The following is a 72,089-nucleotide window of genomic DNA, read 5'->3' as shown; positions in this document are numbered from 1 at the left end:
AGGTGGATTATCAGATTTGTTAAATCAATTTCCAGGTTGAGACCCACTATTAGACAGACAGTACCCCCATGGGACTTAAATATAGTCTTAGAGGGTCTTTGTAGTTCTCCCTTTGAACCAATTGACCAGTTATCGTATAAGTTACTTTCCTTTAAAACTGTCTTTCTACTAGCCATTACCACAGCTCGTAGAATTGGAGATATTCAGGCCCTCTCCATCAGGGAACCATTCTTGAAGATTTTGGATGACCGAGTCATTTTGAAATTAGACCCATCCTTTTTACCAAAAGTGGTATCCCCGTTTCACAGGAATCAGGAAATAATTCTTCCCTCCTTTTGTGCCTCCCCCAAGAATGCGAAGGAAGGAATATTCCACTGCTTGGACGTAAGAAGATCGATTCTCGCTTACCTACAGAGAACAGCACCTTGGAGAAGATCGCAGAACCTCTTTGTTTTGTTTGGAGGAAGGAACAGAGGCAACAAGGCCTCGAAACAGACTCTAGCCCGTTGGATCAGAGACTCGATTCGCGAGGCTTACATACAGAAAGGACTTACTTGCCCTTTATCTATAAGAGGCCACTCCACCAGAGCAGTGGCATCGTCGTGGGCAGAAAAAGCAGATGCTTCAGTGGAGCAGATTTGCAGGGCCGCCACATGGTCCAGTTTCTCTACATTTGTTAAACATTATAGACTAGATTCTCTAGCCAACCAGGACCTGGCGTTTGGTCGTAAGGTCCTTCAGGCTGTGGTCCCCCCCTAGTTATTTAGCTGGTAGTTCCCCAGTGAGTACTGTCATGGAGGGACGTCCTGAAAACTAAGATTTAGTCTTACCGGTAAACGGTTTTCCAGGAGTCCGACATGACAGTACCCGTTATTTCCCCCCCCCCCCCCCCCCCCCATATTTCTTTTCCGGTTATTGCCAGGATCCTTAATTTCCTTTCCAATGTGAGATTAACATGGAGGTTCAATAAATGCTTTGGATCCTATCTGGTGTAGTAATTGGAAAGAACACTGGTGGGAGGGCTGGGGAGGGGCCTTTTAACCTCTCACGCTTCCTGTCCCTACAGAGATCCAATAGGACATCCTCCAGTGGGTACGGTCATGTCGGACTCCTGGAAAACCGTTTACCGGTAAGACTAAATCTTAGTTTTGTACTCACACTATTATGTTGCGACAGTGTCACGGCCTTTGCTGTGTGCTCCGTGACACTTGTGCCATGCTTGTGATTGCCAGTGGCAACGTGTTGCTGTTATGGCATATGGTGGCAGTGTCTCGGCTTTGGCTGTGTGTGCCGTGACATGGTTGCCACGCAAGCTGTTGCCGGTGGTAATGTGTTGCTGTTTTGTCATGTGCTGGCAGTGTCTTGACTTTGGCTGTGTGCACCGTGACATGGTTGCCACGCATGCTGTTGCCGGTGGCAACGTGGTGGCTTGTGTGTGCACTTCCCATTTATGTTGAAGCCTTCCCCTGTCTGGTGCTGTAAGGGCTAACCCCCTGATTGGGTGTGGTCACTTGGCTTATATCTTCTGTGGTTTCCTGGCTAAAGTCAGTTGTACTTCCGCTGTTGTTGGTGCTGGAGCTCTGCTCCAGTCCAGGGTGTTCCATCTGTCCAATGAGGGCTACCCTTGTGGTCATCAATGTCATCCCGGTGTCTCCTTCCCTTCCTGTCCCCATTTGTATGGAGTGGGTTATGTTCAGGGTGTTTGTATGTCTAGTTTGGTGTTACACGTCTGGTGGTGTTTGGTGTCCTGCTCCTTAGAGAGGGATTACCAGGGCGACTTAGGGTCTCTAGGAATCCTGAGTATAAGTCGTCCTACCATCTGGGTCTGCTCATACGGTGAGGAGTCAGGGAGAGGATTAGGGACGCTGTAGAAGGTGACCTGCTCCCTTATTACTCCTTTTGGCCAGGCTGATCCCCTTTTTACCCTTTGACACCGCACGGTGGGGGTTTCCCCCACTCCCCATCGTGACAGACAGTCACAGCAGCTATGCAGGTGTGATATTCAAGGACCAAGTTCCAGCAGATGCTACTGCCTGCTGCCCCCATCCTATGCTGGTCATCCCGAAAAGGTAGATTACAGAAGGTGAGTATGAAGAAGAGTATGAAGATGAATATCACTTTAATTGTGGAGCTGTTTCAGGAGCAATAAATCTTGAATTTGGGTATTAGGGAAACTGTGGGGAATATTTAGAAGAGGAAAATCCCTTTATTGTCCCTCAGTGGGGAAATTTTGGCATAACAGCAGCAATCACATTCACAACAGGAGTAAAATAAGAGTAATTAGAAATTAAATAGTAAAATACAAGAAAAACATAACACAGAATTTACATAAAAAATTCACTACAGGTTTTCTGGGAACAGTGGTGGTTATAAATCCTAACCGCTGCTGGGAGGAAGGACCTCCGATAATGTTCCTTTGTGAACCTACTGTAGGATGCAGCAGTCTGTCACTAAAGGAGCTCTCCAGCACCACAACAGCTTTGTCTAAAGCCGAATGCCCACGGCCATTTTTCACGGCCGTGAGTGGTCCGTGGAACCGCGGCCTGGATTCCTGCTGAGAGCAGGAGCGCACGGCGTCATTGGTTGCTATGACACCGTGCACTCCCTGCTGCCGCCACAGTACAGTAATACACTGGTATAGATTATTCAGCCTAACAGTATAGGTTCTGTACTGTATTTTACAGACATCAGACCCACTGGATCTTCAAGAACCAAGTGGGTCTGGGTCAAAAAAAATGTAAAAAAAAAGTGAAAAAAGTTAAGATAAAAAAAAAAACATTTATCACTGAATAAAAATTAAAAAAATAAAATACACTACACATATTAGGTATCGCCGCGTCCGTAACGACCTGATCTATAAAACGGTCATGTTACTTTTCCCCGCACAGTGAACGCCATAAAAATAAAAAAATAAAAACTATGAGAAAATTGAAATTTTGCCCACCTTACTTCCCAAAAAAGGTAATAAAAGTGATCAAAAAAGTCGCATGTACGCCAAAATAGTACCAATCAAACAGTCATCTCATCCCGCAAAAAATGTGACCCTACTCAAGATAATCGCCCAAAAACTGAAAAAACTATGGCTCTTAGACTATGGAAACACTAAAACATGATTTTTTTTTGTTTCAAAAATAAAATCATTGTGTAAAACGTACATAAATAAAAATAAAGTATACATATTAGGTATCGCCACGTCCGTATCGACCGGCTCTATAAAAATATCACATGACCTAACCCCTCAGGTGACCACCGTTAAAAAAAAAAAAAAAAAGTGTAAAAAAAGCAATTTTTTGCCATCTTACGTCACAAAAAGTGTAATAGCAAGCGATCAAAAAGTCATATGCACCCCAAAATAGTGCCAATCAAACTGTCATCTCATCCCGCAAAAAATTAGACCTTACTCAAGATAATCGCCCAAAAACTGAAAAAACTATGGCTCTTAGACTATGGAGACACTAAACAATTTTTTGGTTTTAAAAATGAAGTTATTGTATAAAACTTACATAAATAAAAAAAATTGTATACATATTAGGTATTGCCGCGTCCGTGACAACCTGCTCTATAAAATTACCATGTGATCTAACCTGTCAGATGAATGTTGTAAATAACAAAAAAAAAACGTGCCAAAAAAGCTATTTCTTGTTACCTTGCCGCACAAAAAGTGTAATATAGAGCAACCAAAAATCATATGTACCCTAAACTAGTGCCAACAATACTGCCACCCTATTCCGTACTTTCTAAAATGGGGTCACTTTTTGGGAGTTTCTACTCTAGGGGTGCATCAGGGGGGCTTCAAATGGGACATGGTGTCAAAAAAACAGTCCAGCAAAATCTGCCTTCCAAAAACCATATGGCATTCCTTTCCTTCTGGACCCTGCCGTGTGCCCGTACAGCAGTTTACGACCACATATGGGGTGTTTCTGTAAACTACAGAATCAGGGCCATAAATAATGAGTTTTGTTTGGCTGTTAACCCTTGCTTTGTAACTGGAAAAAAAATATTAAAATGAAAAATCTGCCAAAAAAGTGAAATTTTGAAATTGTATCTATTTTCCATTAAATCTTGTGCAACACCTAAAGGGTTAACAAAGTTTGTAAAATCAGTTTTGTATACCTTGAGGGGTGTAGTTTCTTAGATGGGGTCACTTTTATGGAGTTTCTACTCTAGGGGTGCATCAGGGGGGCTTCAAATGGGACATGGTGTTAAAAAAACTGCCCAGCAAAATCTGGCTTCCAAAAACCATACGGCGCACCTTTCACTCTACGCCCCGCTGTGTGGCCGTACAGTAGTTTACAGCCACATATGGGGTGTTTCTGTAAACAGCAGAGTCAGGGCAATAAAGATACAGTCTTGTTTGGCTGTTAACCCTTGCTTTGTTAGTGGAAAAAATGGGTTAAAATGGAAAATTAGGCAAAAAAATTAAATTCTCAAATTTCATCCCCATTTGCCAATAACTCTTGTGCAACACCTAAAGGGTTAACGAAGTTTGTAAAATCAGTTTTGAATACCTTGAGGGGTGTAGTTTCTTAGATGGGGTCACTTTTATGGAGTTTCTACTCTAGGGGTGCATCAGGGGGGCTTCAAATGGGACATGGTGTCAAAAAAAACTGTCCAGCAAAATCTGGCTTCCAAAAACCATACGGCGCACCTTTCACTCTACGCCCCGCTGTGTGGCCGTACAGTAGTTTATGGCCACATATGGGGTGTTTCTGTAAACAGCAGAGTCAGCGCAATAAAGATACAGTCTTGTTTGTCTGTTAACCCTTGCTTTGTTAGTGGAAAAAATGGGTTAAAATTGAAAATTAGGCAAAAAAATGAAATTCTCAAATTTCATCCCCATTTGCCAATAACTCTTGTGCAACACCTAAAGGGTTAACAGAGTTTTTAAAATCAGTTTTGAATACCTTGAGGGGTGTAGTTTATAGAATGGGGTCATTTTTGGGCGGTTTCTATTATGTAAGCCTCGCAAAGTGACTTCAGAGCTGTAGTGGTCCCTAAAAATTGGGTTTTTGTAAATTTCTGAAAAATTTCAAGATTTGCTTCTAAACTTCTAAGCCTTGTAACATCCCCAAAAAATAATATCATTCCCAAAATATTTCAAACATGAAGTAGACATATGGGGAATGTTAAGTCATCACAATTTTTGGGGGTATTACTATGTATTACAGAAGTAGAGAAACTAAAACTTTGAAATTTGCTAATTTTTCCAAATTTTTGGTAAATTAGGTATTTTATTATGCAAAAAAAAATTGACTTTATTTTACCAGTGTCATGAAGTACAATATGTGACAAAAAAAACTATCTCAGAACGGCCTGGATAAGTCAAAGTGTTTTAAAGTTATCAGCACTTAAAGTGACACTGGTCAGATTTGCAAAAAATGGCCTGGTCCTTAAGGTGAAAATGAGCCTGGTCCTTAAGGGGTTAAGGGTTGGACTTTAACTCCTTACTGCTGATGTTGAGTGTGCACATAGCCACCAATCATATTCCTCTCCCCCAGCACATCAGTTACCTTTAGGAGGGGGATACGATTGGTGGCTATGTGCACAATCCGCATCATCCAACCCCTAATGCCCCCCAAAATGCCCGGTGTGGGGGGGGGGGGTATGACAGGCAGGAGGAGCAATGTGTATGCGAGCCCTTGCCCTGCACTCGCTCAGCTGTACTTGCATTGCATACATATCATGCCCTGTGTCCACTGTCCTGTGCCCACTCTGCTAAAGCCTGGCATAGCCTAGCTATGCCCAGCTTTACCAAAGCAGACAGGCAGGAACTGTGATGTGATCATATTTATCATATGTATGTGTGTGTGTCCCTCCCTGTGTGTGTGTGTGTGTGTCTCTTCCTGTGTGTCACCATCACCATGCCCACTGTTCCTATGTCTTGACGCAGCTGCATCAGGACGTTCTGTGCGGAGGAAGAAGAAGGAAGAGGAGGCAGCGCCGCCAGCAGGGAGTCCGTGCGATAGACACAGGAAGGCACACTAAGGACTAAGGTTACACTACCACATGATCTACACTAGTGTTATCTGTGGTTTTACATAGGACTGCAGGTAACACTACCACATTATCAGCACTAGTGTTATCTATGGTTTTACATAGGACTGCAGGTAACACTACCACATTATCAGCACTAGTGTTATCTATGGTTTTACATAGGACTGCAGGTAACACTACCACATTATCAGCACTAGTGTTATCTATGGTTTTACATAGGACTGCAGGTAACACTGCCACATTATCAGCACTAGTGTTATCTGTGGGTTTTACATAGGACTGCAGGTAACACTGCTACATTTTCAGAAATCAGAGAGCCATCACTGTCTGTGTTATCTGTATTCAGAGAGCTAAGTGTTATTTGTGGTGTTACATAGGACTGCAGGTGACATGTACTACATTATCTGTAGACTGTACTCAGAGAGTTATTACTGTGTTATCTGTTGTGTTACATAGGACTGCAGGTGACATCTACTACATTATCTGTACTCATAGAGTTATCACTGTGTTATCTGTGGTGGTAAATAGATTTTAAATAGATTTTTTTCCTCTTTGTGTGTGTTTATGCGACCAGGTGTAAGGAGGGGGGGCGCCACAAGGTTAGCTCGCACAGGGCGCCTGAACACCTAAGGCCGACCCTGTCCCTGCTAAGGAGTTTTTGTCTGCGGTCCCCTCCTCTTATGGGCAAGTAATATCACTAAGATGTTTTCTGATACGTATTTTCAGCTCATTTACAGTGCATCCAACATATTGAAAAAAAACAACTCATCCCCAGCCTGTTTATTGATACCATTCCTCGGGCATGTTCCTGGCCAAAAACTACTGGCAATTATAAATGTCGAAGTAAGAAATGCTTATGCTGCCGATACATGTGTGTCACTAAGGAGGTCACATCTACAGTGAATAACAACAGATACACTCTAAAACAATATATCAATTGTAATACGGAGTTTGTTGTGTATGTTATTACATGCAAAATTTGTAAAGTTCAATATGTTGGATGCACTGTAAATGAGCTGAAAATACGTACCAGAAAACATCTTAGTGATATTACTTATTTTCAGACTCGCAATGTATCGGCAGCGACTTTCCACTTCGCCACTGTTCACAGAGGTGACGCATCTGCGTTTTGTGCACAGGGGATTGAAGTGGTTTCATTGTCCATAAGAGGAGGGGATCGCAGACAAAAACTCCTTAGCGGAGACCTTTTGGATGTTTTCACTTGATACCTGCATGCCAAAGGGGTTAAAAAGAAAACATGACCTCACTCTGCAATACAACTAAGATATGTTCATTATGTGTATGTATGCATCACCTGTGATGCTGGATCTCCTCCCCTGAACCGCTGAATGGTTCCCATTCCAGGCTCCAGGTGCGGACACTTTGCTGATTAGAGGGGGTTGGACCTTGTGCTACATAAAAAGGAATGGTTTTAATATGTGTGTTATGTCTTGATGAAGGGCTGGATTCTGTAAACATGTTACTGTACACCTTTTTCCTGTGATTTTGGTGGATTTTATACGATGAGCCAATCAAGAACAATTTTTTACTCCACAAGAAGCTGGATTCTCTCTTTCTATTGTGTCCCCTGTCTGTACTCTGAGTCGTCCTCACCTGTGATAAGGCCGACTATGGCAGAGTCATCAGAGAACTTCTGTAGGTGGCAGCCTGGGGAGTTGATGGAGAAGTCTGCAGTTTAGAAGGTGAAGAGGAACTGTGCCAGCACAGTTCCCTGTGGTGCCCCCGTACTGCAGATCAGCTTGTCAGAGACAAAACCCTGAAATTTAACAAACTGTGGGCGTTCTGTGAGTTAATCAAGTATCCAATGTGACATGTGGTAGTCCACTCCTGCCATCTCCAGCTTGTCCCTCAGAAGTCCAGGTTGGATGGTGTTAAAAGCACTAGAGAAATCAAAAAACATGTTCCTCACAGTGCTTCCAGGCCTCTCCAGGCGAGTTAGAGCTCGGTGTAGGATGTAGATGATGGCATCATCTATCCCGATGCCAGGCTGGTAGGCAAACTGCAGTGGATCCAATGAAGACCTGACCAGGGGGTGAAGATGGTTGAGAACCAGCCTCTCAAGGGCCTTCATCAAGTGTGAGGTCAGTGCTACCGGCCTGTAGCTGCTGAGGTCTTTCGGGTGTGAGGTCTTTGGCACTGGTACAACACAGGAGGTTTTCCACAGCTGTGGAACCTTCCCCAGCCTCAGGCTCATGTTGAACATGTGACCCATGATGCCACACAGTTGGTCTGAGCAGCACTTCAGTGGCCTGGAGCTGATGCCGTCTGGTCCTACAGTTTTACACACCTTGATTTTCTGTAGTTCCTTCCTCACCTGGAGTGTGGTGAAGGACCAAAGTGGGCATGTGGGGAAGGGGGTGAACAATGGAGTCCTCTGGTGTAAAGGGGGAGAGTGGTGGTAGGTTGCTAAGATGTGAACAGGCAGTAATGGTAGCGGTGGGGGAAGAAGATTGGGGTGGTGTTTGTAGCAGCATCAGGGAAGGGGTGGTTATCTGGTCAAACCTATTGAAGAACTTGTTCAACTCATTAACTCACCCCAAGTCACCTGCAGTCTGAATTTGACCCGGTTTGTGACCTGAGATGGTTTTCAGGCTTTTCCAGACCCTGAGTGTGTTACTCTGCTGCAACTGGTCCTCCATATTCTTCCTGTAGATGGATTTCCCCTCTCTGATCTTCCTTCTCAGCTCCTTCTGCTCAGTTTTAAGCTCCTCCTTGTTTCCAGATTTAAAAGCTCTTTTCTTTTCCTTGAGGAGAGACTTTATTTCTGGGTTAATCCAAGGCTTATTATTAGAAAAACACTGTACCTTCATGACTGGCATGCTGTTGTCCACACAGTAGTCTGTGATGCAGTCAGTAATCTTGTCGATGTCCTCCCCATGGGGAGCACAGAGCTCTTCCCACACAGTGCAGCTGAAACAGTCCCTCATAGCGTCTTCAGTCTCCTCAGACCATCCTCTCACTGTGCGCCTCAAAGCTGGTTCTCTTCATACAAGGAGTCTATACACAGGCTGAAGATAAACCAGATTGTGGTCTGAGCCCCCCAGGGGAGGGTGAGGTGAGGAGCTGTGTGCCTGTTTAGTATTAGCATACAGTAGGTCCAGCGTTCTATTGTCTCTGGTGTGGCAGATAACATACTGGGTGAAGGTGGGAAGAGTAGAAGACAGGGACACGTGATTAAAGTCTCCAGAGATCAAAAAGAGAGCCTGGGGGTGTTTTGTCTGGAGTCTGCTGGTCACAGTGTGAATAATGTCACAGGCAGCTGATGCATCGGCAGATGGGGGCACATAGACTACTAACACAACAACTTGTGTAAACTCACGTGGTAGATAGTGAGGTCTCATGCTAGCAGCTCAACGTCTTCACAGCAAAGCGTTCTTTGATAGTTAGATGCCCAGAGTTACACCATCTATCATTCGCAAACACAGCCAGACCTCCTCCTCTCTTCTTACCTTTGCTTCTGTCAGCCCAGAGCAGATGAAACCTTTCCATGTATACATGCATGTCCGGCGTTAAACCTGTCAGCCATGTCTCTGTCAGAATGAGTAAACTACTATCTCTATAGACGCGCTGATGCTTCGTTAGCGCCGCAAGTTCATCCGCTTTGTTTTGTAGCGATCTCACATTTCCCATGATGATGGAAGGGATGGCGGGTCTGTTACTTTTCCTCCGGTCCCAACGTCCTCTTCTAGCCCGGGTCCCGCGTCTCTTGGAAACTGTGGGGCACATTTATTAAGACCAGCATTTTAGATCTTAATAAAGCCCTAAGCTGGCGGTGCATCGCTGAAGTTATGAAGAGGCGCTGGCCACTCCATAACAATGGCAGATCCTTCACCAGTCCTAAATGTAAGACAGTTTCCGTCTTAAATTTAGACCATTTTTTATGCCGTAGAAAACTGTAGGCGTAGAAAATGGTAAATGAGATGGGCCTGCTGGCCCGTCCCCTTCCCCACCCATAACACGCCCACAATTTTACACCTGCCTTGAGCAGGGAAAAGTCACAGATGGCGGTGCAACTAACCGTCGCGCCGCCATCGGCACCTGAAATATGCCTAATATAGGCGTATATCAGTATAATAAATCACCCCCTGTATTTTTATTAAAACACAGCTTGTTTCAATGGCCCTTTGTCATTTTCATAGGCCAATCGTCAGGCCTATAGGCGTGCACATGGGGTGTGCCGGGTGTGCCTGGGCGCACCCTAATCATCACCTCCGTGCTGCACTGCCATCTGCCAACTACTGATCCGATCCTTCACATAGGCATCAGGCTAGTGGTCTGTTGCCTATGAGACAGTAGAGCGCTAGAATGTAGTTGCTCCAGGGAGGTATGATGTCGGAGGAAGAGGCGGAGTCTCGTTATACATGTGGCGGGGCCTCAAGATGTGAAGGAGATTCAACAGAGCACATTGTTGGATAGAGGAGCAGAAGCTGCAGGTCAGTATGTGAAGGAGAAGATTGACTGTTATGTGTACTTGGGGGGCTTTTTGCAGGGGCTGAAGGGAAAAGGAATAATCATTGTACTGGAGACTGTATGTTAGAGAGGTCTGAAGAGAGGGGGGTGAAGTGATATTATTTACATGGGGACTGTATGCTGGAGGGGCTGAAGGCAGGAGGGGTGATATTATTTTACATGGGGACTGTATGCTGGAAGGACTGAAGGCAGGGGGAGTTTTGTATTTTACATGGGACTGTATGTTGGAGGGGCTGAAGGCGGGGAGTGATGTATTTTACATGGGACTGTATGCTGAAGGGGCTGAAGGTAGGCGGCGAAGAGAGGAGGGGGGATATTATTTACATGGGACTGTATGCTGGAGGGGCTGAAGGCAGGGGGAGTTTTGTATTTTACATGGGACTGTATGTTGGAGGGGCTGAAGGCAGGGAGTGATGTATTTTACATAGGACTGTATGCTGGAGGGGCTGAAGGGCACCATAATTATTACTATTAGGGTCCATTCACACGTCCGTAGTGTTTTGCGGATCCGCACTACACCCGGCAAGCACCCCCATAGAACAGCCACTTCTTGTCCGCAGAGGATGCATGGGTCCGCACCCGTTCCACACAATTGTGGAATGGATGCGGACACATTCTGCGGACGTTTGAATGGAGCCTAATACAGAGGGGGCCGTTATAATATTAAAAATAATAATAACACAGAGGGTCCAGTATATATTATAATTATACAGAGGGCATTATACTTATGGGCACTACGGTGGAGGGGAGGTCTGTAATCTGAGGATGATAGTAAAGTGAGGAATCTAAAACATTTTCTGTGAAACTCTGCAGAGACGAGTCTAAAAGAAGGTATCATGGCGGTCTTATCTCCGAATGAAAACGTTGAGGAAAGTCTACATCAGTGAATGTAACAGGTATGTGCTGCTGTACTCTACTGTATAGTGTGTACCATTATATGTAATGTCCATCCACATATCTGTTTGGGGGGATGGCTAAAGGATTTGGCCCACACTGCCGAAGCCTGGCCCCAGACTTGAGGTCACACTGTTTGTGTTCTGAATTCTGGGGCCTCACACCCATCTACTACATTATCTGTACTAAGAGAGTTACCACTGTGTCATCTGTGGTGTTACATAGGACTGCAGGTGACATCTACTACATTATCTGTACTCAGTTATCACTGTTATCTGTGGTGTTACATAGGACTGCAGGTGACATCTACTGCATTATCTGTACTCAGAGAGTTATCACTGTTATTTGTGGTATTACATTGGACTGCAGGTGACATCTACTACATTATCTTTACTCAGTTATCACTGTTATCTGTGGTGTTACATAGGACTACAGGAGATATCTACTACATTTGCAGTACGCAGCCCTGCAGGGTGAGCGATGGTGAGGTCACAGGGGCAGTTAACAGACCGAGGGTTGCTATTGTTACTCACATTTTTCATATACCCTGGGCAGGCGTACAGCAGTGATGGAGAGGCTGGCACATGGATCCTCTGGGGCACTCTCTATGTATAGGGACCAGGCCGGGTGGTAGGAAAGGTGCCCTGGGTGTTGCAGGTTTAGTGTGCCGGTGGCAAGATCTCTTAAAGTTCGTGACGCCAGTGTTGGTAACGGTGGCACACCGATTTGTTGTAGGAATAATTGAGGAACACAAGTTCCAGTGAACCAGAACTTCCTTTTACTGAAACAGGTCAACTATTTACAGTCTTTAGTTAGTTCCACATGTAAAAAGGTTGTAACAGGCAGGCTTTTCATAAACAGCAGGCAAAGTCCTTGCAAGATACTCAGAGGGAATAACACTTACAGATCAGGCTGTATTTTCCTCAGTTCCTGTCTGGCTTTCTCCAAGGCCCGTATGCCCTATTGCTGGCTTTATCCTTGGGTAGGGAAACCTTCCTCTGGTATATATCTCGTTGCTGTAGAATATCCTTCTGCCCTTCAGCTCTCTGTTTGGCTGGAAATAAACTTGGCTCTGCACTGTACTTTTGAGGGAACTTGTTATTCTCAGGAGACAACTTCTTCCCCTGGATGCAAGTTAAAACCCAAGACTATCTAGCTGCATGTTAGAAGCTGCACTTCAGCTAACCTCTAGCTAAAGTGTCCACTGGCTTCTAACTACAACACTGCTTCACTAACTTCTCCTGAACTGGACCTGACAATATATACTAGGGGGTTCCCTAGCTCCCTCTACTGCCTAGGAGGAGGAACTACCCCTAATAAGCCTGGTACAGGAGATAACAGGAAAAATACACATCAAAACACCATATAAAATACAATCACCCTGTTCCACAAAAGGTGGGGAACAACGTGGCCCAATTGACCCTTGTGTAGTGCCCACATTTACCTAGTGGGACACTACACATTATCTGTACTCAGAGAGTCATCACTGTGTTATCTGTGGTGTTACATAGGACTGTAGGTGACATGTACTGCATTATTTGAAAAAAAGGGGGCGTGGCCACAGGTTGGGGGGGAAGCAATACTTGTCTTGCCCCAGGTGCTGGCAACCCATGCTACGCCACTGGAACTCTGCCCTGGCTGAGAGTCACCCCCCATCTAAGTTATTTATATAATGTTAAGTTAACGCATAAAGTATGTTCCCTGCTGCTTGCTACTTCTCCTCATTTATACCCCTGTAAAATGTACTCTGATACCCCTCAGTTATATGATACCGTATAACTGAGGGGTATCAGTGTAAATTACAGGAGGTAATATAACTGAGGGGGGCTATCTGGTACATTATGAAGGGGGTAATATAACTCAGGGATCAGGGTAAATTATACAGGGGGTAAAACTAAGGGGTATCCAGGTACATTATTATACAGGGGTAATATAACTAAGCAGGGCTATCTCAGGGGACATGACAAAGGGGAAATATAACTTGTATAATATAAGGTATATTAACCCTGTATAATGTCCCTGATAACCCTCCTCAGTTATATTACCCCTGTATAATAATGTACCCTGATACCCCTTAGTGTATTTGTGTATATATATATATATATATATATATATGTGTGCGTGTATGTGTATACAATATATATACAGTACAGACCAAAAGTTTGGACACACCTTCTCATTCAAAGAGTTTTCTTTATTTTCATGACTATGAAAATTGTAGATTGACACTGAAGGCATCAAAACTATGAATTAACACATGTGGAATTATATACATAACAAAAAAGTGTGAAACAAGTGAAAATATGTCATATTCTAGGTTCTTCAAAGTAGCCACCTTTTGCTTTGATTACTGCTTTGCACACTCTTGGCATTCTCTAGATGAGCTTCAAGAGGTAGTCACCTGAAATGGTTTTCACTTCACAGGTGTGCCCTGTCAGGTTTAATAAGTGGGATTTCTTGCCTTATAAATGGGGTTGGGACCATCAGTTGCGTTGTGGAGAAGTCATGTGGATACACAGCTGATAGTCCTACTGAATAGACTGTTAGAATTTGTATTATGGCAAGAAAAAAGCAGCTAAGTAAAGAAAAACGAGTGGCCATCATTACTTTAAGAAATGAAGTTCAGTCAGTCCGAAAAATTGGGAAAACTTTAAAAGTGTCCCCAAGTGCAGTCACAAAAACCATCAAGCGCTACAAAGAAACTGGCTCACATGCGGACCGCCCCAGGAAAGGAAGACCAAGAGTCACCTCTGCTGCGGAGGATAAGTTCATCCGAGTCACCAGCCTCAGAAATCGCAGGTTAACAGCAGCTCAGATTAGAGACCAGGTCAATGCCACACAGAGTTCTAGCAGCAGACACATCTCTAGAACAACTGTTAAGAGGAGACTGTGGGAATCAGGCCTTCATGGTAGAATATCTGCTAGGAAACCACTGCTAAGGACAGGCAACAAGCAGAAAAGACTTGTTTGGGCTAAAGAACACAAGGAATGGACATTAGACCAGTGGAAATCTGTGCTTTGGTCTGATGAGTCCAAATTTGAGATCTTTGGTTCCAACCACCGTGTCTTTGTGCGACGCAGAAAAGGTGAACGGATGGACTCTACATGCCTGGTTCCCACCGTGAAGCATGGAGGAGGAGGTTTGATGGTGTGGGGGTGCTTTGCTGGTGACACTGTTGTAGATTTATTCAAAATTGAAGGCATACTGAAACAGCATGGCTACCACACCATCTTGCAGCGGCATGCTATTCCATCCGGTTTGCGTTTAGTTGGACCATCATTTATTTTTCAACAGGACAATGACCCCAAACACACCTTCAGGCTGTGTAAGGGCTATTTGACCATGAAGGAGAGTGATGGGGTGCTGCGCCAGATGACCTGGCCTCCACAGTCACCGGACCTGAACCCAATCGAGATAGTTTGGGGTGAGCTGGACCGCAGAGTGAAGGCAAAAGGGCCAACAAGTGCTAAGCATCTCTGGGATCTCCTTCAAGACTGTTGGTGACTACCTCTTGAAGCTCATCAAGAGAATACCAAAAGTGTGTAATGCAGTAATCAAAGCAAAAGGTGGCTACTTTGAAGAACCTAGAATATGACATATTTTCAGTTGTTTCACACTTTTTTGTTATGTATATAATTCCACATGTGTTAATTCATAGTTTTGATGCCTTCAGTGTTAATCTACAATTTGCATAGTCATGAAAATAAAGAAAACTCTTTGAATAAGGTGTGTCCAAACTTTTGGTCTGTACTGTATATATATATATATATATATATATATATATATATATATATATATATATATATACACACACTCACCTAAAGAATTATTAGGAACACCTGTTCTATTTCTCATTAATGCGATTATCTAGTCAACCAATCACATGGCAGTTGCTTCAATGCATGTAGGGTTGTGGTCCTGGTCAAGACAATCTCCTGAACTCCAAACTGAATGTCAGAATGGGAAAGAAAGGTGGGCTACAACAGCAGAAGACCCCACCGGGTACCACTCATCTCCACTACAAATAGGAAAAAGAGGCTACAATTTGCACGAGCTCACCAAAATTGGACTGTTGAAGACTGGAAAAATGTTGCCTGGTCTGATGAGTCTCGATTTCTGTTGAGACATTCAAATGGTAGAGTCCGAATTTGGCGTAAAGAGAATGAGAACATGTATCCATCATGCCTTGTTACCACTGTGCAGGCTGGTGGTGGTGTAATGGTGTGGGGGATATTTTCTGGGCACACTTTAGACCCCTTAGTGCCAATTGGTCATCGTTTAAATGCCACGGGCTACCTGAGCATTGTTTCTGACCATGTCCATACCTTCATGACCGCCATGTACCTATCCTCTGATGGCTACTTCCAGCAGGATAATGCACCATGTCACAAAGCTCGAATCATTTCAAATTGATTTATTGAACATGACAATGAGTTCACTGTACTAAAATGACCCCCACAGTCACCAGATCTCAACCCAATAGAGCATCTTTGGGATGTGGTGGAACGGGAGCTTCGTGCCCTGGATGTGCATCTCTCAAATCTCCATCAACTGCAAGATGCTATCCTATCAATATGGGCCAACATTTCTAAAGAATGCTATCAGCACCTTGTTGAATCAATGCCACGTAGAATTAAGGCAGTTCTGAAGGCAAAAGGGGGTCCAACACCGTATTAGTATGGTGTTCCTAATAATTCTTTAGGTGTGTGTGTATATATATATATATATATATATATATATACACACACACATATACATACATACACACGCGCGCGGCGTGTGTTTGTGCTTTAGGGTGCACACCCTAATGCAATAGGCTGCACACGCCTATGGTCAGGCCTGAAATGCCTTGTATTTTAATGGAAATACAGTTTCCATAATACTCAAGTTCAAGATTGAATGCTCTTGAGACAGCTCCACAATTGTAGTCATGATCTAGAGAGTAGGGATGAGCGAACTCGAACTGTATAGTTCGGGTTCGTACCGAATTTTGGGGTGTCCGTGACACAGACCCGAACCCGGACATTTTCGTAAAAGTCCGGGTTCGGGTTCGGTGTTCGTCGCTTTCTTGGCGCTTTTGTGACGCTTTCTTGGCGCTTTTTGAAAGGCTGCAAAGCAGCCAATCAACAAGCGTCATACTACTTGCCCCAAGAGGCCGTCACAGCCATGCCTACTATTGGCATGGCTGTGATTGGCCAGAGCACCATGTGACCCAGCCTCTATTTAAGCTGGAGTCACATAGCGCCGCCCGTCACTCTGCTCTGATTAGCGTAGGGAGAGGTTGCGGCTGCGACAGTAGGGCGAGATTAGGCGGATTAACTCCTCCAAAAGGACTTGATTAATCGATCGATCTGCAGCTGTGCATCATTGAGCTGCTGAAATTCAATTGCTCACTGTTTTTAGGCTGCCCAGACCGTTTGTCAGTTACTTTTTTCTGGGGTGATCGGCGGCCATTTTGTGTCTTGTGGTGCGCCAGCACAAGCTGCGACCAAGTGCATTTAACCCTCAATGGTGTGGTTGTTTTATGGCTAAAGCCTACATCAGGGTGAAGCTGTCACACCAAGTGCATTTAACCAGCAATAGTCTGTTCATTTTTTGGCCATATACTACATCAGGGGCAAGCTGCGCCTGTCACCAAGTGCATTTAACCCTCAATGGTGTGGTTGTTTTTTGGCTAAAGCCTACATCAGGGTGAAGCTGTCACACCAAGTGCATTTAACCAGCAATATTCTGTTTATTTTTTGGCCATATACTACATCAGGGGCAAGCTGCGTCCGACACCAAGTGCATTTAACCCTCAGTAGTGTGGTTGGTCAAGCTGTCACACCAAGTGCATTTAACCAGCAATAGTCTGTTCATTTTTTGGCCATATACTACATCAGGGGCAAGCTGCGCCTGTCACCAAGTGCATTTAACCCTCAGTAGTGTGGTTGGTCAAGCTGTCACACCAAGTGCATTTAACCAGCAATAGTGTGGTTATTTTTTGGCCATATCCCAGTCTAATTCTGTCAGTAAATCCAAACCGGTCACCCAGCGCCTAAATACTAGGCCTCAAATTTATATCCCGCTAAATCTGTCGTTACCGCTGTACTGTTCTGGCTGGGCAAGTACTTATTTAGTGTCCGTCAAAGCACATTTTTTGTTCTGGGTTGAAATACAATTCACAATTTAGCAATTTCATAATTTAGTGGTTTCTGCTATATCAGAGCTATTTGAAATCTATCCCTAAAAGGGTATATAATATTCAAGGTGCACATAGGGTCATTCAGAATAACTTCACACACACGCTACTGTGCATTTCCAAGTCTAATTCTGTCAGTAAATCCATACCGGTCACCCAGCGCCTAAATACTAGGCCTCAAATTTATATCCCGCTAAATCTGTCGTTACCGCTGTACTGTTGTGGCTGGGCAAGTTATTTAGTGTCCGTCAAAGCACATTTTTTGTTCTGGGTTGAAATACAATTCCCAATTTAGCAATTTCATAATTTAGTGGTTTCTGCTATATCAGAGCTATTTGAAATCTATCCCTAAAAGGGTATATAATATTCAAGGTGCACATAAGGTCATTCAGAATAACTTCACACACACGCTACTGTGCATTTCCAAGTCTAATTCTGTCAGTAAATCCATACCGGTCACCCAGCGCCTAAATACAAGGCCTCAAATTTATATCCCGCTAAATCTGTCGTTACCGCTGTACTGTTGTGGCTGGGCAAGTACTTATTTAGTGTCCGTCAAAGCACATTTTTTGTTCTGGGTTGAAATACAATTCCCAATTTAGCAATTTCATAATTTAGTGGTTTCTGCTATATCAGAGCTATTTGAAATCTATCCCTAAAAGGGTATATAATATTCAAGGTGCACATAAGGTCATTCAGAATAACTTCACACACACGCTACTGTGCATTTCCAAGTCTAATTCTGTCAGTAAATCCATACCGGTCACCCAGCGCCTAAATACTAGGCCTCAAATTTATATCCCGCTAAATCTGTCATTACCGCTGTACTGTTGTGGCTGGGCAAGTACTTATTTAGTGTCCGTCAAAGCACATTTTTTGTTCTGGGTTGAAATACAATTCCCAATTTAGCAATTTCATAATTTAGTGGTTTCTGCTATATCAGAGCTATTTGAAATCTATCCCTAAAAGGGTATATAATATTCAAGGTGCACATAGAGTCATTCAGAATAACTTCACACACACGCTACTGTGCATTTCCAAGTCTAATTCTGTCAGTAAATCCATACCGGTCACCCAGCGCCTAAATACTAGGCCTCAAATTTATATTCAGCTGAATTTGAATACAATACATTGGGCCAAATAATATTTTTGTTGTTGTGGTGAACGATAACAATGAGGAAAACATCTAGTAAGGGACGCGGACGTGGACATGGTCGTGGTGGTGTTAGTGGACCCTCTGGTGCTGGGAGAGGACGTGGCCGTTCTGCCACATCCACACGTCCTAGTGTACCAACTACCTCAGGTCCCAGTAGCCGCCAGAATTTACAGCGATATATGGTGGGGCCCAATGCCGTTCTAAGGATGGTAAGGCCTGAGCAGGTACAGGCATTAGTCAATTGGGTGGCCGACAGTGGATTCAGCACGTTCACATTATCTCCCACCCAGTCTTCTGCAGAAAGCGCACAGATGGCACCTGAAAACCAACCCCATCAGTCTGTCACATCACCCCCATGCATACCAGGGAAACTGTCTCAGCCTCAAGTTATGCAGCAGTCTCTTATGCTGTTTGAAGACTCCGCTGGCAGGGTTTCCCAAGGGCATCCACCTAGCCCTTCCCCAGCGGTGAAAGACATAGAATGCACTGACTCACAACCACTTATGTTTCCTGATGATGAGGACATGGGAATACCACCTCAGCATGTCTCTGATGATGACGAAACACAGGTGCCAACTGCTGCGTGTTTATGCAGTGTGCAGACTGAACAGGAGGTCAGGGATCAAGACTGGGTGGAAGACGATGCAGGGGACGATGAGGTCCTAGACCCCACATGGAATGAAGGTCGTGCCACTGACTTTCACAGTTCGGAGGAAGAGGCAGTGGTGAGACCGAGCCAACAGCGTAGCAAAAGAGGGAGCAGTGGGCAAAAGCAGAACACCCGCCGCCAAGAGACTCAGCCTGCTACTGACCGCCGCCATCTGGGACCGAGCACCCCAACGGCAGCTTCAAGGAGTTCCCTGGCATGGCACTTCTTCAAACAATGTGCTGACGACAAGACCCGAGTGGTTTGCACGCTGTGCCATCAGAGCCTGAAGCGAGGCATTAACGTTCTGAACCTGAGCACAACCTGCATGACCAGGCACCTGCATGCAAAGCATGAACTGCAGTGGAGTAAACACCTTAAAACCAAGGAAGTCACTCAGGCTCCCCCTGCTACCTCTTCTGCTGCTGCCGCCTCGGCCTCTTCTGCTGCCGCCGCCTCGGCCTCTTCCTCCGCCTCTGGAGGAACGTTGGCACCTGCCGCCCACCAAACAGGGCATGTACCACCAACACCACCACCACCTCCGTCACCAAGCATCTTAACCATGTCACACGGCAGCGTTCAGCTCTCCATCTCACAAACATTTGAGAGAAAGCGTAAATTCCCACCTAGCCACCCTCGATCCCTGGCCCTGAATGCCAGCATTTCTAAACTACTGGCCTATGAAATGCTGTCATTTAGGCTGGTGGACACAGACAGCTTCAAACAGCTCATGTCGCTTGCTGTCCCACAGTATGTTGTTCCCAGCCGGCACTACTTCTCCAAGAGAGCCGTGCCTTCCCTGCACAACCAAGTATCCGATAAAATCAAGTGTGCACTGCGCAACGCCATCTGTGGCAAGGTCCACCTAACCACAGATACGTGGACCAGTAAGCACGGCCAGGGATGCTATATCTCCCTAACTGCACACTGGGTAAATGTAGTGGCAGCTGGGCCCCAGGCGGAGAGCTGTTTGGCGCACGTCCTTCCGCCGCCAAGGATCACAGGGCAACATTCTTTGCCTCCTGTTGCCACCTCCTCCTACTCGACTTCCTCCTCCTCTTCTTCCACCTGCTCATCTAGTCAGCCACACACCTTCACCACCAACTTCAGCACAGCCCGGGGTAAACGTCAGCAGGCCATTCTGGAACTCATATGTTTGGGGGACAGGCCCCACACCGCACAGGAGTTGTGGCAGGGTATAGAACAACAGACCGACGAGTGGTTGCTGCCGGTGAGCCTCAAGCCCGGCCTAATGGTGTGTGATAATGGGCAAAATCTCGTTGCAGCTCTGGGACTAGCCAGTTTGACGCACATCCCTTGCTTGGCGCATGTGCTGAATTTGGTGGTGCAGAAGTTCATTCACAACTACCCCGACATGTCAGAGCTGCTGCATAAAGTGCGGGCCGTCTGTTCGCGCTTCCGGCGTTCACATCCTGCTGCTGCTCGCCTGTCTGCGCTACAGCGTAACTTCGGCCTTCCCGCTCACCGCCTCATATGCGACGTGCCCACCAGGTGGAACTCCACCTTGCACATGCTGAACAGACTGTGCGAGCAGCAGCAGGCCATAGTGGAATTTCAGCTGCAGCACGCACGGGTCAGTCGCACTACAGAACAGCACCACTTCACCACCAATGACTGGGCCTCCATGCGAGACCTGTGTGCCCTGTTGCACTGTTTAGAGTACTCCACCAACATGGCCAGTGGCGATGACGCCGTTATCAGCGTTACAATACCACTTCTATGTCTCCTTGAGAAAACACTTAGGGCGATGATGGAAGAGGAGGTGGCCCAGGAGGAGGAGGAGGAGGAGGAGGAGGAAGAGGGGTCATTTTTAGCACTTTCAGGCCAGTCTCTTCGAAGTGACTCAGAGGGAGGTTTTTGGCAACAGCAGAGGCCAGGTACAAATATGGCCAGCCAGGGCCCACTACTGGAGGATGAGGAGGAGGTGGAGGAGGATGAGGATGAAGCATGGTCACAGCGGGGTGGCACCCAACGCAGCTCGGGTCCATCACTGGTGCGTGGCTGGGGGGAAAGGCAGGACGATGACGATACGCCTCCCACAGAGGACAGCTTGTCCTTACCCCTGGGCAGCCTGGCACACATAAGCGACTACATGCTGCAGTGCCTGCGCAACGACAGCAGAGTTGCCCACATTTTAACGTGTGCGGACTACTGGGTTGCCACCCTGCTGGATCCACGCTACAAAGACAATGTGCCCACCTTACTTCCTGCACTGGAGCGTGATAGGAAGATGCGCGAGTACAAGCGCACGTTGGTAGACGCGCTACTGAGAGAATTCCCAAATGTCACAGGGGAACAAGTGGAAGCCCAAGGCCAAGGCAGAGGAGGAGCAAGAGGTCACCAAGGCAGCTGTGTCACGGCCAGCTCCTCTGAGGGCAGGGTTAGCATGGCAGAGATGTGGAAAACTTTTGTCAACATGCCACAGCTAACTGCACCACCACCTGATACGCAACGTGTTAGCAGGAGGCAACATTTCACTAACATGGTGGAACAGTACGTGTGCACACCCCTCCACGTACTGACTGATGGTTCGGCCCCATTCAACTACTGGGTCTCTAAATTGTCCACGTGGCCAGAGCTAGCCTTTTATGCCTTGGAGGTGCTGGCCTGCCCGGCGGCCAGCGTTTTGTCTGAACGTGTATTCAGCACGGCAGGGGGTGTCATTACAGACAAACGCAGCCGCCTGTCTACAGCCAATGTGGACAAGCTGACGTTCATAAAAATGAACCAGGCATGGATCCCACAGGACCTGTCCGTCCCTTGTCCAGATTAGACATTAACTACCTCCCCTTAACTATATATTATTGTACTCCAGGGCACTTCCTCATTCAATCCTATTTTTATTTTCATTTTACCATTATATTGCGAGGCTACCCAAATTTGAATGAACCTCTCCTCTGTCTGGGTGCCGGGGCCTAAATATATGCCAATGGACTGTTCCAATGTTGGCTGACGTGAAGCCTGATTCTCTGCTATGACATGCAGACTAATTCTCTGCTGACATGAAGCCAGATTCTCTGTGGCAGAGGACCTCTCTCCTCTGCCTGGGTGCTGGGCCTAAATATATGCCAATGGACTGTTGCACTGGTGGCTGACGTAAAGCCTGATTGTCTGTTACGGGACCTCTCTCCTCTGCCTGGGTGCTGGGCCTAAATATCTGACAATGGACTGTTGCATTGGTGGCTGACGTGAAGCCTGATTCTCTGCTATGATATGAAGACTGATTCTCTGCTGACATGAAGCCAGATTGTCTGTTACGGGACCTCTCTCCTCTGCCTGGGTGCTTGGCCTAAATTTATGACAATGGACTGTTGCAGTGGTGGCTGACGTGAAGCCTGATTCTCTGCTATGACATGCAGACTGATTCTCTGCTGACATGAAGCCAGATTCTCTGTTACGGGACCTCTCTCCTCTGCCTGGGTGCTGGGCCTAAATATATGCCAATGGACTGTTGCACTGGTGGCTGACGTGAAGCCTGATTGTCTGTTACGGGACCTCTCTCCTCTGCCTGGGTGCTGGGCCTAAATATCTGAAAATGGACTCTTACAGTGGTGGGTGACGTGAAGCCTGATTCTCTGCTATGATATGAAGACTGATTCTCTGCTGACATGAAGCCAGATTGTCTGTTACGGGACCTCTCTCCTCTGCCTGGGTGCTGGGCCCAAATTTATGAAAATGGACTGTTGCAGTGGTGGCTGACGTGAAGCCTGATTCTCTGCTATGACATGCAGACTGATTCTCTGCTGACATGAAGCCAGATTCTCTGTTACGGGACCTCTCTCCTCTGCCTGGGTGCTGGGCCTAAATATATGCCAATGGACTGTTGCACTGGTGGCTGACGTGAAGCCTGATTGTCTGTTACGGGACCTCTCTCCTCTGCCTGGGTGCTGGGCCTAAATATCTGACAATGGACTGTTGCATTGGTGGCTGACGTGAAGCCTGATTCTCTGCTATGATATGAAGACTGATTCTCTGCTGACATGAAGCCAGATTGTCTGTTACGGGACCTCTCTCCTCTGCCTGGGTGCTGGGCCTAAATATCTGACAATGGACTGTTGCATTGGTGGCTGACGTGAAGCCTGATTCTCTGCTATGATATGAAGACTGATTCTCTGCTGACATGAAGCCAGATTGTCTGTTAAGGGACCTCTCTCCTCTGCCTGGGTGCTGGGCCTAAATTTATGAAAATGGACTCTTACAGTGGTGGGTGACGTGAAGCCAGATTCTCTGCTATGGGACCTCTCTCCAATTGATTTTGGTTAATTTTTATTTATTTAATTTTTATTTTTATTCATTTCCCTATCCACATTTGTTTGCAGGGGATTTACCTACATGTTGCTGCCTTTTGCAGCCCTCTAGCCCTTTCCTGGGCTGTTTTACAGCCTTTTTAGTACCGAAAAGTTCGGGTCCCCATTGACTTCAATGGAGTTCGGGTTCGGGACGAAGTTCGGATCGGGTTCGGTTACCGAACCCGAACATTTCCGGGAAGTTCGGCCGAACTTCTCGAACCCGAACATCCAGGTGTTCGCTCAACTCTACTAGAGAGGTCAGCAAAAAATAGGGGTCTTATTTCACTGCTGTCCCCCCTAACCTATATTTCCATATCTGAGGTAAATCCATAAAGCAATCCTTACCTGCATAGAAACAACCAGGTGGGTTAAATAGGGGGATGCTCATTCAGAGTGTTGCTGTATCGTGTTGTTCTTCTTCTGTGAGGCACTGAGGAACAAGATGGAACACTATATGAATAAGGGCTCATGCACACAACCGTTGTTTTTGTCCATACCTGAGCCGCATTTTCCCCTTCAACCGTGTGCTGTCAGCATTCATATGGCCATTCTGCAGCCCCGTAAAATAAAAAATAGAACATGTCCTATTCTTGTATGTTTTCCAGACAAGAGTAGGACAGTTCTACAAAGAGCAGGAAAATGCAGAACGCACACGGCCGGTATCCGTGCTAGGTGGGTCAACAATAAGCTGTCCGCAAAAACAGCTATGGCCATGTGCATTAGCCCTAATACTGCAAGCTGCTGATCAGAATTCTGGATAACTATCAATGTAATTGATGTAACTGTATTTGCATGGGTATGACATAAGCAGGAACCTGCCACACAGTGCACGCCTCATCCCATAATTGGGACCCATATGAACACCCGGGTACATTTTCCTTGCCAGACGCACCATACAGGTTGTGATACATTAGGACAAGATATAGTAGAAGTTTGTCACTGGCACGCAGAAAGGAATGGAAGCCTCTGTATTATTGTCACGTTGGCTCATTTATTTTTATTATTTTTGCAGATAGATGTAATTTATTTCAGCCATTTATCACTGCAGATAATATTATCAGCCTTCTAATAAGCAAAATGCAATATATAAATGAGAGTTTTCTAACACTTCATACAATTCATCACCACATTTTCTATGTGTTGAATACCACTAAACATCTGTTCACAAAATATTCATTTCCACTCTTTTTAAAGTTTAAATCCTAATAATAAATTGGCCAGGCAGAAAATGGTGTAGAAACAGAAGTAGAATTAAAAGGGAATATCTACCTACCCTGCAGTAGTGTATCTTCAACAGAGGCAGACCACACTATGGACCCAGGAGAGGGGTCCTGCAGCTGCCCCTAGGGGGAGCTCAGTGCAGAGAGATAATTACAGCTTTCATTGCAGTCAATGGGAACTGTATACATTCCTTTGCGCTATATTCCCCCTAGTGGTGGCTTTGCGCTATATTCCCTCTAGTGATGGCTGCAGGCAGGCATTTTTGTGATATACTATTATATCTGAAGGGTAGCAGAGCTGTATGGGAGGACATTTGTATGCTAATTGTAGAGGGATGTGCATATATTGGGTATATATAGCCGGAGCTTTTGATCCCGGGTTTGCCCCCGCCGCCAACTGTCCAGTTTGGATGCCTGTCCACTACTGTGTTTTACTACAACCCGACAGTGGTCAACTACCAGCTCCCATGGAAGATGGCGTCCGTGGAAGCAAGAGGTTCCCGGGCTCCATCACCACCGTTGGAGATTCCTTGGCCACAGCGCTTACAGCCGGAGATCCTGAGTTCCCCTGCCCCCGGCAGGAGGTTCAGGCACTTCCAAGGAAAATGTGTCTGCCACCATCGCCAGCGTAACCATGCGTTCACTACTGAAGTCCTCCACTAGAGGTCAGCAGAGCACCACCATAGCAGCGAGCTTAGCTTACAAGAGGCAGAAGCGCCCTCTTATGTCCTTCAGCGGCAGCAGCAGTGAGGAGGACTTCAGATACCTCCTCTAAGGATTTTCTTTCCTAAAGATCAAGCCAGAATGATCATGGACAAACTGGAGCCACATCTTGACCTACTTCTGAAGGGTGAGGAAGTATTGGCTATTTTGTTTGTTTGTTGCCCATGGTTTGGCCCTCATGTAGAGATGGACATGTTTGTTAGGACTCCCTCCATCTGCAGAAACATTACCCAGTTGTGCAGGTCAGCGCCCAATACCTTTTTTCCCCCCTTCTAAGGTTAAGCGAGAACCCCCGTTTGCTCAAAGGGTTCTCATCGTAATTGCTGCTATTCTATGCATATCCACTGTGGGAATTACCTGCTACCTTATGTGGATTACAAATAACGTTGGTAATATTTGTTCCAGTTTGTGCACTTGATCCTCAGGCATTAAAGGAAAATACTCCAATGTGAATTTGATTGCACTATGTTATTGCATTATATACTGTATTTGCACTATTTTTGCACTAATGTTTTACCTTTTCAGCAACATTCAAGTATATCGAGCATTGTATGTACTCTTTTACAGTTACAACATTGTGATCCTATGCACTACAAATGGACATTGGTAAAATAATGCAGTTAGCAAGATAGCTAGCACCTTACTTTCCAGCTTATATGGACCGTCAATGTAGAGTCACAAGCAGGTCTAACAACTTCAAGAGTAACCCTGCTGCTAATGTTTGTAGAGGGATTAACCCTCGTGGGAGTTCTGGGTGAGCTCCTGCTCCTCCTTTGGTGTGACTCAGGGGCGTTACTAGAGTCTGAAGACATCCGGGGCATGAGCCCACGTGAAGCCACACCCCATCCCATGAAGCCACGCCCTCATAACCTCCAGAGGGGGCTTCACTGTAGTTATTAAACCCTTTCAGCAGTCCCCCCTTCAGTGAATGGGGGACTGCTGAAAGGGGTTAATAACTACAGTGAAGGGCCTAGCCGTCTGGGCTACCCCACAGATCATCCTAACCTATGGTCAGCCTAATTTAAAATTAAGCAAATCCCCCAACTATAAACTAATCACAGAAGTCACTTCAGAATTGCGGACTGAAGTGACTTAAGTTCTGAACTCATACCCGCGCAGCCTGCAAGTAGAAGAACAAGTACAAGGGGGGTTGGAGGATGATCTGTGGGATTGCCCAGACAGCTAGGAATAACCTAATAAAAAATAAATATAATCCCACCAGCATAAACATTCGGGGCACTGGACAAAACATCCGGGGCTCCAGCCCCGAATGTTTTGACCTAACGACGCCCCTGGTGTGACCTAAGGCTTAGGGCGCAGCCTTATAGATATGTATGTTTAGCTATCTGTTCAGTCATCAAGGTGACAAAGCGTAAAGCATTTTAAGGCCTTGGTGCTAGGAAGGGTTTACAGGATGAAGCCACCCTTCTATTTTCAGGCGTCTTATAGTATCGTAGAGGGATTACAGTACCTGACACCCCCACGCTCCATATACGACTCTGGCCTAGTCCTGTGTGGAGTATTTGAGCGCTTAGTGCAGTATATTTTTTGGTTCACTGGTTATACCGAGAGGGCGAACTGTGAAAAGACACCCTACTCATATGGGCAGGAACTTAGTGGTAGCCCACGCCAGCCAGAGCACCCTAACACCCACCAACGCCCATTAACCCCCTTCAATGCCCGGGCCCTGCATTTACCCCTGCAGTACTCTCATCACTGCATTTAACCCCTGCATTGGACCCTGTAACCTTTGCATTGTGTAACCCCTTGTAGGGACAGTCTAGCGTCAGATGGGAGGGTGCTGCTGTGGTTACGTGTATCTCTAGCTAGATTTTGGGGTGTAATTATAGTTGGGCTTGTATAGTGTTAATGTAATTAGGTTTATTATAGTGCTGTTAGTGTATTAACATGTGCGTCTATATATATATATATATATATATATATATAACCATTAATGTAAATACATATAGATATAGCAGAAGTAATACTGGAGCTACTGAGGAAGGGGTGCGTAACCCCAAAACGCGTATAGCAGGAGCGGATGAGATCCTTACATTAAGAAGACGCTGTACAACATCGCAATTGCTAACAGATTGTTGCGAAAAGACCCATAGGAACATCATTAAAAATATCCGTATGTACGGAGGTTGGTACCGCCTCCGGAATACAATCTATTCGAATTGAACAAATCGACCGGAATATAGGTCACGTTGGACGTTCTTATGCTCCGATCACGTGATCTACCCCTAACACGTGGGACGCGGAACAGAAACCGGAAGAACTCCACCAAACAACGCAACAACAGCGATTAAGAAATACTTCAGGTGTTTGCACGCTATCGGGTAGAAGAAGAGGGGTGAGTCAACTGACTTGTAGTGGGACGCCATTACAGTCAGATACACAAAAGACTGACCAACAAGCAGTAAGTAGGAATATTACACTGCATTTAATAAACCCTTGATCTGAAATACTACCCTAATAACCTGCGACACTGACTTTTTAATTTATGAATGACATCAACACAGCATAAATGTTCTTTGCAACAATTGCACTTTATAGACTGTACTTTACCAATTAGTGTGGAAATTTTTAAAGGAACTTTTAGAGGGATTTTAAGGAATATATAGGATGCTCCAATTAATTATAAACTGATTTGTAAGAATTGTACAGTTAACCAACGTTTAGAGATTTTCTAAGCAATCTTTTGAATTTTTAAGATATACATTGTCTAATGATAATATTGTAATATTTTGATTGAATGCAATTGTATTTTAAATAATAAATGTGTTGTACCCAATGTGTAGCAACAGATATTGAGTGCCCACTATACAATATTTTTTCCAGAAGTAATAATTGACTGTAAAATGTGTTATTGGTTTAATAAATACTTTATTATTCAAAGACAGCTTATAGTCTTTTGTCGCCACTATAGTTTAGTGCACGCAGTTCAGGAAAGAGGGAGAGCGACAGGTAGAATAAAGGAAATAGGCAGAATCAGCAATAATGATGATCTACGCCTACTTAATAATATTAATAATTAATATTAACCAAAAATATTAATAATTAATCATTCCTTTTACATTAATTATCTGGTGTAAATACATTGAGACATTAGCTGTTCAGAAGGAGTACCATATATTTCAAGTACCAGTTATACTTTTTCTAATATAGAAGTCGAATAAAGTGGGTGAGTCAAAGGGACACTTTAACACAATTTTGTTATTAATATTTCTTCCTCTTAGGGCTCTTTCACACCTGCGTTCTTTTCTTCCGGCATAGAGTTCCGTCGTCGGGCTCTATGCCGGAAGAATCCTGATCAGTTTTATCCTAATGCATTCTGAATGGAGTGAAATCCGTTCAGGATGCATCAGGATGTCTTCAGTTCCGGAACGTTACGTTTTTTGGCCGGAGAAAATACCGCAGCATGCTGCGCTTTTTGCGTCGGCCAAAAAAACTGAAGACTTGCCGCCAGGCCGGATCCGGAATGAATGCCCATTGAAAGGCATTGATCCGGATCCGGCCTTAAGCTAAACGTCGTTTCGGCGCATTGCCGGATACGACGTTTAGCTTTTTTAGAGTGGTTACCATGGCTGCCGGGACGCTAAAGTCCTGGCAGCCATGGTAAAGTGTAGCGGGGAGCGGGGGAGCAGTATACTTACCGTCCGTGCGGCTCCCGGGGCGCTCCAGAGTGACGTCAGGGCGCCCCACGCGCATGGATGACGTGATCGCATGGCACGTCATCCATGCGCATGGGGCGCTCTGACGTCATTCTGGAGCGCCCCGGGAGCCGCACAGATGGTAAGTATACTGCTCCCCCGCTCCCCACTACTACTATGGCAACCAGGACTTTAATAGTGTCCTGGCTGCCATAGTAACACTGAAAGCATTTTGAAGACGGATCTGTCTTCAAATGCTTTCAGTACACTTGCGTTTTTCCGGATCCGGCGTGTAATTCCGGCAAGTGGAGTACACGCCGGATCCGGACAACGCAAGTGTGAAAGAGGCCTTAATTAAAAAAATATTGTACATTTGTCAGAAATCTGGGGCGTTTGCATTTTGTGTTGCTTAGGATTGTTTGATTCGTGCATACTGGGAATCTGGACAGACAACATAGAGTAATTTAAAATTATTCATAAAATTGTCACATGAAATCAAATGATATCTATTAAAAGGAAAGTGAAAGTGGGAGGTTTTTGTATCTGCAAGGTTTTTGCATAATGTAATTTGCTGCACATTTTATATGCTAATAATTAAGGGGGTTGTAAGATAATAGAATCATAGGTTGATAGATAATACATTCTCCAGCTATTTCTGCATGATCTGGCACATCAGTCTTGTTGAAATCCTATGGTGAACATAGGGGTTAATCTCTGCTGATCTGTTAGTTATTAGGTAGGTAGGGCTTAGCAAAAAGGTGGGGCTTAATAATATTTTTGTCCTACTGCAGACATGGTGGAGGAGGGAGGCTCGTGTTCCAGCCAGTTGTCTTACAGCAAGATACAGGAGATAGGAAGAGGAGAGGGGACATGACTGATCTGGTGAAGCACAGAGAAGATTTATTTATCTATACTATTACTACTTAGTTTTATTTGTAATATGAGACAAAATAGAATCAATGGAAACAAGGAGATTAAGTGACAAAGGGCTGGGATATCGATTCATATATATATATATATATATATATATATATATATATATATTTTGTAATGCAAGGCACCAACAAAACAGACCAGTGTAGATGAAGTCAAGGGGTTTATTAACAAAATACACAAAGTCCAGGAAAAACTTCTCTGGAGCTAATATCAGGCAAACAAAACAAAGGGAAGCCAGGAGTAGTCCCGATCTGTGCATAAGTCCTTGTGTAACTTGCCAAGTGAATGGATGCGACACGGAAAATCCAGGGTCCTGGGTCCCCACTGGAACGGACGAAGTCTAAGCAAACTTCAGTCAGCAGCAAGCAGTACTGACCTGCACCTGGATGAGGGAAGATAACAGTGGGCACTGACCGACCTGGGAGGCCATCTTTTATGTGCCTGCTTAAAAATCCCAGAGCGCCAAGTGTCCACTCCCCATAGGTCATAATCCTGCCCTACACCTGTGTACAAGGCTTTGATGGGTAATTAGTCAATTAGACCAACGCCGGCCCCCTAATCTACTTTGAACTTGTTGCCAGGAGCTATTCCCATCACCGGTCGGCGAAAAGCATAAGAAGCGTGTACGCGCGACCGCGTATACCCTTTCGAACCCGCCTTTCGAGCGTACACGCGGACGCACGACAGGCTCTGCGAGAGTGTGCGAGCGCATAGACATGGACACCGCAATAGCCACCGGAGACAAGCTCGGCCGCAGAGTTGTGCCGCTAGCCCGGCCAAGCTGTCCCCGAAACCCATGCGGTCTTCCCCTCCGGCGCACATGCGAACCCGTCCCCGCGTCGGTTTGCAAAGGGGTCGGAGCTGGTGTATCAGTGGAGACACGCGTAACCTGTCCCGCACCTCCACGAGGACCCTTTTTGGTCACACCGGAGTGCGAGACAGGTGAGGAACTTACATACCTGAAAATATTTGCACCACACAGATAGTGCTCTCTTCAATAATTATTTGTACACAGCGCCCTAAAAAATAACAGTGCTCAGCAAATACTGCCCCTGACACTTATAGGGCTGTAAACAGTGCCCCCTACTGTAACAGTTCTCTAATAGTAATAATTCTCTGTGCACTATGTGGTAACAGTGCCCCCAACAGTAATAATGTCCCTTATTTTACCACAGAAGTAATAATGCCCCATAGTGCCCATAATAGTAATCACGTTCCTCATAGTCTCCCAGTAGTAAAAAAAAAAGCTAACAATAATGCTAAAGTAGTAGAAAATTCCCCTTTAATGTGTGCTTGTACAAAAAATATCTCCTTACAATGTGTGACAGTACCAAAATGCTCCATTATAATGTGTTCCAGTACAAAAAATACCCCCTTACATGGGCCAGTACAAAACATGCTTCCTTATAACATGTGCCAGTACAAAAATGCCCCTTTGTAGAGCCCCCAGTGTCCCCATAGTGCTACCCCCAGCTACAAAATAATGACACCCCCTCCCCTTTGTGGCCCAACAGCATGCTGCCAAATAAAAATAATAAACTCAAATACTTACCTCCAGTCAGAAATGTGGTGCAGGACACAGAGCTCTTCGGGTCTGTGCCCCGAGCTGTATGCAGCCCGGCTCAAGCAGTGCGATGATGATGACACAGCCTCTAGTAGGCTACAGGCACTAGGACTAAATCCTATTAAAGCAAACGGCCGGGCAGAGAGATAACGCTCCGATGCCCTGTCGCAGCATTCAACTGTATCACTGTCCTAAGAACAGCAATAGAGTTGAATATGCAGAGATAAGCGTTTCCACAATGAAAGTACTCATTGCCCAAGGCCTTTCTGCTGACCCCCACTTGTCCCTACCTGGTGCTGCCTGAGGTAATCTCACTTGCCTCATCGGGAGGGGGGGCTTTGGGCTGATAGATAGATAGTCCCAACCAGGGTGCTCAGGTGTTTCTTTAAACCTAGTTAAGATTTTATTAGGCCTCTTTCACACTGGCTTTGCATGCGAGGGACGGATCGGATGCGGGTGCGTCGCAGGAAAATGAGCGATTTTTCCGCGCGCGTGCAAAACGTTTTAATGCGTTTTGCACACTCGTGAGAAAAATCGGCATGTTTGGTACCCAGACCCAAACCCGGACTTCTTCACAGAAGATTTTATTATTTTCCTTTATAACATGGTTATAAGGGAAAATAATAGCATTCTTAATACAGAATGCAGAGTACAATAGCGCTGGAGGGGTTAAAAATAAACAAATGTAACTCACCCCATCCACTCGTGTAGCGGATCTCCTCTTCTTTCTTCTTTCTTCAGGACCTGGCAAAAGTTCCTTTGATAACGTCACTGCGTTCATCACATGATCCATCACACAGGTCCTGAAGAAAGAAGCAAGAAGAGGAGATCCGCTACACGAGTGGATGGGGTAAGTTAAATTTGTTTATTATTTTTAACCCCTCAATGGACATTTTACTAAGCATTCTGTATTAAGAATGCTATTATTTTCCCTTATAACCATGTTATAAGGGTAAATAATAAAGGTTGGGTCCCCATCCCGGTCATCTCCTAGCAACCATGCGCGAATATCGCACCGCTTCTGCACTTGCTTGCGGATGCTTGCGATTTTCACTCATCCCCGTTCACTTCTATGGGGCCTGCGTTGCGGGAAAAACGCACAATATAGAGCATGCTGCGATTTTCATGTGATGCGTGAAAATCACCGCTCATGTGCACAGCCCCATAGAAATGAATGGGTCCAGATTCAGTGCGGGTGCAATGCGTTCACCTCCCGCATTGCACCCGCGCGGGAAAACTCGCCCGTGTGAAAGAGCCCTTAGAAGAAGGCAGCAGTTACTATAATTACAAACAGGCAGATGACATAGAAACCAAGCAGGTTTCAGGATAAAGTAACATATTAAAAACTTATATTGTGGATCCTTGTGCTACAACCAGTTAGAAGCCATATGTAGCAATGATAACAAAAAGGAAACAAAACGGGAAGGGAACTAGGCAGTCCAGAATAACACAAAAAGCTCAGTAGTGCCAAGTGCATAACCGTGTAGTAGCAGAGTACAGTAAGGCTACTTTCACATCTCCTTTTTGCTGGATTCGTCATGGATCAGCAAAAACGCTTCCGTCATGATAATACAACCGTCTGCATCTATTATGAACGGATCCGGTTGTATTATCTCTAAAATAGCCGGGGGGGGGGGGGGGGTTGTGTCAGAGAAAAAGGATCTGTCCCCATTGACTTACATTGTCATTCATGACGGATTCGTCTTGCTCCGCTTCCCAGGACGCACTCAAAAATGCTGCTTGCTGCGGTTTTGTGTCCTGCATGGGGACGCAATGAAAGAGAACGGGATGCATCCTGGTGCACTCCATTGCCTTCCGTTCAGTTGTGCCCCCATTGACAACGAATGGGGACAAAACCGAAGCATTTTTTTCCTGCTATTGAGATCCTATGACAGAACTCAATAGCGAAAAGGGAAAGCGCCGGTGTGAACGTAGCCTTAGTAATGGTGGGATAGCACAGTTGAGTATGTAGATGTGGAGTAACAGGACACAGACTGCTACCAGGTAGCCAAACACAGACATGTAGTGAATAACAGGACACAGGCTGAACATAGAGACATACAGAGGTGGATTGCAATCAGAAAAGCGTTGAATTCATACTGCAGACACGAACAACAAGCCACCTGAGTCAAAAGGCATGTAGCCAGAAGAGGAGACGTGAGTAGCAGCACAGTGTATGACAGGGTGCAGGGCTAAGTACAGAGAGTTTTCATGGGTTCCCCATGTTAACAAGGTTAGGAATCACTGACATGGACAGCTGATATAGAATTTGATTGCAACATTAACATTGACTTTCAATGAAACGCAGAGAAAGAACCATTAAAGGGATTGTCCATCATTAAAAAAACATAACTGCTCTATGCTAAAAACAGTGCCACAGCTGTATATAGGTTTCATTGGCTTTCCGTTTGTGAGATTCATCATAGGCTCTCACAAGCGGTCCAAAAAGGATCAGTTTTGCCCTAATGCATTCTGAATGGAAAAGTATCCACTCAGAATGCATCAGTTTGCATCAGTTCAGTCCCCATTCTGCTCTGGAGATGGACACCAAAATGCTGCCTGCTTGACGAAACTGAGCCAAACGGATCCGTCCTGGCACACAGTGTAAATCAATGGGGACGGATTCGTTTTCTCTGACACAATCTGGCACAATAGAAAACGGATCCACCTCCCATTGACTTTGAATGGAGTTCATGACGGATACATCTTGGCTATGTTACAGATAATACAAATAGATCCGTTAATGATTGAAGCATGCGGTTGTAATATTGTAACTAGGGATGAGCGAACTCGAACTGTATAGTTCGGGTTCGTACCGAATTTTGGGGTGTCCGTGACACGGACCCGAACCCGGACATTTTCGTAAAAGTCCGGGTTCGGGTTCGGTGTTCGTCGCTTTCTTCGCGCTTTTGTGACGCTTTCTTGGCGCTTTTTGAAAGGCTGCAAAGCAGCCAATCAACAAGCGTCATACTACTTGCCCCAAGAGGCCATCACAGCCATGCCTACTATTGGCATGGCTGTGATTGGCCAGAGCACCATGTGACCCAGCCTCTATTTAAGCTGGAGTCACATAGCGCCGCCCGTCACTCTGCTCTGATTAGCGTAGGGAGAGGTTGCGGCTGCGACAGTAGGGCGAGATTAGGCAGATTAACTCCTCCAAAGGACTTGATTAACTGATCGATCTGCAGCTGTGGATCATTGAGCTGCTGATCCTCAATTGCTCACTGTTTTTAGGCTGCACAGACCGTTTGTCAGTCTCATTTTTCTGGGGTGATCGGCGGCCATTTTGTGTCTTGTGGTGCGCCAGCACAAGCTGCGACCAAGTGCATTTAACCCTCAATGGTGTGGTTGTTTTTTGGCTAAAGCCTACATCAGGGTGAAGCTGTCACACCAAGTGCATTTAACCAGCAATAGTCTGTTCATTTTTTGGCCATATACAAAATCAGGGGCAAGCTGCGCCTGTCACCAAGTGCATTTAACCCTCAATGGTGTGGTTGTTTTTTGGCTAAAGCCTACATCAGGGTGAAGCTGTCACACCAAGTGCATTTAACCAGCAATAGTCTGTTTATTTTTTGGCCATATACTACATCAGGGGCAAGCTGCGCCTGTCACCAAGTGCATTTAACCCTCAATGGTGTGGTTGTTTTTTGGCTAAAGCCTACATCAGGGTGAAGCTGTCACACCAAGTGCATTTAACCAGCAATAGTCTGTTCATTTTTTGGCCATATACAAAATCAGGGGCAAGCTGCGCCTGTCACCAAGTGCATTTAACCCTCAATGGTGTGGTTGTTTTTTGGCTAAAGCCTACATCAGGGTGAAGCTGTCACACCAAGTGCATTTAACCAGCAATAGTCTGTTTATTTTTTGGCCATATCCCAGTCTAATTCTGTCACTAAATCCATACCGGTCACCCAGCGCCTAAATACTAGGCCTCAAATTTATATCCAGCTAAATCTGTCCCTAGTGCTGTAGCTGGGCGAGTTATTTAGTGTCCGTTCAAGCACATTTCTTGTTCTGGGTTGAAATACAATTCCCAATTTAGCAATTTCATAATTTAGTGGTTCCTGCTATATCAGAGCTATTTGAAATCTATCCCAAAAAGGGTATATAATATTGAAGGTGCACATTGGGTCATTCAGAATAACTTCACACACACCCGCTACTGTGTATTTCCAAGTCTAATTCTGTCACTAAACCCATACCTGTCACCCAGCGCCTAAATACTAGGCCTCAAATTTAAATCCCTCTAAATCTCTCGTTACCCACCGCTGTACTGTTGTTGCTGGGCAAGATATTTAGTGTCCGTCAAAGCACATTTTTTGTTCTGGGTTGAAGTACAATTCCCAATTTAGCAATTTCATAATTTAGTGGTTTCTGCTATATCAGAGCTATTTGAAATCTATCCCTAAAAGGGTATATAATATTGAAGGTGCACATAGGGTCATTCAGAATAACTTCACACACACGCTTCTGTGCATTTCCAAGTCTAATTCTGTCACTAAATCCATACCGGTGACCCAGCGCCTAAATACTAGGCCTCAAATTTAAATCCCTCTAAATCTCTCGTTACCCACCGCTGTACTGTTGTTGCTGGGCAAGATATTTAGTGTCTGTCAAAGCACATTTTTTGTTCTGGGTTGAAGTACAATTCCCAATTTAGCAATTTCATAATTTAGTGGTTTCTGCTATATCAGAGCTATTTGAAATCTATCCCTAAAAGGGTATATAATATTGAAGGTGCACATAGGGTCATTCAGAATAACTTCACACACACGCTTCTGTGCATTTCCAAGTCTAATTCTGTCACTAAATCCATACCGGTGACCCAGCGCCTAAATACTAGGCCTCAAATTTAAATCCCTCTAAATCTCTCGTTACCCACCGCTGTACTGTTGTTGCTGGGCAAGATATTTAGTGTCCGTCAAAGCACATTTTTGTTCTGGGTTGAAGTACAATTCCCAATTTAGCAATTTCATAATTTAGTGGTTTCTGCTATATCAGAGCTATTTGAAATCTATCCCTAAAAGGGTATATAATATTGAAGGTGCACATAGGGTCATTCAGAATAACTTCACACACACCCGCTACTGTGTATTTCCAAGTCTAATTCTGTCACTAAATCCATACCGGTGACCCAGCGCCTAAATACTAGGCCTCAAATTTAAATCCCTCTAAATCTCTCGTTACCCACCGCTGTACTGTTGTTGCTGGGCAAGATATTTAGTGTCCGTCAAAGCACATTTTTTGTTCTGGGTTGAAGTACAATTCCCAATTTAGCAATTTCATAATTTAGTGGTTTCTGCTATATCAGAGCTATTTGAAATCTATCCCTAAAAGGGTATATAATATTGAAGGTGCACATAGGGTCATTCAGAATAACTTCACACACACCCGCTACTGTGTATTTCCAAGTCTAATTCTGTCACTAAATCCATACCGGTGACCCAGCGCCTAAATACTAGGCCTCAAATTTAATTCCCTCTAAATCTCTCGTTACCCACCGCTGTACTGTTGTTGCTGGGCAAGATATTTAGTGTCCGTCAAAGCACATTTTTTGTTCTGGGTTGAAGTACAATTCCCAATTTAGCAATTTCATAATTTAGTGGTTTCTGCTATATCAGAGCTATTTGAAATCTATCCCTAAAAGGGTATATAATATTGAAGGTGCACATAGGGTCATTCAGAATAACTTCACACACACCCGCTACTGTGTATTTCCAAGTCTAATTCTGTCACTAAATCCATACCGGTGACCCAGCGCCTAAATACTAGGCCTCAAATTTAATTCCCTCTAAATCTCTCGTTACCCACCGCTGTACTGTTGTTGCTGGGCAAGATATTTAGTGTCCGTCAAAGCACATTTTTTGTTCTGGGTTGAAGTACAATTCCCAATTTAGCAATTTCATAATTTAGTGGTTTCTGCTATATCAGAGCTATTTGAAATCTATCCCTAAAAGGGTATATAATATTGAAGGTGCACATAGGGTCATTCAGAATAACTTCACACACACGCTTCTGTGCATTTCCAAGTCTAATTCTGTCACTAAATCCATACCGGTGACCCAGCGCCTAAATACTAGGCCTCAAATTTAAATCCCTCTAAATCTCTCGTTACCCACCGCTGTACTGTTGTTGCTGGGCAAGATATTTAGTGTCCGTCAAAGCACATTTTTTGTTCTGGGTTGAAGTACAATTCCCAATTTAGCAATTTCATAATTTAGTGGTTTCTGCTATATCAGAGCTATTTGAAATCTATCCCTAAAAGGGTATATAATATTGAAGGTGCACATAGGGTCATTCAGAATAACTTCACACACACCCGCTACTGTGTATTTCCAAGTCTAATTCTGTCACTAAATCCATACCGGTGACCCAGCGCCTAAATACTAGGCCTCAAATTTAATTCCCTCTAAATCTCTCGTTACCCACCGCTGTACTGTTGTTGCTGGGCAAGATATTTAGTGTCCGTCAAAGCACATTTTTTGTTCTGGGTTGAAGTACAATTCCCAATTTAGCAATTTCATAATTTAGTGGTTTCTGCTATATCAGAGCTATTTGAAATCTATCCCTAAAAGGGTATATAATATTGAAGGTGCACATAGGGTCATTCAGAATAACTTCACACACACCCGCTACTGTGTATTTCCAAGTCTAATTCTGTCACTAAATCCATACCGGTGACCCAGCGCCTAAATACTAGGCCTCAAATTTAATTCCCTCTAAATCTCTCGTTACCCACCGCTGTACTGTTGTTGCTGGGCAAGATATTTAGTGTCCGTCAAAGCACATTTTTTGTTCTGGGTTGAAGTACAATTCTCAATTTAGCAATTTCATAATTTAGTGGTTTCTGCTATATCAGAGCTATTTGAAATCTATCCCTAAAAGGGTATATAATATTGAAGGTGCACATAGGGTCATTCAGAATAACTTCACACACACCCGCTACTGTGTATTTCCAAGTCTAATTCTGTCACTAAACCCATACCTGTCACCCAGCGCCTAAATACTAGGCCTCAAATTTAAATCCCTCTAAATCTCTCGTTACCGTTGTCCTGTTGTAGCTGGGAAAGTTATTTAGTGCCCGTCAAAGCACATTTTTTGTTCTGGGTTGAAGTACAATTCCCAATTTAGCAATTTCATAATTTAGTGGTTCCTGCTATATCAGAGCTATTTGAAATCTATCCCAAAAAGGGTATATAATATTCAAGGTGCACATTGGGTCATTCAGAATAACTTCACACACACGCTTCTGTGCATTTCCAAGTCTAATTCTGTCACTAAATCCATACCGGTCACCCAGCGCCTAAATACTAGGCCTCAAATTTATATCCCGCTGAATTTGAATACAATACATTGGGCCAAATAATATATTTGTTGTTGTGGTGAACCATAACAATGAGAAAAACATCTAGTAAGGGACGCGGACGTGGACATGGTCGTGGTGGTGTTAGTGGACCCTCTGGTGCTGGGAGAGGACGTGGCCGTTCTGCCACATCCACACGTCCTAGTGTACCAACTACCTCAGGTCCCAGTAGCCGCCAGAATTTACAGCGATATATGGTGGGGCCCAATGCCGTTCTAAGGATGGTAAGGCCTGAGCAGGTACAGGCATTAGTCAATTGGGTGGCCGACAGTGGATCCAGCACGTTCACATTATCTCCCACCCAGTCTTCTGCAGAAAGCGCACAGATGGCGCCTGAAAACCAACCCCATCAGTCTGTCACATCACCCCCATGCATACCAGGGAAACTGTCTCAGCCTCAAGTTATGCAGCAGTCTCTTATGCTGTTTGAAGACTCCGCTGGCAGGGTTTCCCAAGGGCATCCACCTAGCCCTTCCCCAGCGGTGAAAGACATAGAATGCACTGACGCACAACCACTTATGTTTCCTGATGATGAGGACATGGGAATACCACCTCAGCATGTCTCTGATGATGACGAAACACAGGTGCCAACTGCTGCGTCTTTCTGCAGTGTGCAGACTGAACAGGAGGTCAGGGATCAAGACTGGGTGGAAGACGATGCAGGGGACGATGAGGTCCTAGACCCCACATGGAATGAAGGTCGTGCCACTGACTTTCACAGTTCGGAGGAAGAGGCAGTGGTGAGACCGAGCCAACAGCGTAGCAAAAGAGGGAGCAGTGGGCAAAAGCAGAACACCCGCCGCCAAGAGACTCCGCCTGCTACTGACCGCCGCCATCTGGGACCGAGCACCCCAAAGGCAGCTTCAAGGAGTTCCCTGGCATGGCACTTCTTCAAACAATGTGCTGACGACAAGACCCGAGTGGTTTGCACGCTGTGCCATCAGAGCCTGAAGCGAGGCATTAACGTTCTGAACCTGAGCACAACCTGCATGACCAGGCACCTGCATGCAAAGCATGAACTGCAGTGGAGTAAACACCTTAAAACCAAGGAAGTCACTCAGGCTCCCCCTGCTACCTCTTCTGCTGCTGCCGCCTCGGCCTATTCTGCTGCTGCCGCCTCGGCCTCTTCCTCCGCCTCTGGAGGAACGTTGGCACCTGCCGCCCAGCAAACAGGGGATGTACCACCAACACCACCACCACCACCTCCGTCACCAAGCGTCTCAACCATGTCACACGCCAGCGTTCAGCTCTCCATCTCACAAACATTTGATAGAAAGCGTAAATTCCCACCTAGCCACCCTCGATCCCTGGCCCTGAATGCCAGCATTTCTAAACTACTGGCCTATGAAATGCTGTCATTTAGGCTGGTGGACACAGACAGCTTCAAACAGCTCATGTCGCTTGCTGTCCCACAGTATGTTGTTCCCAGCCGGCACTACTTCTCCAAGAGAGCCGTGCCTTCCCTGCACAACCAAGTATCCGATAAAATCAAGTGTGCACTGCGCAACGCCATCTGTGGCAAGGTCCACCTAACCACAGATACGTGGACCAGTAAGCACGGCCAGGGACGCTATATCTCCCTAACTGCACACTGGGTAAATGTAGTGGCAGCTGGGCCCCAGGCGGAGAGCTGTTTGGCGCACGTCCTTCCGCCGCCAAGGATCGCAGGGCAACATTCTTTGCCTCCTGTTGCCACCTCCTCCTTCTCGGCTTCCTCCTCCTCTTCTTCCACCTGCTCATCCAGTCAGCCACACACCTTCACCACCAACTTCAGCACAGCCCGGGGTAAACGTCAGCAGGCCATTCTGAAACTCATATGTTTGGGGGACAGGCCCCACACCGCACAGGAGTTGTGGCGGGGTATTGAACAACAGACCGACGAGTGGTTGCTGCCGGTGAGCCTCAAGCCCGGCCTGGTGGTGTGTGATAATGGGCGAAATCTCGTTGCAGCTCTGGGACTAGCCAATTTGACGCACATCCCTTGCTTGGCGCATGTGCTGAATTTGGTGGTGCAGAAGTTCATTCACAACTACCCCGACATGTCAGAGCTGCTGCATAAAGTGCGGGCCGTCTGTTCGCGCTTCCGGCGTTCACATCCTGCTGCTGCTCGCCTGTCTGCGCTACAGCGTAACTTCGGCCTTCCCGCTCACCGCCTCATATGCGACGTGCCCACCAGGTGGAACTCCACCTTGCACATGCTGGACAGACTGTGCGAGCAGCAGCAGGCCATAGTGGAGTTTCAGCTGCAGCACGCACGGGTCAGTCGCACTACAGAACAGCACCACTTCACCACCAATGACTGGGCCTCCATGCGAGACCTGTGTGCCCTGTTGCGCTGTTTCGAGTACTCCACCAACATGGCCAGTGGCGATGACACCGTTATCAGCGTTACAATACCACTTCTATGTCTCCTTGAGAAAACACTTAGGGCGATGATGGAAGAGGAGGTGGCCCAGGAGGAGGAGGAGGAGGAGGAGGAAGAGGGGTCATTTTTAGCACTTTCAGGCCAGTCTCTTCGAAGTGACTCAGAGGGAGGTTTTTGGCAACAGCAGAGGCCAGGTACAAATGTGGCCAGCCAGGGCCCACTACTGGAGGACGAGGAGGACGAGGATGAGGAGGAGGTGGAGGAGGATGAGGATGAAGCATGGTCACAGCGGGGTGGCACCCAACGCAGCTCGGGTCCATCACTGGTGCGTGGCTGGGGGGAAAGGCAGGACGATGACGATACGCCTCCCACAGAGGACAGCTTGTCCTTATCCCTGGGCAGCCTGGCACACATGAGCGACTACATGCTGCAGTGCCTGCGCAACGACAGCAGAGTTGCCCACATTTTAACCTGTGCGGACTACTGGGTTGCCACCCTGCTGGATCCACGCTACAAAGACAATGTGCCCACCTTACTTCCTGCACTGGAGCGTGATAGGAAGATGCGCGAGTACAAGCGCACGTTGGTAGACGCGCTACTGAGAGCATTCCCAAATGTCACAGGGGAACAAGTGGAAGCCCAAGGCCAAGGCAGAGGAGGAGCAAGAGGTCGCCAAGGCAGCTGTGTCACGGCCAGCTCCTCTGAGGGCAGGGTTAGCATGGCAGAGATGTGGAAAACTTTTGTCAACACGCCACAGCTAACTGCACCACCACCTGATACGCAACGTGTTAGCAGGAGGCAACATTTCACTAACATGGTGGAACAGTACGTGTGCACACCCCTCCACGTACTGACTGATGGTTCGGCCCCATTCAACTTCTGGGTCTCTAAATTGTCCACGTGGCCAGAGCTAGCCTTTTATGCCTTGGAGGTGCTGGCCTGCCCGGCAGCCAGCGTTTTGTCTGAACGTGTATTCAGCACGGCAGGGGGCGTCATTACAGACAAACGCAGCCGCCTGTCTACAGCCAATGTGGACAAGCTGACGTTCATAAAAATGAACCAGGCATGGATCCCACAGGACCTGTCCGTCCCTTGTCCAGATTAGACATTAACTACCTCCCCATAACCATATATTATTGGACTCCAGGGCACTTCCTCATTCAATCCTATTTTTATTTTCATTTTACCATTATATTGCGATGCTACCCAAAGTTGAATGAACCTCTCCTCTGCCTGTGTGCTAGGCCTAAATATATGCCAATGGACTGTTGCAGTGGTGGCTGACATGAAGCCTGATTCTCTGCTATGACATGCAGACTAATTCTCTGCTGACATGAAGCCAGATTGTCTGTTACGGGACCTCTCTCCTCTGCCTGGGTGCTGGGCCTAAATTTATGACAATGGACTGTTGCAGTGGTGGCTGACGTGAAGCCTCATTCTCTGCTATGACATGCAGACTGATTCTCTGCTGTCATGAAGCCAGATTGTCTGTTACGGGACCTCTCTGCTCTGCCTGTGTGCTAGGCCTAAATATATGCCAATGGACTGTTGCAGTGGTGGGTGACGTGAAGCCTGATTCTCTGCTATGATATGAAGACTGATTCTCTGCTGACATGAAGCCAGATTGTCTGTTACGGGACCTTTCTCCTCTGCCTGGGTTCTGGGCCTAAATTTATGAAAATTGACTCTTACAGTGGTGGGTGACGTGAAGCCTGATTCTCTGCTATGATATGAAGACTGATTCTCTGCTGACATGAAGCCAGATTGTCTGTTACGGGACCTTTCTCCTCTGCCTGGGTTCTGGGCCTAAATTTATGAAAATTGACTCTTACAGTGGTGGGTGACGTGAAGCCTGATTCTCTGCTATGATATGAAGACTGATTCTCTGCTGACATGAAGCCAGATTCTCTGTTACGGGACCTCCCTCCTCTGCCTGGGTGCTGGGCCTAAATATATGCCAATGGACTGTTGCAGTGGTGGCTGACGTGAAGCCTCATTCTCTGCTATGACATGCAGACTAATTCTCTGCTGACATGAAGACAGATTCTCTGTTACGGGACCTCCCTCCTCTGCCTGGGTGCTGGGCCTAAATATATGCCAATGGACTGTTGCAGTGGTGGCTGACGTGAAGCCTCATTCTCTGCTATGACATGCAGACTAATTCTCTGCTGACATGAAGACAGATTCTCTGTTACGGGACCTCCCTCCTCTGCCTGGGTGCTGGGCCTAAATATATGCCAATGGACTGTTGCAGTGGTGGCTGACGTGAAGCCTCATTCTCTGCTATGACATGCAGACTAATTCTCTGCTGACATGAAGACAGATTCTCTGTTACGGGACCTCCCTCCTCTGCCTGGGTGCTGGGCCTAAATATATGCCAATGGACTGTTGCAGTGGTGGCTGACGTGAAGCCTCATTCTCTGCTATGACATGCAGACTAATTCTCTGCTGACATGAAGACAGATTCTCTGTTACGGGACCTCCCTCCTCTGCCTGGGTGCTGGGCCTAAATATATGCCAATGGACTGTTGCAGTGGTGGCTGACGTGAAGCCTCATTCTCTGCTATGACATGCAGACTAATTCTCTGCTGACATGAAGACAGATTCTCTGTTACGGGACCTCCCTCCTCTGCCTGGGTGCTGGGCCTAAATATATGCCAATGGACTGTTGCAGTGGTGGCTGACGTGAAGCCTCATTCTCTGCTATGACATGCAGACTGATTCTCTGCTGACATGAAGACAGATTCTCTGTTACGGGACCTCTCTCCTCTGCCTGGGTGCCGGGGCCTAAATATCTGAGAATGGACTGTTCCAGTGGTGGGTGACGGGAAGCCAGATTCTCTGCTATGGAACCTCTCTCCAATTGATTTTGGTTAATTTTTATTTATTTAATTTTTATTTTAATTCATTTCCCTATCCACATTTGTTTGCAGGGGATTTACCTACATGTTGCTGCCTTTTGCAGCCCTCTAGCTCTTTCCTGGGCTGTTTTACAGCCTTTTTAGTGCCGAAAAGTTCGGGTCCCCATTGACTTCAATGGGGTTCGGGTTCGGGACGAAGTTCGGATCGGGTTCGGATCCCGAACCCGAACATTTCCGGGATGTTCGGCCGAACTTCTCGAACCCGAACATCCAGGTGTTCGCTCAACTCTAATTGTAACGGATCCATTTTTGCAGATTCATGATGGATCCGCCCAAAATGCGAATGTGAAAGTACCCTTAACAGAAATAAACTGCAATACCCTTCACAAGCATTTTAAGAAAGTTAGTGTAAGTATCACTCTTGTGATGGGTATTGTAGGGTACAAGTACCTGCTCAGCCTTAACTTGAAACGTTAATCCATTTAGCAAAATTTCAGTTCTATAGAAATACAGCACAATTAAAATTTTCTGACCGGACCTTAGCTGCCTTGTATGACTGATTCTGAAATAGACAAGTCAGGCACAAGCCTCAGAATATCATGGTCTTAACTAGTGTTGAGCGGCAGGGGCAATATTCAATTTCGCAATATTTCGCAAATATATGGCCGAATATTCGTCATATATTTGTGAATTTGCTATCTTCGTTGACATTTTTTTTTCATTAATAAAATCGCAATGTAAAATTTGCTTAATACTCATGCACAAAAAAGGGGCATGGCCTAGCAACAAGTTTTAGAACTTCCAAAAGTTTGAGGCGATTGAAATAGATGAAGCAATTTTCGAGACAGTGAGGAAGAACACCTGATCACTGTAAGTAATTTCATATTACACCAGTGCATTTGATTAAATTTCACATGCATGTCAGATCAATCTAAAAAGACAGGGTGGCATTAGCAGGAGGTGCTCAAACCCACATGCAGTTGTGCATATATACAGGGGAGCAAATCCTGCACTTGTGGCCCGTTGCTAATGGCGATCCCCAGCAAAATGCATACGGTGGAGGATGCCCGCGGCGGACCACAAGTACCACAATAGACATCTCACACAAGGTAACAAGTGCGTATGTCATAATCAATATAACAATATAACAAAACAATAACAAATACAGGTGCACTCTGCAGTCTCACTAAACCCTCAAACGGATTTTAAAATTGAGAGATTAGTCAACATGTCCTACGGTGTAGAACATGTCTAAGCCCGGGCACCACGCCAAGGTTTCTCAAGTAGCCCGAAACCTTGACGTGGAGTGTTATAAAATATTCGTGATTGCGAAAATCGCCACTTATGATCTGAATTTTTTTTTTGTGATACATAGAACGTCACATTTTATCAGGTCTAAGTAGATATTACTGATTGGTGCACTAAGTATTGTTGTAACATCACAGCACTGTTTCTGTAGCATGTATGTATGGACAGCATAGAAATATCTCACATGCACATTGCACATCCATTTTCCTGCCGCACACTATATACCCCCCACACACACACACACAAACACAGTCTATATATTATAGTTTGTGTCCTGTTGCTCAAGACTCAGGAGAAGCTTTCTTTGTCTTACTGCCAGTATTTGCTGGTTCATTTAGAGTTACCTAGGGTCACCACAGAACCAGCTGTACACCCCATACCATACCTTCACTTCACTAGACAGGCATATCTCATAACGGTAAAATTAAATCTAATATTTCCCTTTCGAAGACAAAATACTTTTTGATGTTTTGCTTAGGACATCATTTACAATACTTGTATTTAAAAAATTGGGATTATATGCTTGCATCTTTATCCTGCAGCGCATGTTGAAGCGGGGCCATGACCAGAACCGGGTCCATGCTTAGAAGCAGGCCATTGTGAGCGAGATCCATTTCGGTCTCAAGAGGAAGTTTAAGGGCAATATTACAGCTAGATATTTACATAGTTCACATACCACAGTTAGTAAAACAATGCACAATCGGCAGATGCTAAGTGTTATCTCTTTTCTTATTTTCATATTTCAGCCAATGTAACAATGCAACATGCCTCAGGGGGGATGCCTCTCTGATGTCTATATAAACTTCTGTACTTCCTGTAATAAACAAGAATTTGCTTTGACCCCAGTGTGTGCGTCACAGTTTTTTTCTTCCGTGCACATAAAACCCTTGGGTTACTATAAATTTGGAGCAGTAGAGCAAGCGTAATTAGCCCCGATTGAGGGCATCTTTATCAGTTGGCGCCCGATACGTGGGGCTCAGGAGAAGTAACGTCGCTACACGAAGTTTTGGGGTTCCCAGAGCACAGTGGACCACGCTTGAGGAGGACTGCAGCCTCAGAGACAAGGTGAGAAAATTTTGATTATCTCACCTGCCTCTTGCTGCTCCACTGTGCTGTGATGATCTGTTCTGCTATTGGTGTTACGTAGTTGTAACTTCGGTTGATGTAAAATCCTGAGTTCCTAGAATCCGGAAAGTTTGAGTTTTGTCTACTGTGTGTGTTTGTCTGTGTGGTTTGTGTCAGGCACCTTCACAGTTAACAGTTAAGCAGAGCAAGGGGGCGGAGCCGCATTAGGGGCTACAAAATTATCTGTCCTGTTTAGACAGAGGGTGTAGCCCCGAGGTGCTCCGGGATGGGGCTTGATTTAGGGGTTACTGATTCATCTGTCTTAGTGGCAGAGGGTGTAGCCCCGAATGTGACTCAAATTAAGGGCCACTAAATTATCCTTGTGACGGAGAGTGTGGCCCTGGGGAGTTATCTGCCTTTAGTGGTGGAGGGTTAGTCCTGGACTGGCAGACCAGATGTGGTGGCCAGGGAAGAAACAGTTAATATTCTGCAAAGGGGTGAGCTTTGCTTGGGAGAGTGAAGGAGAAGGTGCCTGCTTCTGTTTTGGTTTTAAGTGAATTAATCCATGGGACACAGTGATGAAGAAGCTGGAGGGATGAAGTATGGGAATCTTTGCCTTAGGAGTACTAGTACGGTGGCACCCTGATTTAGTGAGGAAACTCTGAGAAAGCTAGTCTGGGAAAGATTCAGAAACACACATTGTGTCTATGTTATAAAGGATAATGGATGTGAAGAAGTTGAAGATTACAGGATGTGATTTTAAATAGAGAATTGAGTGCATGGAAGTAAGCAATACTAAGCATTGTGGAAAGTTGAGTGATGATACAGTGCAGCGCTGATAAAGTATTGTGTCTTGTCTGTCTGTGTATCTGTGTGCCCTGCACCGTGTGTGTCTCTGTTTCCCTGTGAATATAGAGTGAGGGACAGGGGGCCGTAGCTGCACGGGAGGAGTGATGTCATGACATTGGAATGTGTGATAGCGAGAACACACTGCAATACTAAGATATATTGGATATAATCAAAAGAAAATGTGCGTGAGGTACTGAGTGTGTGTGTGTGTGTGTGTGTGTGTGTGTATGGAGCACATATGTATGTTATTTGTTAATAAGTTCAAAGACTTTTGTGTGTAAAAGTATGAGAAAGGGTTCTATATGTCTGTCTGTTTCTATGTCTGTTCGACATTGAATGTTATGTATGTGTGGACTGGGAATCTGACCTTGTGTGTTGCCAACTAGAAAACTGACTAGTAGAGAAAGGTCATACAGCCAAGTTTACTGTGAGCAAAATCAGCTCTACCGATGTGATGATGAGGCCAAATTAAGAGTTAAGTCGAGAATGAAAGAGATCATCACATGGAGGGGTGTATGTTCTGGCTTTAGGCCAAAAAGGAGTGAAATTATTACAAAGTTTCTCACAGGAGTGAATACAAGACATTTGGCCTTGAATTTAGAACATTCTATTCTTGATATTATAAAAAAACAATGCAAGTGTCAACATGAAAATAATTAAGTATAAGAAATTGGGCTGGACAGAAATGTATGACGCCACTGACACTACCCTTCAAGATGGCGCTGTGAGACCCTACCACACCCCCCAGAAGCCATCTTAACTGAGGTAACTTCCTCACCAGCGGACATCTTAACTAATCCAATTTCCGGCCTGGCTGCAATCTTAACTCCTGTAACTTCAGGCCGGCCCAGTGGCCATCTTAACTGAGAGAACTTCCTGTCATCTTAGTTACTGGTATTTTTCGGACTTGGCTACAAGCGAGAAACAATACACATAAATCCAAGTAGTACCGCAAGGTGTACTCACTCGAGTAAGTAAGTGAAGGATACACATATACCTATAATTAGTCATGACTGGTAGTATTGTTTAATTGTTTATTCAGAATAACTGTGTTAACTTCTATGTTTTTGTTTTCAAGTAAAGTCAAGTGAAGCTCCCCGCTCCTGCACATTTGCTAGAACCGCAAAAGGAGGGGATTGTGATGGACATAGTCTCAACCGTGGTAAACTGTAGCTTTAATGCCAGACAGATTCTGTTCTCTCTGTCTTTCATATGATGTTGCTGAAAAATGAAAGAATGTAGACAGGCAGTGAAAAACATCAGCAAGTTAATGAAGGGTGTAGACATGCCCCCCCCTTGATGGTAAACTGAGAGTATTAGTGCGAAAAAGCATGTAGGGAGATATAGGGTGGCTAAAAGATAACAATCTCGCACAGCAGACAGAAGTCTTTCTGCAAGAGGCAAGTGTATAGAGGAGGAGGTGTAGAGAGACAGAGAAAGTCAGATTGTGAATGTTATCATGATAATGTTAAACCACCTCCCCAACAGAGAAAGGAAACAGTAGGTCTGCCACCCTATAATGGTCCTGGGAGATGGACCTGCAGAGTCTGTGGGACCCAGAACCCAGATGGGGGAGAGTGTTGTGCTATGTGTGGTACTCCTTGTCCACACCACACAAGAGGATTGTATTCTTTTTTGCCTGGATCACTGTCCGTCCCCACAGACACTCATGTTTTTGTCATTAGGATGACACCCGTGAGGGGGGAAAGTTAGACCAAAATTAGGAAATAGGCAATCCAGTACCTCCAATATACAGTAGGCTGTGCTTTTAAACATTTAGCAGATCCAAGTCCGCCCCAATGGTATCCCTCACTCTGGGTGATGAAGAAGTAGTCCTGTTTTTGATTGATACTGGAGAAGCCAAGACAATTGTGCACAGCAAATATGGCCTCCCCTGACTTAATCTCCAAGAAGACCAGTCCTTGGGTAGAAGTGGATGGGAAAGTAGTACACGCCCCTTTTTAACAGAACCCTTTTGAGTACCACTACATTCAGACAGTTGGTAGTTGTTTGCCTTCATACATGAGGGTAAACAGTATACCTGGGTGGTGCTGCTGCAAGGAGCCCAGAACTCGCCCAGTATGTATACTGCAGCCATGTCATTCCTGTCCTTTTTTAAAACATGGCTGCAAGTGAGAGAAAAAAAAAAATGTCAGTTTAGTTGCATAGGTGAAACATCTCACCTGTTTGCCCAGAAACATGAATGCACTGAGGACATTTTTGGTCCTAGTTCCTTATTGCAAACCTTGGATACGCAAGTTTGATGCAGCCTCTTTATAATTGTTTGTCTTTTAGTCCCTTCCACCTTACAGATGAGGTGGTAGATTCCTTTTATGCCTAAAGATGACAAGTTTGTGCTCCCCCGCACTGGGCCTATCAGATCACCACATTTAGATTGTATTCTGAAGAAGTGAATGGCCATGCCGCTGCTGCATGGCCAGTGACAACTCCCTGGGGCATATTTTTCCCCGTGGCCAGAGGTGCCCCTTACTGCATCAGAGCTGTAGCAGTTGTACAAGCCATGCTTGATAAAAGCTCTGAGTTAGTCCTGAACCACAAAGTGACAGTGATATTACTTCTATCCTCATCAAAGTACAACCCAAGAACCTTTAGTTAGATGGGATAACTTACAAAGTGGGTGGTTTAACTCTGCTAAATCCTTATGTGACGGAAGAAGGCCACAGTCTGGTTAGGACTGAACCTCGGTATATCTCTGCTGATTTGAATGTTCATATTCATCCTGACTAAGGATGAGAAAATTGGATCTCACATAATTTTATAGGGCTGAGAAAAGACATCTGCTCACCCAGCTCAGCTCAAGAATTCAGTCCAAATTTCTCAAAAAGGCAAGAGAGAGACAACGACTAGTACACAAATCTGATTTTCTCATCAGTATATATGTGTTTAAGTACACCAAAAAGTTACTAAATTAACAGTTAATAACTGATCCCGACCATATGTTTATTGTGTTGATTTTTTTACCTACTACTAACACATAGGATCATGTCATGGACTTTCATTCTAGATTGTATTACCTTTCTTGGCTTCTCACAATTGACACTTGGCTTCTCCAGTTACAGACGATCATGACGTATCACAAACTTATTTCTGAAGCTTAGAGATCAAGTGTTTTAAGTACTATCATGGATTCATAATGTTGATTATTTGTCCTAATTACTAATATATGGGACTATTCTAGATAATATTATTATCTTTATAGAATTGTTTCTCTATCACAGAATTCTAGCTATTGATGCTACTTTTTCAATCAATCGATTCATCAAAATATTGTGCCTATCAGGGATATTATTGTGTTGATGTATGATCACCCACTTTATTTGATTAATGTAATGTGTTTTCGTTGACAAAGGGTATTCATATGACGCCTGAAATGTTCAAAGATGTAATATTTTGGATCCAGCTACCCTGTTGCCTCTGGAGCAAGGGGAGAGGGAAGAGTTAGGGCACTTAAACTTTTCTTCCAGAGGAAGAGGCTCATGCAGATAAATGTATATCTTGGCGGTTTGGCGGTGCACATTTCAGCGGGCAGGCATCCCAATAGGCAATATACAAAGGAAAGACCGACACTCTCACGTGTTGATATTATGGATGCTGGATTTATTCTGTCACATATTACAGCATAGTGACGTGTTTCAGCACATAAGTGCTTTCATCAGACTATTGTTTGCAGAAAAATGTCAAAAGGGGCAGCGGGATTTGGTAAATCAGCTATTAGATAATCCAGATCATGTGCTCTTTGTGGATGGATGGAGGTATGGCCAGGATGGCAGTTGCTACACAGGTTGGGCAGTGTTGATTAAACATGACACTAAAAAGCAGATTCCTTACCACCACACATGTCTGCCCAGGAAGCAGAGCTAAGGGCTCTGGAGATGGCTTGCAGATATGCAGATGGAAAAGCAGCCAACATTTACGCTGATTCCAGCTACAGTCCATGACTATGGGCCCATTTGAGAAGCCAGAGACTTCCTGACCGCTTCAGGTAAACCCATCAAAATGGGGAAGCAGTGAGGTCTCTTATAGAAGCCCTCATGTCGCCAACTTGAGTGGCGGTGATAAAAACAAAGGTTACTGTAAAACAGACTCAGAGGAGGTAAAGGGAAAAGCCAAGGCAGATCAGGCAGCAAAAATGGCTGCTAAATTGCCTAGGCAGACCCCTGCCTTAAGTGGCCACAGCTCAGGTCCCTGAATTTACTCCTCTTGTCTCACTGGAAGTTCTTAAGACCTTACACAACCAGGTGGGGAAGAAGGAAAGGGACTGGTGGATGGAAAAGGGGGGACTACAAATGAGGAAGGCCTAACACAGTTCCGAGGGAAACTCTGCCTTCCCAGGTCCCTCTAATCCACGATGACACAGGCAACCCATGGAGTGAAGCACCAGTCAGAAACTGCTGTGTGTGATTTAGTACATAGCACATAAAACGCCCCAGGGTTTAGCACTGTAGCAGTTAGATATACTTAAGGATGTATGATTTTTGCCCAGAACAACGTGAGACAAGGTGGTTAAGGTACCCCAGAAACACGTCTTGCAAACACGTCTTTTTCAACGCTTGCAGACTACCTTCAACTACCAAAGGTAGGCATGTATGAGTATGTATTGGTGTGGGATGACTTGTTTTCAGGATGGCCAGAGCATACCCGGTAGTTAAGACCACAGCAAAGAAGATTATGGCCGAAGTTGTATGCAGGTATGGAGTACCTGAGACCATTGAAAGTGACAGGTGTTCACTTCACAGGTGAAGTGATGCAGAAGATAATGAAGGTCTTGGGTGTAGAACAGGCCTTACATGCTTCATACCATCCACAAAGCAGCCGTAGAGTAGGGAAAAAAGGAACTGAACGGGACACTAAAGGTTAAGATTTAAAAAAAACATGGCAGAGACTGGTAAGCCATGAACAGAGTGCATGCTGGTAGCCGTCATTTCAGTAAGGTATACCCCTAACCGTGAGACAGGTCTTAGTCACTATAAGGTCTTTTGTGGGTCAGGCCCTAGGACAGGATTGTATTTCCCACGGTGGCTCCAGATGCAACATGGTTGTCTGACAGATTATGTGATCAGTTTGCACAAGCATTTGACTTAAATACATTTTCGAGTTTTTCCTTCACTTCCAGATATTGAAAAAGCACCAGGAACCCACCCACTTATGTCTGGAGATTGGCTGGTGGTAAAAAGACACGTTGGAAAAGTCCTGTCCTCAAATCTTGGTTTGATGGTCCATTCTAAGTGTTGTTGAACACAAGCACATCAGTGAAGCTTGAATAAAAGCCTAATTTGAGTCATTTCAAGAAAGTGTTGAGTCGGAAGACTTTACAGGTGTCACGCCCTGCCCTGTGAGTGATCTGAGAAGATCTGTCAGACTTGCTGCACGTGAATCTGACAGATTGCTTTGTTGTGGCTTTGGGAAGGATCCCTCCCCCTCACAGATTCTGCCCATTAGTTTGTTAGTGATGCTATTTATACCTGCCTCTCTCACTATAACCCTTGCGGTTTATAGTTTCTCCTGGAGTTCTCTACTGGTGTTTTGTGGATCTCCTGCTCCCAGTTCGTCTTTCAGTTAGGTCCTCCTTCCTTCCCTTCTGTTGTTTGTACTGGCTAGGCCTTAGGTAGACGCTGGTTCCTTCATCTTGTGCAAGGAACCGTGTGGCGAAACTAACCTCGCCACTGGGTTTTGGAGGGGCCTGTTTGCTAGCCTCTTGCCCCAGGATTATGGGCCCTCTCATCAGCCAGGCTTCCTTTGTTCACAAAGGATTTGTACTAACTTGAGCCCCTGGTCTAATTCGTGCCATTTTGGGATGTTAAATGTCTATGTGTATTGTAAACGGTGGGACATTGTATACGTTGAGTAGTGAGGTCTGTTCCATTGTCTCTCTGTGTGTATTGGCGATGTCCCTTTGTCCTGAGAGATAATTGAATTACGTCTCGGTTGTCTCCAGGACAGAAGACATTGTGTATTCTCCTTCCTGTGATGATTACATAAACCCAGTGTGAGGTAATTGTATCACAGGCAGAGGGGAGGCTTTTGTGTGGGAGTGTCTGAGTGTATTGTACATGGTTATTGGCTGTTTTTACAAAACCCTGTGGGTGGTAACCTTGTTGGAAGATGTGTATAAATCAATGCTGTGTGTTCAAATAAAGAGTTCCCGTTTTTACATTCAACATAGAGCCTCGTCTCATGTGTGTGGGGATTGCTATACGTGTATACTGCCCTGGCTATTACTTCTAGCTCTTGTAAGAGCTGTTCCTGTTCCTGGTTCCTGTGGTGGTATCGGTGTCGAGTGGAGTGTTTGGAGTCCTCGGGAGGCACTGGGAGCATCCATTAATGGAGGTACCCGGTCGGGGTGCCAGGAGATCCGTTACAAACCAGTTGTCTTTTCACCTGCTCCCTAGATGAGGGTTTGTGTCAGTTGCAGCATGGCTTAGGTTCGAGTGCATGAACACTTCTACCATGTTGGTTCATGTTGGTAGCAGTCAGGGAAAGGTTAAGGGATCGTCAGGAGGTGACCTTTCCCTGTTCCCTAGCTGTGGGGCCAAGCCTGCTGTTTTGCGTAATTTTGTTGTGTTTAGTTTGCTTCCTTTCACTCACCTTCCATGATGAAAGGATGTTTCTTGTCCCCCCTTGTGTGACTGCTGATCCTGACTAAAAGAATATGGATTCTTTTTGAGAAAAATAGGTTTCTGGGCTGGGGAAGAGGTGTGCAAAAGGAAGAACAAAGTTGTTACAGTCCGATACTTCTAGCCCAGTGACCCATTAATAGTATAGCCCAAAGACTCCCAGTATTAATAGTTCTTATGTTCACAATAATCAATGGCCAGGTCATGAATGTCATGAATGCCCTAAAAGGGCTTACTTCCTATTCCTGAATTTTATCTTTAATTCTGCTATTTGCGTTAATTGTTTGATGTGTCAACCCCTGCATTAGGAGGTTTTTGTTCAAAGTCATAGCTGAGGCTACCCGGAGCTGCTCATGGAAGACCTCCATAAAGATGGGAGACCTCCATGAGGATGGAAGACAAAGTCCACTTAGATCTGTTGGTCCCCCCTGCTTACAACGCCATGTGGAGCTCATCGACCATAGGTACTGACATCTGACTTCCTCATGCTAAGTCCAGTGTCATGGGAGGCTATGCACTAGGCTAGGTTGTCATGGAAGCTGGCGAAGAGGATTCGGAGCATCAGGACAGATGTGCTAGGCTTTTATTAGGGAAAGAATAAGATCCAAGGGGGGACTGATAGAGATATGGACTACATTCTTTGAATTAGCTAAGAAAGCTCCTACATACAATGTACAATGGGTGGATGCTAAGTGTTATCTCTTTTCTTATTTTCATATTTCAGCCAATGTAACAATGCCACATGCCTCAGGGGAAATGCCTCTCTGATGTTTATATAAACTGCTGTACTTCCTGTAATAAAAAAGAAATCAGCCCCAATTGAGGGCATCTTTATCAATGGCCATATTTTAAAAAAAATTGTGAGATTTGGAAAGGAGGAATTTGGAGCGGATCAGAGAGATCCATGACAGAAAAATGTCCAGGTACAATGCTTACATTACTTTTGTATCTCTCGCCAACACTCTGTAATGTATATATACATTTATGAAAATAAGTATTTCATCCCTTTACAAATGATTACTTATTAACTGGTGTGACATGTAGCAAATCAGCCGGTTACATTATACATTTCTACCTCGCCATAAGTATATATATACAGTACAGACCAAAAGTTTGAACACACCTTCTCATTCAAAGAGTTTTCTTTATTTTCATGACTATGAAAATTGTAGATTCACACTGAAGGCATCAAAACTATGAATTAACACATGTGGAATTATATACATAACAAAAAAGTGTGAAACAACTGAAAATGTCATATTCCAGGCTCTTCAAAGTAGCCACCTTTTGCTTTGATTACTGCTTTGCACACTCTTGGCATTCTCTTGATGAGCTTCAAGAGGTAGTCACCTGAAATGGTTTTCACTTCACAGGTGTGCCCTGTCAGGTTTAATAAGTGGGATTTCTTGCCTTATAAATGGGGTTGGGACCATCAGTTGCGTTGTGGAGAAGTCGGGTGGATACACAGCTGATAGTCCTACTGAATAGACTGTTAGAATTTGTATTATGGCAAGAAAAAAGCAGCTAAGTAAAGAAAAACGAGTGGCCATCATTACTTTAAGAAATGAAGGTCAGTCAGTATGAAAAAAAATGGGAAAACGTTGAAAGTGTCCCCAAGTGCAGTCACAAAAACCATCAAGCGCTACAAAGAAATTGGCTCACATGCGAAACGCCCCAGGAAATGAAGACCAAGAGTCACCTCTGCTGCGGAGGATAAGTTCATCCGAGTCACCAGCCTCACAAATCGCAGGTTAACAGCAGCTCAGATTAGAGACCGGGTCAATGCCACACAGAGTTCTAGCAGCAGACACATGTCTAGAACAACTGTTAAGAGGAGACTGTGTGAATCAGGCCTTCATGGTAGAATATCTGCTAGGAAACCACTGCTAAGGACAGGCAACAAGCAGAAGAGACTTGTTTGGGCTAAAGAACACAAGGAATGGACATTAGACCAGTGGAAATCTGTGCTTTGGTCTGATGAGTCCAAATTTGAGATCTTTGGTTCCAACCACCGTGTCTTTGTGCGACGCAGAAAAGGTGAACGGATGGACTCTACATGCCTGGTTCCCACCATAAAGCATGGAGGAGGAGGTGTGATGGTGTGGGGGTGCTTTGCTGGCGACACTGTTGGGGATTTATTCAAAATTGAAGGCATACTGAACCAGCATGACTACCACAGCATCTTGCAGCAGCATGCTATTCCATCCGGTTTGCGTTTAGTTGGACCATCATTTATTTTTCAACAGGACAATGACCCCAAACACACCTCCAGCCTGTGTAAGGGCTATTTGACCATGAAGGAGAGTGATGGGGTGCTGCGCCAGATGACCTGGCCTCCACAGTCACCGGACCTGAACCCAATTGAGATGGTTTGGGGTGAGCTGGACCGCAGAGTGAAGGCAAAAGGGCCAACAAGTGCTAGGCATCTCTGGGATCTCCTTCAAGACTGTTGGAAGACCATTTCAGGTGACTACCTCTTGAAGCTCATCAAGAGAATGCCAAGAATGTGCAAAGCAGTAATCAAAGCAAAAGGTGGCTACTTTGAAGAACCTAGAATATTACATATTTTCAGTTGTTTCACACTTTTGTTATGTATATAATTCCACATGTGTTAATTCATAGTTTTGATGCCTTCAGTGTGAATCTACAATTTTCATAGTCATGGAAATAAAGAAAACTCTTTGAATGAGAAGGTGTGTCCAAACTTTTGGTCTGTACTGTATATATATATATATATATATACACACATACACACACACACACACACACACACAGCGAGGTACAGATGTATGATGTAACCGGATGATTTCATGCGTTTTACACACACAGAAATACAAACCGGATTCCCAAAAAGTTGGGACACTATACAAATCATGAATAAAAACTGAATGCAATAATGTGGAGATGGCAAATGTCAATATTTTATTTGTAATAGAACGTAGATGATAGATCAAACGTTTAATCCGAGTAAATGTATCATTTTAAAGGAAAAATACGTTGATTCAAAATTTCACGGTGTCAACAAATCCCCAAAAAGTTGGGACAAGTAGCAATAAGAGGCTGGAAAAAGTAAATTTGAGCATAACAAAGAGCTGGAAGACCAATTAACACTAATTAGGTCAATTGGCAACATGATTGAGTATAAAAAGAGCTTCTCAGAGTGGCAGTGTCTCTCAGAAGCCAAGATGGGTAGAGGATCACCAATTCCCACAATGTTGCGCAGAAAGATAGTGGAGCAATATCAGAAAGGTGTTACCCAGCAAAAAATTGCAAAGACTTTGCATCTATCATCATCAACTGTGCATAACATCATCCGAAGATTCAGAGAATCTGGAACAATCTCTGTGCATAAGGGTCAAGGCCGTAAAACCATACTGGATGCCCGTGATCTCCGGGCCCTTAAACGACACTGCACCACAAACAGGAATGCTACTGTAAAGGAAATCACAGAATGGGCTCAGGAATACTTCCAGAAACCATTGTCAGTGAACACAATCCACCGTGCCATCCGCCGTTGCCAGCTGAAACTCTACAGTGCAAAGAAGAAGCCATTTCTAAGCAAGATCCACAAGCTCAGGCGTTTTCACTGGGCCAGGGATCATTTAAAATGGAGTGTGGCAAAATGGAAGACTGTTCTGTGGTCAGACGAGTCACGATTCGAAGTTCTTTTTGGAAATCTGGGACGCCATGTCATCCGGACCAAAGAGGACAAGGACAACGACAACCCAAGTTGTTATCAACGCTCAGTTCAGAAGCTTGCATCTCTGATGGTATGGGGTTGCATGAGTGCGTGTGGCATGGGCAGCTTGCATGTCTGGAAAGGCACCATCAATGCAGAAAAATATATTCAGGTTCTAGAACAACATATGCTCCCATCCAGACGTCATCTCTTTCAGGGAAGACCCTGCATTTTTCAACAAGATAATGCCAGACCACATTTTGCATCAATCACAACATCATCGCTGCGTAGGAGAAGGATCCGGGTACTGAAATGGCCAGTCTGCAGTCCAGATCTTTCACCTATAGAGAACATTTGGCGCATCATAAAGAGGAAGGTGCAACAAAGAAGGCCCAAGACGATTGAACAGTTAGAGGCCTGTATTAGACAAGAATGGGAGAGCATTCCTATTTCTAAACTTGAGAAACTGGTCTCCTCGGTCCCCAGACATCTGTTGAGTGTTGTAAGAAGAAGGGGAGATGCCACACAGTGGTGAAAATGGCCTTGTCCCAACTTTTTGGTGATTTGTTGACACCATGAAATTCTGATTCAACATATTTTTCCCTTAAAATGGTACATTTTCTCAGTTTAAACTTTTGTTCCGTGATTTATGTTCTATTCTGAATAAAATATTAGAAGTTGGCACCTCCACATCATTGCATTCAGTATTTATACACGATTTGTATAGTGTCCCAACTTTTTTGGAATCCGGTTTGTATGTATATATATATATATATATATGTGTGTGTATATATACATAAACTGCAAATATCATTCTGTATTCCAGTAAAAGGCCCCGTACATCATTACATTAGATACATCCCCCACTTAACTGCTTAACGCCCGATGACGTACATGTACGTCAGATCTGGACGTGACTTAAAGCCCAGTGACGTAAATGTACTGCATTTTTGTCACATTACATTGCTAAAATTTTTGTCACATTACATTGCTAAAAGTGCAACACTAAGCAATCAAAAAGGCGTATGACCCCCAAAATAGTACCAATTTAACCGTAACCTCATCCCTCAAAAATTGAGCCCCTACCTAAGACAATCGCCCAAAAAATAAAACAAATATTGCTCTCAGAATATGGAGCATGATTTATTTTGGTTCAATAATGCTATTTTTGTGTAATAATAAAATGCAAAAAAAAATACATATTAGGTATCACCACGTCTGTAATAACCAGCAGTATAAAAATATCACATGACCTAACCCCTCAGGTGATAAGAACTGTGATAAGAACAAAATAAGAACTGTGTCAAAAAAGCAATTTTTTTGACTCCTTACATCACAAAAAGCGTAATACCAAGTGATCCATTTTTTTGTCAATTTTGTATTTTTAAAAAATATAATTGAAATTTTGTGACTGAATTTTTCCACTGTCATGAAATACAATATGTGAAGAGAAAACAATCTCATAATGGCATGGATAAGTAAAGGCATTTAAAGTTACTACCACATAAAGTGACATGTCAGATTTGCTTTAGCCACAATGGCGATTTTTCTGGAATCTCTTTCATGGTCATTGAACAGGTCTCCCCTCTTAGAAGAGGGGGTGATTGGGACAGGAAAATCCTGCAGAGGGAGGCTTGGTGGATTTTCAAATTAAAGACGGTCCAACCCATGGGCCTAAATGAGCAACTATCATTTAGTTGCTACATTGAAGAAAAAAAGTCATTCCAGCGATGGTCCTAGCGGTGTGAAGTTCATACTTTCACAGGCTATGGACCACTGCCGGGACTTCTGATGGTACAAAAATTCCCCCAATGGCGTTTTATTCTAGGACACAATAAGTGTGTGTAGCAATTTTTTATTTTTTTTTTATAAATAAAAAATGCCTTGTACTTCAACCAATGATAATATATGTCTTTTTGATCTGGTTGTTTGTCTCTGTGTACGGTGACCTGGCTAACTAGTTATCCAGAAGAGTTGCAGTATATATTTTCTCATCAGATTTTTGCTATGTCAACCTGCTGCCTTAAAACCCTAATAGCGTTTTTTTCTGACAACTTAGAACTTACGTGTTATAATACTCAGATCTAACTATCAGTGTGTGACCGAGGGAGTTTTGAGTAGCCCATCTCTTTCTCCCCCGGCCCCACAGTTCCGCCCCTCTGCACCGCCCGATTGTTCTCCCCACCAGCGTGATGTGGTAGGCACCTGCGGGCAGCGCATACACCCCCCGCACAAGCTGCTGCCGATTATGTGGTCGGAATGATCACATGGTTGGCATGGATCACGCAGACTGTTACTGTGTGCGATGCTCCACTGACACGGACAATATGTGATTAATTACGTCACAGTCCGCGTGACGGAGCATGTGACCATGCGGCTCCAGTGACATGGAGATCATGTGACTAATTACGTCACAGCCCGCGTGATGGATCATGTGATAAGGGGGGCAAACCCTCATTGAACCCGCGCTGGCTTTAAATAACTCCTATCGTCGCCATTGCCATACCCAGGCAAGGATTATATCTGGGCCATGGACATCCATACATGGAGGGCTAAGTACCTGCTTATAGCAGTCTAATGTTGCCATGTTCTGTTTGGTTGTTTTGTTGAACTGTTAAGCGACCTAACTGTTTGGCTATTGTGACCACTTATAGATTTGCCGGTCCCTGATGATCTGGCCTATGATTTGCCCTACGAAATGCACCGGGACGAGTGCGCTTGGTATTATTTATGTGTGTACCCATGGTGTATGCAATTCCCTGACGAAGCTGGGCAGTCATTGCCGCTATTGTTTAAGGGACACCCAGGGACATACAGAGAGGGCTTGAATGAGAGTTAGAACATAGGGAGTTATAGGGGAAGAGACCCAGTACCTGTCTCCCTCTTGATTTATACCCCCATTCTTCTAACTCGCCTTCTCAGCAATTGTTATCCTATATCTGCCTATACTTTCACCATTTTGTGTGGCATGCACACCGATGCATGAATGCTTTTTAATTGTATTATTTACTTATGGGCCTATTATATTAGGTATTATCATTAAAAGTTAAGTTTTAAAGGTAACCTACACTCTCTTGATTTGCTAAATAACATTATACTCTACATAACTATCACAAACTAACCAACTAAATACAATTATACTGTACTGAACTAGCACTAACTCACTAACTAAATAGCATTATACTATACTGAACTATTACTAACAAACTACATAATCATAAATATCATTAACTAATGAATTGTAATGTAAATCTTCAGTGCTTTAACAAATACTACACACAATGCACTAATTGCCTCTTAATCTTAATTGAAAGTAATTTTTATATATTTTTTAATCCTAAATAAATAAATATGTATGCAGCTGCAGCAGGCCAACCAAAGGGCAATGCTGGAGATCAGCACCCAGCAAAAGATAATACAGGAGCAGCAAAGGAGGTTACATCAGCAGCAGCAGCATCTGGATAAGAAGGTACATCAGCTGGAGGAGCTGCACCGTAAGAGGATCCATGAGTTGCTGGACCTCCATAAACAACAAAAAAAGTTGCCTTAAAGGCGTATTTGTTCATCAACATTGTTAATAAATATTTCTTTAAGTTCTAACATGTGCTTTTGTTTTTAGGTATTATGTTTTTGATTCATTTTAACCTATAAGGTTGAAGAAAGGCCCCTTTAGTCCTGGGGCAAACTCATCTGGATCAGGACAGACAGCAGAAGCAGGTAAAGGTAATGGTGGAGTAAACGGCCTACACAAAACTCAGCAGGATCAGGACAGACAGTAGCAGCAGCAGGTACATGGTAAAAGGTGTAGTATAAGGCCTACACAAAGCTCGCCGAAACTCATCCGGACAAACATCAGTAGGTAAATGGTAATGGTGCAGTATAAGGCCTACACATCGCTCCACCACACTCATCAGGACAGACAACAGCAGGTAAATTGTAATTGTGTAGTATAAGACCTACAAATTGCTGGGCCAAACTCAGTCAGAACAGACTGGAGCCGGTTCTTTGTTTGTTGCATGAATATGTTCCCAGGAATGTTAAGACTGGGGCAACCCCAAAAAAATGTATACACCTCTGGCAGCAGAATGTTCTTTGTTGGCAGTAGGAATGTGTTCTCATACATACAAATTGCAATATATTCCTTTGCCATTTTTGTATTTCAAAGGATTTTTAAGATTGTAAAATTACATAAATAAAAAAATAAATAAAAAAAATTTATATTTATATATATATATATATATATATATATATATATATATATATATACACTGTACATTGTCAGCCACAGGAATAACTCCTTGTTATGCAGTGGGTGTGGAACCACTGTGCCAACTAAATAGATTTGATTTGGGTCCACTTCTCAGGGCTTTATCCTGGTGGTCCCATGGTTTTCACCCTTTAACTCCTATTTTTGGATCTGGACTTTGCTGCAGAGAGCCACAGGCAACCACCTTCTGGAATAGTGCACAGCACTGAGCTAAAACCATAGTCAGGGACAGACAGAGGTTGGTACACAAGCTGACAACAGCATATCTTAGCAATACACTAAAGAACTAGGAACCTATTGTTCAGGCACCTTCCCACATGGTAAAATGCATGAAATACCCCAAAATTAGCAGCCATTGGCTGGTGAAGGCTGGGATGACGGAGAGAGCGAGTGCGCACCCTACTGTTTGACAGTAAATTGCTAAGCTGGAAAGCAGGCCACAGGACTCATGGAGGGACAGAGATACCTCAAGGTTGCCAGCCACTGGCTATTGAAAACTAGGGTGCATGTGCTGGAGGGTGGAGGCAATTAAGAAAAAACAGCTCCATAAATGTGTCTCCACCACCTGTCAGTTGGAAAGTCCATCAGAAACGTAACTTTTCTCATAAGTGGGGGTCTAGTGGTGAATAGGCATACTGCGTACTGGAATATGTGTACACTATCCATATAACAAGTGACTGCCAAAGGTGTAATTACACTGCCCGTCCAAAAAAAAGTTGCCACCCAAAATATTTTGTTGGACCGCCTTTAGCTTTGCTGTGGCATTGTTTTGATAAGCTTCTGCAATGTCACACGATTTATTTCCATCCAGTGTTGCCTTAATTTTTCACCAAGATCTTACATTGATGATGGTATAGTCTGACTGCTGCGCAAAGCCTTCTCCAGCACATCCCAAAGACTCTCAATGTGGTTAAGGTCTGGACATTGTGGTGGCCAATCCATGTGTGAAAATGATCTCATGTTCCCTGAATCCCTCTTTCACAATTTGAACCCGATGAATCCTGGCATTGTCATCTTGGAATATGCCTGTGCCATCAGGGAAGAAAAAAATCCATTGATGGAAGAATTGAAGCCTTTTTTTCTGGTTTGCCTCACTGATTAGTGGTTTTCTTATGGCTACACAGCTGTTGAGTCCCAATCCCTTGAGTTCCCTTCGCATTGTGCGTGTGGAAATGCTCTTACTTTCACTATTAAAGATCCCTGAGTTCTAATGTTGTTTTTCTTTGATTTGACCAAATGTTTAAGTGATCGCCAATCACGATCATTCCGGATTTTTTTCCCACCACATTTCTTCCTCGAATACGATGAGTCCAAACTATCCTTACAGTTTTTAATAATGCGTTGGACAATTCTTAACCCAATTTTAGTAGTTTCTGCTATCTCCTTAGATGTTTTCTCTGCTTGATGCATGCCAGTAATTTGACCTTTCTCAAACAGACTAACATCTTTTCCACGACCTCAAGATGTGTCTTTCGACATGGTTGCTTAAGAAATGAGATGCAACTCATTGCACCAGTTGGGGTTAAATAACTTGTTGCCAGCTGAAAGATAATTACCCATGCAGTAATTATCCAATAGGAGGCTCACACCTATTTGCCTAGTTAAATCAAGGTGGCTACTTTTTTTTTTGGACAGGCAGTGTACAGGTATAACATCCTTGGTCCCATACCAAACACAGGAAAATTACGAAAGGTTCCTTTGCTCCCGTCAGATAACTAATTCTCCTAAATATTTTTTATTTTAACATCTAGCTCTAAGAATTCACGGCGAGAGCCGTGTTTTCCCTCCTTATGATCTTGCCCTGCTTGGACATAATTGAACAGGAAGATGGTAGCATTTGAGAAGGTGAACTAAAGTAAATGGCAAAAACTGTTACATGGAGGCAATTTTCCAGGACAAAATACAGTACATATTCTAGCTACTTTTCAATTCTCAAAGATGGTTGAAATGAGATTTGTCGATATTTGTTGCTGTTTATTTTAATATGCTGTTTTATTAAACCAGCCACTGAACCATGCACAATACATTAAGCGGATAATTTGTTGGAACGATTTTCTCTGTGGAACTTGGAGAAGGCAAATAATGGCAAAAGTAACATTTTCTCTGAGGTTTTTGCAATGAAGAAATGGCATTTTAAAAATCTTATTTTATGCCTCAGTTGCAGCAACATTTTGGGTATAAAAAAAAAATCTGTTTTTCTAGTGCAGATCATAGAACATTTCTGTTATAATAGCTTGTTCTGTACAGAGAGATCGGTTTCTGTTCAACTTTTAAACAAGTCTTTCAGTAATTTTTATAGCATTACATTGTTTTGTTACTGTGCTCAACTATGGTATAATTTCTACCGTCATTTTAGAAAGCCTACTGACAATACAGATCTGCCGAGGACAGGGACACTCCTGACAAAATATGGATACTGACTTTCATTGAGTTGGCAAGTTAATCTGTTTTGCATTTGAATTGCACTTTCTTTCCTTTTTAAGGGCAAACGTATTAGTAAAAAAGTATTAATACGGTTTAATTGTGCATTTAAGTTGTGTTTTATAAATTATGGCGAGTTGTGCAGAGCAGCAGGCTGGTGTGAATTGACATGATGCAAACCAGTCGGCAGCTTAGCAGAGTAACTGGACTTTTCAGGGAAAAGGGGACAACTATCAGAGTATTACTCCTCCTCCTGCATACCACAGCTCAAGCATTTATCTGGTATCATAATAATATGCAGCCTAATTGGTGGGACTAATGAAGGTTGAGGTTCCTGACCCCAGTTTAAGGATCATGCCACTGTTGAATGAAACTATCTGTTCAGCTCAAATACTTGTTGTTCAGGTAGCCCCTCTTACAAATAACCTTAAAGTTTATTTATATGACCAGGGGCGTAACTACTATAGCAGCAGACCATGTGACTGCTATGGGGCCCAGTTGGGATCATCCCCTCTTCTATTAGGGGTGAAAACTTGATCAGGGATGTCAAACTCGTGGCCCTCCAGCTGTTGCAAAACTACAACTCCCATCATGCCTGGGCATACTACAGCTATCAGGGAATGATGGAGTTGTAGTTTTGCAACATCTGGAGGGCCATGAGTTTGACATCCATGCTCTAAAGGAACAACTTTTAGCAAATAAGGCAGTGGAGAAAATAGTCCAAGGGTCCATTGAAAGGTGTTTAGGCGGAAACCCTTTGTCACGGTGGGGAGGGCGGGAAACCCCCAATCGTACAATGTAAAGCAATAAAGGATAGCTGCTAGGCCAAGAAGCCAGGAAAAGGGAAGCAGGTCACCTCCTATAGCGTCCCTAATCCTCTTCCTAACTCCTCCCCGTATGAGCAGACCTGGATGGTAGGATGCCTCATACCCTGGATACCTGAGGCCCTGAATCGCCCTGAGAATCCCTCACAAGGGAGCTGAAGAGGGGTGCCCTGTTCTTCCAGGACACAGAAGAACAGGACTCTTAAAAGGCCTAGTAGCAGGGAAAGGAGAGACCATACACAGCAAGAGGATCGGCAGGTAAGAACACAAAACAACATACTTACCTGCCGAAGACTCCATGACTGGAACCCATGCATACGTGCAGGAGCCCTAACACCAAACAGGACGTTGTACCAGCAACTAATACAGGTATCCAGCACACAAGACTCCTCCAGGACCCCCATGCCGCAAGGTGTATGGCAGCCCCAGGCAGCGCTGCATACAGGCTAGTGATTCACCCCTCCAGGAAACCAACCCCCTTCCGGAGGACACCACACAGGGAAAACGTCTTACATACATGCAGGGACAAGCACCAACAACAGCCCATACATGAAACAACAATCAAGATGTAGAACACACCCTGAATATAAACCCAAACCTAATATACAAGTGAGGTAGGGTATAAGGAGCATACTAAAAGAAGACAATTTATGTCCAACAAGGTGGCTCTCAAGGACTGGGCAGAATTGCAATGAGCAGGATATGGGGTAACGCTGACGCCACTTATGCAGTGGGCAAGTACGGATTGTTAATGTTCTGTATTTGTCATGACGCCAATTGCAGCGTGCGCAGGGTACTACCCCAGGGCCCTTCCAAGGTGTTCTAATGCACGTCCCAGATTAGGAATGCCAGAGTGGTGTAATGGCCTATAATGTCTCTGTAGGGTGGTGATAATTGTTTCAACGGTGTCTCCTACCTGGGTACGGCTGGACTCCTGGCTCCTGGCTCACTTGCAATAAATTTGTGTAGTGATAGTAGGAATAATAGAGGAATTTTGCAGCAGAAATGATGTCCAGACCTTTAGATGAAGTTCAAATGTCTCTTTATTGAAGATAACTTGTATCCAAGCAGTATACAGCTTTGGTCTCTGGTCCCAGCAGGTTTTAGCAATCATTGGCAGGAATAAACACTTCTGCACTTAAATCTGGAGCTTGCAGGATAATTTGTCTGCTTGGTAGCTCTGTACTTGTAGCAGGAACTAATCTTCTGCACTGTAACTTCTGCTTTGTGGGGACAGACTAGCTTAGGAGGAATGGCTTCTCCTAGGTCTCTGGACTTAACTCACAGATGATTTCTCACGGGATGCTTTCTTCCTGGAAATCTGGAGGTTGTCTGTAGTTTTATGCTTCTTTTCATCCAGCTTAGGCTGCAGGTCTCACACTGGGAATTTGATCAGGTCTCAGCCGAGACAAGGTCCTTGCTGTCTTCCCTATGCAGGGGTTCACCTGAACGCTATCACACAGCCTTCCTCTAGCAGGAGGAGGCTACACTGACTCTAACTTCCTTCTCCACCCATGCTGCAGGATGTGGGAACAGTCCATACCTCCACAGGGGGAGCTAAGCTGGAATAATCCATTCCAGCCTAGATATACCAAACTAGGTCTTGTACCTGACCAATGCAGCCACCTGCTGGTAAACCTGGAAAATTACAAGGAATAATTATGTTTAACATGGTTTTAGATGCACATTTGTGAAGACATAATATAAATTATATCAGATGACATGTAAAGGCTCTTAGAAGACAGTAGTGGGATAGAGGTGTGTAGTAACAACTCTGGGGTGTTACAGAATCACCCAGGAAAGGAGCATAGCTCCATCACCAAACAAGGCTGGTGTACCACTGCCCCCAGCCAGGGAGCCACAGATAAACTCAAGTAGTGGCCACACCCAGGACACACCTAAATCCCCACTAGTTATAGGAATAACCCCTCGCTCACCAAACCGCAGGGAGACACACCTTAAAGGGGAAATGCATGTGCAAACCGACAACAACACGTTGCCACGGGCAACCGGTCTGCATGGCAACCGTGTCACGGTAAAAAAACTATATGACCGTGACACCCTTCTGTCCTGTGTGGGAGGCCAGGTTTGATCCTTGCTATGGGGGCCCTTACTTCTCTATGCGTGCCACTTGATATGACCTGTATGTGAAAAGATGATGATTGAGGGGTGCCATATACCTTCTTCCACTAAATACTGATTGAGGGCTGCGATACACCTGCTTCCACAAAATACTGATTGAGAAGTGCCATATACCTGTTTCCACCAAATATTGATTGAGGGGTGGTATATACCGGTTTCCGCCAAATACTGATTGAGGGGTGCCAAATACCTTCTTCCACAAAAGCCGGAATTAGTACTTACCGGTAATTCATTTTCCATGAGATCACCACGACGGCCATACAAGGAGATTGACCCCTGACCTCTGTAGGGGCAGGAAGCAGAAGGTTTAAATGCTCCCCTCCCACCACCAAACACCAGTGCTTCCAAAATATCAGAGTAAAGGGTGGTGGATACACACGTGAAAGAATAAACAAACAGGAGAAGATATTACATCATATCAACCCCCGGATAAACAATAGGGAGGTAAATACGGGCCGTCGTGGTGATCTCATGGAAAATGAATTACCGGTAAGTACTAATTCCGGCTTTCCATATCATCACCACGACGGCCATACAAGGAGGTATATCAAATATGGAATTATGGGTGGGACACAGACTGAAGGACTTTTTGTCCGAATGCCATATCAGTCTTTTTAAAGAGGTCCAACCTATAATGTTTGGCAAAGGTATGTATACTGGACCACGTGGCAGCCTTACAGATCTCCTCTAGGGAGACACCCGCTCTTTCTGCCTGAGAAGAAGACATTGCCCTGGTAGAGTGGGCTTTGATATTGCCTGGGCCCGAAAGATTCTGTAAGGAATAACAGGAAGTGATGGTAGCTTTGATCCATCTGGCAATGGAGGACTTGGAAACTTTCTGACCCTTGTTTCTTCCTCCAAACTGGATAAAGAGGCAATCTGACTTCCTGAAGTCTTTAGTGGTCTCTAAATAATCCAGTACTGCCCGTCTGACGTCAAGTGAATGAAGGGTAGCTTCCTGATCATTAGCTGGGTTGTCAAATAAAGAAGGAAGGGTGATCTCCTGGTCCTTATGAAATTTCGAGACTACCTTTGGTAGAAAACATGGGTCTAGTCTTAGGACTATCCTGTCATCCAGGACCTGTAAGTAAGGCTCTCTAATTGAAAGAGCCTGTAATTCACCTATCCTTCTGGCTGAGGTGATGGCAACTAGTGTTGAGCGGCATGTCCCATATTCGAATTCGCGAAATTTTGCGAATATTCGAAAGAATATTCGTAAAATATTCACGAATATTCGAATTCGTTATTATTTCGCATATGCGATAATTTGAATTTTCGCATCGCATAATACATATTATGAGATGCAAAATTCGCATGTGCGCTAATGAAATCGCCTTACGAAGATTCGCAACTCAATTCAATCACTAATGTAAGAATGCAAAGCCCTTTGCCTCTGTTCTGGGACAAGTGCCGATATTCGCCTGTGCGCTAATATAATCGCCTTACGAAGATTCACACCTCAATCACTTTCTAGGCAATGTGAGTAAGATCTGAGCTTTTGGACTTTTGGGAATCAATCGAGATACAGTGGGGGGTGATGACAGTAGTTGACAGAGTACAAATCAATGTAATCTGTAAGGTGGAAACTAAACTAAAAAATACGAATATTCGTAAATCGAATTTTACGAAGTTCGAAGTATTCGCGAATATGGTGCTATACTATATGAATGCACATGCACAGGCCTTTGCCTCTCTGTTCTGGGGACAAGTGTAGATATTCGCATGTGCGCTATGAATCATACATTAGTGATTGAATTGAGTTGCGAATCTTCGTAAGGCGATTTTATTAGCGCACATGCGAATATCTACACGTCCCCAGAACAGAGAGGCAAAGGCCTGTGCATTCATATAGTATAGCACCATATTCGCGAATATTTCGAACTTCGTAAAATTCGATTTACGAATATTCGTATTTTTTATTTTAGTTTCCACCTTACAGATTACATTGATTTGTACTCTGTCAACTACTGTCATCACCCCCCACTGTTTCTCGATTGATTCCCAAAAGTCCAAAAGCTCAGATCTTACTCACATTGCCTAGAAAGTGATTGAGGCGCGAATCTTTGTAAGGCGATTTTATTAGCGCACAGGCGAATATCGGCACTTGTCCCAGAACAGAGGCAAAGGGCTTTGCATTCATACATTAGTGATTGAATTGAGTTGCGAATCTTCGTAAGGCGATTTTATTAGCGCACATGCGAATATCTACACTTGTCCCCAGAACAGAGAGGCAAAGGCCTGTGCATTCATATAGTATAGCACCATATTCGCGAATACTTCGAACTTCGTAAAATTCGATTTACGAATATTCGTATTTTTTATTTTAGTTTCCACCTTACAGATTACATTGATCTGTACTCTGTCAACTACTGTCATCACCCCCCACTGTATCTCGATTGATTCACAAAAGTCCAAAAGCTCAGATCTTACTCACATTGCCTAGAAAGTGATTGAGGCGCGAATCTTTGTAAGGCGATTTTATTAGCGCCCAGGCGAATATCGGCACTTGTCCCAGAACAGAGGCAAAGGGCTTTGCATTCATACTGTATGAATGCAAAGCCCTTTGCCTCTGTTCTGGGACAAGTGTAGATATTCGCATGTGCGCTAATAAAATCGCCTTACGAAGATTCGCAACTCAATTCACTAATGTATGAATGCAAAGCCCTTTGCCTCTGTTCTGGGACAAGTGCCGATATTCGCATGTGCGCTAATAAAATCGCCTTACGAAGATTCGCGCCTCAATCACTTTCTAGGCAATGTGAGTAAGATCTGAGCTTTTGGACCTTTGGGAAACAATCAATTATATGTGTACTGTAATTTTGTGAAAAAAAAAAAAAAAAAAAAGAATATTCGTTTTTACGAATATATAGCACTATATTCGAAATATTCGCGAAATCGCAAAGTTGCGATATTCGCGAAAAAAATTCGCTTTTCGAATATTCGTGCTCAACACTAATGGCAACCAGGAATGCAGTCTTGTAGGATTTGTGCTTCAAGGAGCAGTCACTCAGGGGCTCAAACGGAGGATGAGATAGCCCCCTCAGGACGATGTCCAGATCCCAGGAGGGTACATGAGGTCTTAGGGTCGGACGTAGCCTCGTTGTTGCCTTCATGAAGCGTTTTATCCACCTATGGCCTGCCAGATCGGTGTCGTAAAAGCAACTAAGAGCCAATATCTGTACCTTGAGTGTGGACGGTCTTAATCCCATGTCGAAACCCCTTTGTAAAAAATCCAGAATCATTTGGATGTTTGGGGCTGAGGTATTTGGTGACGGCGAACCTGCCCATGAGCAGAAACACTTCCAGATTTTTAGATAAATTGAAAAGGTCACCTTTTTCTTGGAAGCCTTCAGGGTTGAGATTACTGCGTCTGATAGACCCTGACTCTTTAGGATCTGGGTCTCAGGATCCATGCTGCTAGGTTGAGGAAGTCCGGGTCCGGGTGTAGGATCGGACCTTGGTGCAGTATGTCTCGTCTCTTTGGCAGGATCCAAGGATCTTCGCTGGCAAGGTTCCACAGGATTGGGAACCAGCCCCTCTTTGGCCAGTAGGGTGTCACCAGTATGATTGAAGTACTGTCTTGTACGATCTTCTGTACCACCCTTGGTATTAAGGGAAGAGGAGGAAAAGCATAAAGGAGACCTCGGTTCCATCTGAAAGAGAAGGCGTCCAGAAACCTCGGGCTGTCTCTGGGGTGTAGGGAACAAAAAACTGGTAACTTTGAGTTTACGCGAGTGGCAAAAAGATCTATTGTAGGACTCCCCCACTTGTCCACTATCGTCCGGAAGACGTCCTCGTTTAAGGACCATTCCGAGTGATCTATTCTCGCCCGGCTTAGGTAGTCTGCCTCCACATTCAGAGACCCCTTCAGGTGGATTGCAGATACTGACTGGACGTTTGCTTCGGCCCAGGCGAATATTTTTGTTGACAAATCCAGTAGGCTGCCGAACCTGTGCCCCCCTGGTGGTTTAAATATCTTATCACTGTCGTATTGTCTGACAGGACCTTTACGTGATGGCCCTGAAGATGAATCTTTGCCTGCTCTAGAGTTTTCCAGACTGCCATCAATTCTCTGAGATTTGAAGACTGAAGGCTGAAAGATTTGGACCAGACTCCCTGGTAATAAGCTTCTCCGACCTTTGCTCCCCAACCGTACTGGCTTGCGTCTGTGGTGATCTGGGCATAGGGATTCCTTGACCACTGCACCCCCTTGGAAATTTTTAGCTTGTCCTTCCACCAAAGAAGGGAGGTCTTTACTCTTTGAGGGATGATCACCTTTTGGTCTAAGGAAGATTCTCTTCTGTCCCAAACCCTGAGGATCCACATCTGTAGGGTTCGAAAGTGGATCTGATACCACTGAACCGATGGAATGCAGGATGTGAGGACCCCCAGTAGACTCATTGAGTCTCTGATGGAATAAAGATTCCTTGAGTTGAAGATGGAGATCTTCCTTTGGATGTCCTGTACCTTGCTCTGAGGTAAGCAGGTTATCTGTTTCTGGGAATCCAGAATAACCCCCAGGAACTGGATCTTTGTTG

The sequence above is a fragment of the Bufo gargarizans genome, chromosome 2 (assembly GCF_014858855.1).
Source record: "Bufo gargarizans isolate SCDJY-AF-19 chromosome 2, ASM1485885v1, whole genome shotgun sequence".
NCBI lineage: Eukaryota > Metazoa > Chordata > Amphibia > Anura > Bufonidae > Bufo > Bufo gargarizans.
This window is presented reverse-complemented; position numbering follows the sequence as displayed.